The sequence below is a fragment of the Tyto alba genome, unplaced genomic scaffold, assembly GCF_018691265.1.
Source record: "Tyto alba isolate M040663 unplaced genomic scaffold, T.alba_DEE_v4.0 Super-Scaffold_44, whole genome shotgun sequence".
NCBI lineage: Eukaryota > Metazoa > Chordata > Aves > Strigiformes > Tytonidae > Tyto > Tyto alba.
In genome coordinates, this window is record NW_024881320.1 from 7121501 (window position 1) to 7182448 (window position 60948).

Consider the following 60948-nt stretch of genomic DNA (forward strand, 5'->3'; position numbering starts at 1 on the left):
AAGACTTATAATAGAAAAAATTCTTCCGCTGGGATAACAAAACCTATTTTTTTGCTGAGCATAAACCTCTGAAAAACACTAATAAAATTACCAATAAAAACAACAAAGTGAACTTTGGGGAAGTTACATCAAGAACAGGTTGTTGTGGGGAGAAAGGAAAGTGCTTCTTCACTAGCTTGCCATGACAGAAGTGTCCCAGGAGAAAGTCAGCCTTAAATAATCCTGCTCAGAGTACACATTTCGGAAAGGTTTGTGTGGTCAGATTCTGCCTAATGACAAATCTTTATGCAGTGGTTTCTTAGATAAAGTGTTTCTACAGACAGCTATCCATTTGAGAACACAGTGGTGTTTTCTTCTTGCGTTTCTGAAACACTGTGTTAGATCTCAAGCTTCTCACTGCAGTAACAGTGCCCACAGAAAACAAGGAAAACAAGACTGAAGTTCTCCAAGTGAGTATTTCTGACATGGCTGAAAGACTGATTTTCTTTTAACAATCACTGTTTCTTTTTCCAAACAAACCAGCAGTGGCTAGGTAGGAACAAGAGAGTCATCTATAGATTTTTTTTTTTGTGGTTGGGAGGACTAACACTGCAAACAAAGCACTCCATCCCTAGAAGACATTCTAACACCATGCTGACAAGTAGCATGACCTAGAAACAAATCTTATAAAGACAGAAGGTTGTCAGAAGTCACCCAGACAACCAAAAAAGCAAGAAGTGTCTGCGCCCTGCTGTACTACAAAGATGATCCCACTCCATCTCTGATAAATCATCTGGCTTTTTCAAGTACAGTAAGTTTGGGTTCCTTCAGTTTTGCTAAGACAGTAGGTCTGACAGCATTAAGGTCTTTTTCCAGTGTGAGTTCACTGGTGTCTAAGCCCAAAATGCAGATTTTACCTTTGGAAGAGTTCTAGGATTTCTCTAATCCTAAAGTTCTGTTTACACAAATTGATATAAAATTATGTTGGAGACATCTACTCTGCTGCCAAAGTTCTCCCACAACGGTTTTCAAAGCTTTTTAGTCAGCCTCTGTGCTTTGAAAGAAAATATTTTCTGTCTTCAGCTAAATGTTTGCATCTTGCTTCAAGTTTGCATCCAGTAGTTTTGTGCTGTACCTGGTTCATGCCTCTAGCCCCCAGTTCAATGATCAAGACCATCTGACGCTCATTTAGCTCAAACTCAGTCTGTTCCCTAGTCTCCACACTCAGACAGAAGTTCAGTGATCAATTTTCACAAGTCAAACACAGGTGATTATCAATACAATGTAATCCCTGACAGACTTCCTCTAGCACCTCTTGTCAAGGCCCTTTAAATCTGCTCTCAGATTGTGAGACAAGATCACAAATTCAAGGAAGTAAGTGCTCTTTATTCTCCTGTTGCTAGCAAGGCAGTCACACCCTCATGTACATGCAGGTACACACCCATACATGTTATTTAAAATTACAGGCTTTTCATTGATCCACTTCTTGGCAGAAAAGTACAAATGTGATTCACATAGCTGTATTACTGTCTGTCTTGCTCAATGAAATACCAATAGTCTTTCAAGACTGTCATCTCATCTGCTGGCAAGTGTGAGTTCCCAGGAAATGCAAAAGGGAAAGAGTAACAAACTGCACTGAAAAGATGGAAAGAACTGAGGACCCCCCAGCAGTGGCAGCTTCCTGCATGGTGTGTAATTTAAGAAGGCTTGACAATAAAGTGTAACACAACCCAAGACAAAATACTGGAGAACAAGTGGAATAGTGGCTACAGAGGAAAACTTAAAAATGAAAAAAACCCACATTTTAGTTCTCACTATCTATCCATCACTGCCTGCATCCCTAAAGGATAGTTCCTCTTGAAATTATTGGGATCATGTATTCCTCACACTGAACATGTGTCAGTGGAAGAGATGCATGGACTCACAGGATCATTCAGGTTAGAAAGGACCTCAGGAGGGGTCATCAGTCCAACCTCCTGTTCGAAGCAGGGTTGCTATGAAGTCAGACCAGGTTACTCAAGGCTTAAGCCAAATCCTTAGGATGGGTATTGTGCGTATTTCAGATTTTTTTATATGAAGATACTTCCCCTTCTAGAAACTGGATTTATGGAAACTGTATGAAGTGAAGTTTGAAAAGATCAACCTGACTGGCCTTGGAAAATAAGAAGATAAGAAGTTTGCTATGAAATACCAATCCCGAGCCTCCGGGAGGAGTTCATTACTGCAGATTTTAGGGATCACTGTGTGTGACTGATTCTATTTTTCCTTGCTTTTATCATTAGGAGAAAGAGATAAAGTAGTTTCACAAAATAGTGTGTTATGTGCATAATTAACATTCTAATTTCAGTTTGCATGTTATTGTTGTCCATCCTAACTTAAGTTCCTGTCACCAAAATATTGCTGCTTATGCCATAAATTAGATCTCTAAGACATTAATTTTATTTCCCAAGACATATCAAACACCTATATGATATTATTGCTTTATTTACCTTTGCAACATGAACCAGCTGTCTGATCCAATATTTCAAACCCTTAAGTTCTTAGAGAAGCCACTAAGGTACTGAATGTAAATTACTTCTGCTGGAAGGAACTTCAGGAATGACTGACTGCTGAGCAGTATTTAGTTCCTTTCCATGTTAACACATTTAGGTGTGCTTTCCTTCAGTCTGACACCTATTTAACACGATAAAATATGACCAAGACTGTGCAGATCAAACCAGAAGCAATACAATGATAATTACTGAGTCTTTCTGCCTCAGGTCCATAGCAATAGAAACCCTTGGGTTTACTGAAGAAGATAACACAAAGTGGTCTTTAACACATGCATTGCTCGCAAAATTTTTCGACCCATCATTCAAGAACCACAATGCCAGTATAATCAAGTTATTCTGAGATATGATTTAATGTCTTCAGCACAAGTGTACCCCCATACAAAATGTGAATGAATAAAGATTTAGGATTGCAAACAGTATCAAGCCAACAAGAAAACATTACTAAAAGTCTCATCCTACAACTGGATCAGCACAGACACACAGACATCCCTGAGCAGCTGTACTAATACACAGATTATTTTGGCTGTGTAGAGGCAGATATTAAGCTGAGATCTTTGTCTTTTAAGATTTCCTATATTATAAAGCCTACAAAAATAGGAAAAACATCACAAGGCTTGAATTGCTTATATGCTGAGAGTTTAGCTTATCATGCTGATCAATATTGTCTCCTTACTGTGTGTGTTTTCCTTTTATGTCAAAACTGCACACAGTATAGAGATGGAAAATACGCCTTTTCTGTGCATCTTTACTAATCACAGCAGATTTTATTAACTTACCCAGCACTATGAACATTTGTTTTGGCTTCTCCTGCACAGGCAAGTCATATTAACTGAAATATCTTATGCAGTTCAGACATTCAAGCTAAGAAAACCATAACTGTTGCATTAGGCAATGAGACATCATCACAAAGCATCAAGAGATCTTGGAGCAGTTTGCTTCCAGATTTGGTAGCTCAGGTTTTTCCCCTCAGAGCAGTAATGTTCTGAACCTTGCATATAGAAGTATGTATTATGAAAAGCAGTATCAAAAAAGGAAGAATCTGTGGGAATTGACATGAATAGAGGAAGACAGCATGACAAGCAAAACTTTGAAAAAAAGTCAATGAATTTCAGAAAAATAAATTCCAATATAGGATGCCTCCTTCATCACTCAATTAGCATTTTCTACTCAAATATGTGTCAGACTGAAGTATTTTAAATAAATCATTGGATCCAAGTATATGTCTTTAAGTACAGGTATCTTTTCCAACTTCATCCAATATTCAGGAATGGCTGTTATCTCAATTGTATATAACAGAGGCTAAGGTATTTAAGCACAGTTCAATGAACAGTGGCAGTGAGCTTTTCTTAATTTGGGATTCAAGTCTTAGATATTGCCATTATGGAAACAGTAACAATTTATACCCAGCAGATCCACCATGAAGGGACAACAGCTCCACTGGCTTCCCATGTCGCACATTTGCTCCCAGCCAATATGTGAATGGAAAAGACCAGAGTTTTCCAAGGGATGATGGCAAGTTGTGTTAGAGAAAAAAACACATGAAGTGGCAAATTACATATGGCTTTGCATTGACTGATTTGAAGGCGCAGTGTGTAGCACACTCCGAAAGCACCAGCTGTTGAGTATAAAACACTTGACACTGCTGAGACATTTAGAAGCCAAACACAGAACACTGAAAGAGAAACTTCAAGGATTTTTCATCCAAGAAAATCTGAAGCCTTAGAGAGAAGAACTAACTGGATTTTATTACTCAGACTGACAATGTCAATATGAAGGCACTTCACCCTTCTTACTTGGCAGGTCTGTGAATCATGTAACCTTGCAAAAGACAGTGTTGCTGCAGGTCTCTGCACAACAGTCAGCTTCAAGATATAGTGAACCATAAGCAACAGCATGCAGTCTATTGTCCCACTGTGCCATCTGGACTGGGTTAATGTGTCTATCAGTGACTGATTTCACACTCCTGACAAGCTATTACTCAGCTACATAGCTGATAGGTCAACTGTAGTCTGCTTTGATTTGTAAGCTGTCTACCCAAAAGTTACCATTTTTTAAAGTTACATTCCAACTGAAATAAATGTTTACTTCAAGAAGCATTTCTCAAATGTTTTAGACTTACAGATTTTGCTGCAGTAAGATCTAATAAAGCATGTATGAAACATCACAGTTACAGCAGCTGCTTATCAAGGCCCTCACAGAAACAAACTGACACTTCTGAGTCCATATAATTACATTATTTCATGCACACTATCAAGGTCTTGATAGCAACATTTCTGCCTACAGTCTTGTTAGGCAACCATGCACCAGTTGTTCTTGCAGTCCAGGCAGACTCTATCAGCAATTCTGAACAGAAACCTTTCAGAAGATGACTTCTTTCCTCTTCACCCACACACAAAGGTGCAGTGATGTTGATTTCTATTTAATAACCATAAAAATTAAAGTTCAACCTATGCAAGCTTTAAGTTAATTTTCCATCAAACCTAAGCAAACCATAACAGTATTCAAAGCTCACATCCTACAATATGGACTCAACGTTCTGATTTCCATTATGGATCAACAAAACCCCCAGTGATGTGAATGGCAGTCTAGCAAGCAGATGACTTACTGCACAGATGGATTAATAGACTTAAGAAGTTGCTATTTTTGAATATGCACAGGAATTAGAAAGTAATGGTGAGACAAACAACAACTAAAACATCAAAACTAAAGGACAGTAAAACATACTCTAATCTGTTCACAAACAGTATGACAACAAAGCGGGAAAAATAATTTTTGGTGGTTTATTTTATCTTTTTACACATTCCCAAGTCTTATATAATTTTATGGATTAAAGGAACCGATGAACTCAATTTACTGACATTCAACTACCAGCATTAAAACCAAAACAAGATCACCACCCAGTATAGCCCCCTCCATGGGAGGTCTTAAGAGCTCCTCTGATGTCTCCTACCTATGAAACTTTTCAACATGCTATCTTGAATGACTCATCTTTGGTAAAGCATTTAAAAATTAAGTGCAAATAAAATTAAAATCTTAAAAAAATACTCTGTAGAACAGAAGATCACAGCACATTAAAGAAGCTAATAAACAATACAAACTACTGCTGCTCCACCTTTTTCCTCCAGGAATGATTAGTAGTCTACTCAGCCCAAATCTTTAGTAATTATTTCCACACAGGAGTGCAGTATTGATTTCTCTAAAGCACACAGAGGACCAGGAGTGCTCTAGCATCATTTGAAAGAGAAGCCTCAAAAAAGCAGTGGCTGCTGAAGAACAACATTTACTTTATTTGCAAAAAAATATGAATTGCCAGAGCCATGAAGTTTGCAAGTAAGCCTTTCCCTAGCTGATACATTCATTTTATCATATAAAATGACAGTCATTAATAATCTATATTTCCCTGTTGTTATTACTAATAAATATGGCCTCACAATCCATTAAAGCTAATTAATCTGTCTTGGGTTCTTTAAGCATGCTACTATTATAACTAAATAACGGTGGTTTTAATACAGGGTTACACAAGCGCAGACTTTAACATTTTGATATCTTTATATTCCCAATGATGTAACATACACCAAAAAAAAAAAAAAAAGCAGAAAGCATTTATTTCTTTTTCTATCAACTGGGATTCTCTTCCAGCAGCAGATCATTGATTGTCAAGGTTTAGTTAGGAATGCTATTACACCATTAGACAAATGGTACCACTCACAGGAAAAATAAACTTATTTTCTGTATGCAGTAAACCTGCTCAGCTATGACTTTCTCTTCTTTTGCAGAAAGGATTCCTCTTAGTGGCTAAGAGAAGATTAAATACAATTGGCCAGACTGTAACACAGTGTTAGCTGCTTTGTTGTACGAAAAATTTAGTGTGAAACCTCCCTACCACAAGGCAGATATATTATCAGCTTTGAAGGTTGCTCTTAAACACATCAGTGCTGTCTATAAAGCAGCAGTTCTTTTGATTACTTTATCTGCAAGACAGAACATTATTTAAAAAACAAACCCAAAACCACGTAAATTACTACCCAATGGTACTATGCTTTGCAAACAAAACCACAACACATTCCTTATGGAACTTGTAACATGGGTTTCCACAGTAACAATAAAAGCAAATTTATGATGAAAGCTGAATGCAAAGAATTTGGTTAATTATAAATTAATTATATTTTAAGACTATTTCATTTTCTCTATGAATCTTTCGTACAGTAACAGAAATTGCTTGTTGCACACTTTAACTGAAAATGTCTCATACACAAGCACATTTTTTAGGGAAAAACTGTAAGAAGAAGTTACTGCTTATAAGAGAATTCAAGAGCAAATCCAACATTGTTAGTGCTACTCACAAGCTTTCATTTACCCTTTTCAAGCACACAGTAACAAAACGCCTTATAATATACAACAGTGAAGATGGTTTTGAATAAAGAACAGAGAAAGCAAAGGGAAGGAAAAAGGGACAAGCTTTGTCTATTGTTTTCTGTTTATACTGAAGTGCATCTTTGCTTCTTACAACAACCCTCAAGGAAGGAGTCCTCTGGCCTAAAGACAATAACCAAATAAATTAGTCATAGAAACTGGCAGGCTGTGAAATACACACACAAACCCAAAACAAAACAAAAGAAAAAAACCCTACCAAAGGATACGTGGCATATCTGTGTAACTTGCCAGAAGAAGAAAGGTGGTCAATAGATAAAAACTCCGTGCTAAAAAGAAGAAAGGGCAGGTCACCTGATTTTTTTTAAGAGAAAGAGGTAAATAGAATCTTTATACAATTCATACAAGAGGTAAGTAACTCTCTGGATATAAAGTGAGCAACTAAGCTATGAATTACAGCAAGCTTATAATTAAAAAGAGCTGGAAATCCTTAACCACTACTCTGCTCCCAGTCATTAATGCAGTCAGTTACATACTGCAGTCATTAACATACCCATAAATTGTTTACCTAGCTACTGTTATACAGCAATTCTGTATTTAAAATGTGGTTCCAATTCAATTGGATTGGAATTACCGTATGTTTTATACGTGGATGCTACAGTAATGGCAGAAGTAACAATAACATCTGCTCAAAAAGTCATGATAATTTAGAGGATATCTTCTCTAAGAGAATAATTATGTACAATTTCAGTGTTCAAGAAAACCTCACAGGTTTTGTGCATCCTTCCCTAAGGAACACAGCAGCTCTTTTGTTCTAACACACCACTGAGATTGAATACAGAAGTCTGATAGCAGTACGGGTTCATGCCAAGTTCCATATTGAACAAATGATGACCAAGGGAAAAAAAAATTAGATCTTGGCTCCAGCCTGACTAAAGAGAGCGTTTTCTACAAAAATAACAAACTTACGTCAATAGTTTGAGAGTGCTAATGTCAAGATTGATACAGTGATACGCAAACTTTCTATTTTTACTATACAAAACTGTACTTGCGTTGATGAACAAAAACCTTTATGGTAGCTCTCATGTACAGTTTTGTCCCCTTATAACAAATATAGAAGACTACAAGCCCATTCTTTGAATTGATACCAAATCCCACTCCCAAATTTTATCTTCTTAATTACTGAAAAATTTCACGTGTTTCTGTACTGAACTGCTTAACCATCCTGCGCTTTGTTTTCTGCAGTCTCAAACTTCAGATATTTCATATTTCCTAAGTGCTTGGAATAACATTTGATGCATTCTTTTGCTATGCTGAAAATTCCTTTATATTGCTGAAACATGATATGTGATATTTTTCTTTAGAATCTGCACAATACACTTTTCTTTCAAACCTACTTCAGAACTAAAAAATAATGTTATTATACATGTTCAGCTAAAGATAAACTGAAAAACAATACTAGATGACTATACTTCCATTAAGACAGATTAAAAAGCCTGCTTTCAGCCTAGGAAAGGCAGTCTTGTTCTTACTTCCTTTATTTTTGCTTTCCTACCTTTAGCGAAATGAAAATAGGGAGAGGGGAAGAGATTAATTTTGTACATTTTTCCTGTTACAGCTAGACTCTCTTCATCACAGCCAGAACATCTGGAACTAATCAATGGGCTGAATGAAATAACACGGGCATCCTACCATATTAAGACTTTAAAACAGAAGCCTATAGTAATCTCAGAGTATTTTTTCTTATTAGTAGATATTAAAGTTGGATGTGTCTTTAAATGTGGTAAAAAAGCATGCCCTATATTATGATTAGCACCAAGTCTTCTTCTCCATGATGATGTACAGTAAAAAACACAAAAAAAAAGTAGGAAAAAAGGAGTTTAGTTTTTTACACAAACTGGAAAAAAAGGAGGGAGGGGTGCTTTTTTATTACAATGCAAATTCGTAATGCACTATGACACGCTTTCTTAAATACATTAAAAAGCCCTGTATGTAGTCTGTTCATGTTCCTACTTCTTTTCCTCAGGTACTCAATAATCCCAAAGTAATTGTTGTGCTGCAGACCCGTTCTTCCAGAAACCTTTCATAATCTCTCTTCTGTTTACAGGCTAATTACATGTGAGCAAATAGCCCAGAATATCATATGCTGTAATAAACAGCAAGATGATGCCCAAGGCTTCAGGTTTCATTTTGTCCCTTGTTTCAAAAATAGACATGTGGCTCCCCTTTTCTATTTCTTTAAATTATTTTCAAACCACCATACTAACACAAATTAGTTTTTAAAGTCTTATCCCCTCCTGTTCTTAATAATTCAGTGAGAACATTATCAACACCTGGTGCTTTGTTGTTCCTGGGTGTTCTGGTCGCCTCTTGGTTCTTCTACAAATGGCTCAGCTGGCTGGAAAATTGCTGTTTGTTTGCCTTTATCCATTTCACCATTAAAGAGATCATTAAAATACTCCCTCCATCTTTCTATAATTGCATTCTTTGTAACTAAGACTTCCATCTTTGTCCTTTATCTGACTCATGCACAATTCATGTCCTTGTCTCAAATGCTGATATCCCAGCAAAATGGTCTGAAGTTATCTTTGTACGCTGCCACTTCAAGTGCACAGAGCCTTTTTTGTGCTACTGTTTTTGCTGAATCATTTGCATTACTAGAAGACATGGAAGTCACAAAATCCTCGCCACATATTGCTTTCTTATACTCCCCATAAAAAAAACTGTTTAGTTTTTTTGAGTTCTTTTTATTGTTTTCTTCTGTTCTTTTCTTTACACCAAATGTTTCCCAGCTGGTGTAAAATTGTTGCACAATGTTCAAGCGTCTTCCCACCTGTCTCCTTGGTGTTCAGGCCTGTATTTTGTTTCTCAAAGGTGTTACACTTAAAACTTCTCTCTTCATTAAAACAACTCAATCATATTTTTATAAAACAGTAAGATATGTCTGAACCATCCACCTTTAGCAGACTTGTTCACTAACATTTTTGAAGTATCATATAATTTCTGGTAATTTCCAAATATTCATTGCAAACGATAGAGATGTTAACTTTCATAGATTTTAAACCATCTTTCCTAGGACATGAACTAGCAGGTGCAACTGTATATGCATCAAAATTATCTGAAAGCAGCATCATGAAGTTTACTCATTTTGTAGTTCATTTTGAAAGACAGTGTGGAAACCCCATGTATTAGCATTTTCAAATTCCTGACTCCAGATGAATAAATAAGTGGCCAAGGAAGTTTCTAGAGTCCTCCTTCAGTAAGTTTACATAGTAGCAGGTATTTCTAAATGCTGACACAAGCTACTCCTCTCTTCTCCAGTGCTCGTGCATTGCTTTTCTCACACTACTTTACATATTTCATTCCTTTGTGTACAATGATGTCAGCAATCGCTCACCCGGGAAAACCCCAGCAGCTCTGCCTGTGTTTACAGGCACCCAGAATCTCTCCTAACAAAGGCTATGGATTAACTCCCATTGTGAATTGCAAAACACAATGTGCTTCCTCACAACATTTTATTCTAAAATACGCAAAACAATGTGTTTCTTCATGCTTGAGTGATGAAAATAATAATCCTGAGGTAAACAATATTGAAAAGTTCACAGATTACACAATTTTAGCAAAAAATAGTCTAATTTATCATGTGTTTAAAAAATATCTTCCTCAGCGCGACAGCCCTTCCCTTTCCCGCGCTGGCTCCCAGGCCCACTTTCCCCGTGAACTTCCCACGCGCAGCCTGAGGTGACTCCCGCCTTCCCGCGGCTCTCCGTGTCAGAGCATTTCTGCCGAGCCCCGCAACCCTCAGCCTCCTCATTTCCCTGGGCTCTGTCGCTGCCCACCCCGACAGTGGGGGCCGATGACCGCGGGGGCTCCTCAGCAGTCGGGCAGGCACCGGGAGGCACGGCCCCCCCCCGCCCCGCGCTGACCCGCCCAGGCCTTCCTCCTTCTCCTTTCAAACTCCGCGTACGCATTTCAGCCGAGAAGCGCCCAACCCCGCCGCACTTCGCGGGCGGACCACGGCAGCCCCTCACGCGCACCGACCCGCCCTCCCCCCCACCCGGCGCCCACCCCCTTCCCTTGGCTCCGCACTTTCGTCGCGCCCGCCGCGCCTCACTCCCTCGCCCAGCGACCGGCCGTTGCCGCCGGACGCCGCCCTGCCCCGCCGGTAGCGCGGAGCCACACCGCTCCGCGCCGCGTTCTTCCTCGATTTCGCGTTCGGGCTGCCAAAACCGGCGGCGAATCTGCCCGCCGCCGGAAGCCAGACTAGCCTCTGCCCTGCCAGCGGAAGCGGAAGCGTCGCCATTTTGTTTCGGGTGATGGCGACTGTGGTGCTCTGGAGCTGGGGAGTTTAGTGCGGGCCCGGCATTCTGGGGGACTCGCTTCTCGGACAGTCGTTGTTACTGCGAGTTTCCTCCTCCTCGCGTCATCCCCTGGTGATGTACGGAGGGGTCGGAGGTTCTCGACGGACTGCAGAAGAAGCAGGCCCGCCGCCCCTAATGTTGTTGTCAGGAGGGGGAGCGGTCCCCGGGCCCCCCGGAGGAGGTGGAGGAGGAGGTGGAGGTGGGAATAGCCGTGTGGAGCTGCTGGTGTTCGGCTATGCCTGCAAGCTGTTTCGAGATGATGAGAAGGCTCAGTACCAGGAGCAGGGGCGACACCTTATTCCTTGGATGGGAGACCCCAAGATCATGATCGATAGGTCGGTGTAACACAACCCCCAGACTCTGCTGCGAGATCTCCTGTTATAGCCTCTTTCTGTTCCTCCCCTTATGATGTGGGCAAGTGAGGGCGGGGGATGAACAAAGGGCTCACTCTGGCAGACGTGTGGGGATCTTCTTCACTGGCAGAGTTGGAGGGCAGCTCCTCCTGGTAGAGTGCTGCGAGTGCTGCTGTTGTAACGCTGCAGGGCTGTCCCCCCCGGCAGTGGGAACTTGGGGTTCCCTGCTCTGGCGGTGCTGGGAGGTTCCCCCTCCTTCTGACAGTCATTGTGCGCTGGGTCTTTCTGCTCCACTTGTTAGGGTAAGGTTTGCAGGGTGGAGTGGAGAGTAGGAATGATCTGTGCCTTTTCAGTGCAAATCACAAACATCATCTTTTCTCACTTGGAAACCAAGGGAGCCTTACTGCCTGAGAATACTTATTAGGCACTTTATATATTCTGTAAGTGAGAAGGGTGCAGCATGGGAAGTGGAAAGGTATTTATGCACCTTAGGTGAAATGGGGCTTTCTTATTTCTCCTAGGTAATCTGGCTGCAGGCTGATGGTGGGATACTCCCAAAGCAGTTCTTTGCCTAATTACTTTTTTCTTGTGCCATGATTCATGGTATTAGGCAGAATGGCTTTGATTTTGGATGGTTGCTTTTCAAATTTTGTGTCAGTGGCTTTTTTTGGTTGTTTTGCAGTAGGTACAGGTTCATGGCCAGAGGGAGTAATAGAAAATGCTTTGATGTTTCTTCTGGTCTCTAAGTTGTTTCAGCAATGCAGGGTGGGATTTAGAAATAAATTAATTCAGAATGAGTTTTCTGAGTATTTTCCTGGAGAGAGGGAAAATGGGAGGTCAGGTTGGATATATTTAAGTGGAGTACTGAAAGTACAATTTAAGAGTTGTGGCTGACCCTGAAGACATCAGTGGGAAAGATGGAAGGATTTTGGTTTGAAAAGGATCACATGACATACTATAGACATTTGTTCCCTCAATTTCATCATTGCTTTGGTGCTATACATGATTTTTCTTGTTTTGATTTAACAACTATATTTGGCTTGGAAAAATATGAGTTAGGGAAGATTTTTTCGTTTCTTTCCATAAGACTGGAGAAATGAATTTGTTAAATTGTAATCAACACAAAAACATGAAAAAACAACGATAAATGTTTGTAGCTATGTTTAATTTCTTACTTACATTGGAATAGAAGTGTTAAGATAAACACTTCTTTTCCCGATCACTTTTGTGGCAGATTTCATTAGTAGGTAGAGCCATTTTGTCATCTTGTGCAACAGTAACGCAGTTTACAGGCGTTACAGAAATTGTTGGGAGCAAAAACTAAGTATGTGCATGTACGTATATATAATACTGAAAAAATCTAAATAACAGACATTTGTAAGTTAAGATAGCTTGCAAATACTAATCTTATACACTCCTTTGAAAGCTTAGATTCTTTTTATCTCCAGCAGCAGGAAGTCTTCATTTTCTTTTGAGAAAAGCACATTGCTATGAGAAGACATGGGTTGAAGTTTGCCTGTGGACAGAGCTTGATTAACCAGACCTACATGTTTCATTAACTTTCTGCTACAAGAATATTTACTTTCTTTGTTTTTGGTCTAGCAAGTTGGCACAAGTCAAGAGTTGTGTGTGGGAAGACACCTCAGCGGAGTCGAGTTTACTGTCACTTTACTTTTCAATCAGTTTCTCTTACTGATGCATAAACATTATCCCAATGCAGTGCTTTTCCTGCAAATGAAATTATTTTTGCTTAGTAGAAAGGAACTGTACGTCATTGATCTTTGCCGTTTTTACGGTGAACCTCCTTAAATTGCATGTATATGTTACTGTTCCTATGTATGTGTGTCTCTCTATCACATAACCCAGAACTTATTTCCTCAGCCAAATGGCTAGGGGCCGAGCCTAGCCATGATTTTACCTCCAATGGACGCAAGTTTCTATGGTGAAGATATCTCCTGAGAGTTCGGGACTAGCAGAAAGAAGCGAGGAAATTTCGACCGTTTGGTTCTTACGGATAGGTATTTATGTATTCGGGTTTGTGTGAATGTAAGCTATTTGACTTTCCAGAAAAACGTATTTTGCAAGTGACAATGATTGGTTGGTTGAAGCACGTACGGTAAGAGCTGTTAAGGAAATGGATCCCACTTAAACTATTAAAGGATACCTTTGCCTTTAATTGTAATAATTTATTAGTTTCTTTGAGAGGAATTTAGACTGTTAAACAAATTTTCGATAGTTGGTGACAAATGATTAGCAAAATTAAACGTAACTTCTAAAAGGAAATATGCTTTAACGTATAAGTATTTTTTTTTTTTTTATTTTTAATGGGTAAGTATTTAAGTAGTCACATAAAACCAAGCCCTAAGTTTTTTGCATTGACCAGCTGTTTCATCTTGCAGGTATGATGGGCGTGGTCACCTACATGACCTTTCTGAATATGATGCTGAATATTCCACGTGGAACAGAGATTATCAGTTGTCTGAAGAGGAAGCTAGAATAGAAGCCCTCTGTGATGAAGAGAGGTATTTAGCCTTGCATACGGACTTGCTTGAGGAGGAGGCGAGGCAAGGTATTGCTCAAGGAAACTTCCTGAGTTTAGCACACGTTTAAATAAATAATTATGAAATTAAATTTACTCCTAATTTTATACTCTCTTTTTCTGATGTTATCTTGACAGTACCCAGTGGATTCGAAAAACGGGAGTCTTTGCGTATGTGAGAGGACCTCAGGATAGTTTAAATATAGATCCACACAGAAATTGCCCAGATTCTGAGGGCACACTGGGATTTCAGACCCAAAAAAACCCCAAATAAACTCACTCTGCTACATTTGTAGTGTTGTGTAAATGAAATTCTGTGCTCTTGTATGCATTATTACATTACAGTGTTTTAACCTACAGCCTTTATCTCTTCAGGAAGAAATAAACAGTCAGCATATGTACATGCTGTGTTTTTCTGTTCAGTTTTTAATGAAAGCTAAAGTGATTAGGTGAAACGTCATTTAAAAACTAAAGTAAGAGATATTACTACTTTTTTTTTTTACTAAACTAATAAATACTGCTACTTTTTTTTTTTTTTAAGAAATAAGCTTTTAAATATGTTCTAATGATTGGTAATTGCATTTTTGTTCAAGAGGAGGAATATAAAAGACTGAGTGAAGCTTTGGCAGAGGATGGAACTTATAATGCAGTGGGATTCCGTTATGGCAGTGATTATTATGACCCTTCAGAACCCACGGAGGAGGAAGAGCATCAGCCTGCAAAACAAAGAGGTAAGGGGTAAAAATAGCAAGGGTTAATTGAGAGGAAGAACATGGTACCTCTGTGTCACTTGCACTTGAACGTCGAAAAATGTGTGTTTCATTAAAATGCAAGTAAAAAATCTCAAAGCATTTCAGCAAAGTCGTTATGGAACTGTGTTACTAATGTGCTTAATGTTTTCCTTCTATGGCACAGTCAATACTATGGTAGTCGGGATAGGAAATTTAATTCTGTCTTGCAGATTCTTATTCAGAAAAAAATAGTAATTCATCATATGGCTGGCTGTTAACACTGTTTCTTGGTCAAGAAGGAAAAGATCATTGCAAACATAGAATAGTAATTAATGAGAATATATATATTTTTTTTTAAGTTCAGATGTTGTCATCTTAATTATTATAAACAAGTCTGGCTTCAACACAGTGTGTCCATCTGCATGGTCTTAAAAACTGCAGAATTCAAGTTCTCACACTCCCATCTTTAATTACAATAACGTTGCATTTTTAACATGAAGTCTTAAGGAAGCTTTCAAGTGTTATTGAACTATGTTTCAGAGAAGTTGGGATTGTTTAATTAACAGTTGGATTGTCTAACTACATATTGGTGGGTTACCATGGTATGAGATGTGCATTTTTTTTTTACCAAGGTGTGTTTACAATGCAGGATCATTCTAGGTGCTAAATCTTAGTGGTTTTTGTTGCTGTGTGTGAGAGGTTGTGTCAGGGCAGTGTCCGTGCCACTTACATTTCACCAGGGGTTTCACCTGTACTCTTCAGTATTGATGCTGAACTGTGTTGTCTTTTTTGGGGTTCATTTCATTTGTTCTATTCCCATTTGTCTGGTAAATTCCAGAACCAAATAGTTTCTAAGTTCTTTTTGTGTACAGTTTTTGAGTGTTTCTTTTCATAGGGGTGTTTTTCATATTGTGTGGATCTGGGATAGGGATAAGACTACTGAAAAATTAGAAGTGATAGAGAAGAACGTGTTTGTAGATTGGCTCCCCCATTTTTCTCTACTGCAGAGAGATTAAAGAGGTGAATTCCCTCTCTATTTGATTACTCAAAAGGAATCTGATGAACCTTTCTAGGGTGTCTGTATTGTAGAAGGCCTTAGCAAAACTGTATGAAAATGTGCCATAATGTTACAGAATCTACATTTGATCAAGAGTGTATGGGATAAATAAAAATTAGTTTCATTTGGTAAGAAAGCTGTCATGAGTTCCAGTTGTGTCTGGGCTGCCCCACATTATTTTTCTTTCCTAGAACATCTAGAATAATATATCTTATTATTAATGAAGTAATATTTTTAGGAATAATGCTAAAATTTGATGACTTAGTCATTGGCAAAGACATATATAATTGCCCAGTCTTCAAACAAGTTAATATTTAGTTAATTAATATTTGATGCATCATTGAAGTGTCATGCTAAGCTATTACAAAATCTTGTGGTGTAACGTGAGAGTTCTCAGTGCTGCTGCTGAGAAGTACAGATCCTCGTAGCAGGTCACTGGAGCATTGCTCAGTTGTGAGCTTTCTTACCAAACCTTATCTTCTAGAAAATTTTTAGTAATGATAGGTAACAAAAGGGCATTTTCTAGTAACACTTGATAGTACTTGGGGAAGAAGTGAGATAGAAACAATGGTATTGTGTTTTGCTGTAGCTGAACTGTACAGACTTTTAATAGATGGTAAGATGGTAACAATTTCCAATAATACAGAACTATAAATTCTTGACATTCACTTTTTATAAATCACAGTAGAGTAAAATCCAGTATTGGAAGACGCAGATAACAGTAACATGAATTACAGGCTGCAGTTCTGCGAACACTTCAAGTGTTAGCTGGAGCTACTGCCAAAAGAAACAGTCTTATTCTTCTTTGTCTGCTGCTTTTTCCTCCTTTCATTGATGCTAAAACTTCTGTGTGCCTTTGTGGAGTTAAACTATTGAGTTCATTTAAAAAGCAACTCACCAGACAGCAACAAAAAAGCTAACTCTCTTTCTTGCATGGGTAAGATCTTGTATGCAGTAATTGCTATGACACCTCACGCATGATTAGGCTGTTCTGCTGTCTGTGGCCATAGTTCCCATAGTCAGGTTTTCATGCAATTTGTGCTGTCTCATTTGTTAGGATAAAAATGGAATGCATTTTCTCTTAAAGCTACCATGATAGATAATACTAAAAGTTACTTTAAAAAGTAAACTTTCCACTTCAATTATTATAAAAATTTGTGAAGCAAAATATTTTCAGAGGAACATTTCTGGTACACCAAATAACAGAATATAATACAAATTGGCCTTTATAGAAGAATAACTTTTTTAAATGAGTAGTTCATGTGATAAATGTGTTAAATATTTTGGTATGTTAAGCTTGATAAAAAAGGAACCCTACCATCTTTAGACTGAACTCACAGATTAATGGCAACATTTACCTTAATCAGTTATTAAGACAACTCCTGGTTTATCTTTGTACATAAGGAAAATGGTTTTTAGCCTCCCTATTGCATTCCCATACAGCTTTCATTAGGGTTAGGAAGCTGATGAAAGTGCTTAGATTTGTTTGCATAGGCTGAAATGGTTGATTAACAGAGAACTGAATTCAGATAGACCAGATGTAAGGGTCTTAACAGCTTTAGAGATACTGGATTGCTGTAGTATTTTACTCATTGTTAGGAAAGGATTCACCCAGTGCATTGAAAATGGTTCCCTTTAATTTTGCTTGCGGTTTCTTGTAAAAACAAGAAGTAATATGAAAATGTATGCTTTCTGTTTGATTTGACACTTGTCTTCAGCACTGTAGTCAGGGCCAGGGTTTATAGGATTTTATTATTCTTAATACCTCTATTAAGACATAATTTATGCAATCTTAACTAAACTACACGTAACAACAGAGAGAGGAACCATATTTAAATGTTTTAAATGCAAATGCTGGTTATAGTTTCATTTGATAAATTAATTGATTGCACATCCTTTTAGATATACTGTATTTTAGTATTTTTTTGTTAACATTTGGGTACCATGATATGTTTTGTCCTACAGTATTTTATTCTATCATTTCTTGTAGAAACAGCTCAGACAGAAAATGTAGAAGAAAATGAAGAACCTTTTGTTGCCCCTCCGGGACTGAATGTACCTTCTGATGTGGAACTGGTATGTGTATGCATTTCACGCAACCTACATTTCTGTCAAATTTCAATGAGTTTATGGTGCTTTACTGTTTTGGGGTTTTTTCCCCCATTAACTTTAACGTGGTACATTTTAAATTATTCTAGAATGGTAGCTTAATTTCAAATATTTTTTGAGATTTTGAGTTTCATCAACTCTTTTGAATCTTTTTTTTCACACTGAAGTTATTACAGTGTTTATGCTAAGTGCGTTTAGTATCACTTGTGATACTACTTTATATAATGCAGAAAAAGGGCAGTGGTTCTTGCAATGGATACACGGAGATGCCCAAGTTTACATTCCAAATATAAAGGACCATTAAAGCAAAAGATTGCTTCTGTTCAAGTTGTGTTTTTGTTTTTTTTTTTTTAATTTATTTATTCTTTTTCATTGAGTCCCAATCTGAAGGGAGTAGGAAGTGATCAAATATAAATGCTGTGTTTAAGACTGGGCTATTCAAGGATAAAAGCAGTAGTTTATTTCTAGCAAATTCTGAAATAGCTTGGAAGCGTTAGCATATAGAAGCTCTTTCCTTCTTGTGATGTTACCAGAATTTACTACATAGTAAACTGTGAACTTAATTGCAACTTGTGTATTTTTCCTGAAGGGACCTGAACAGTCATCTGCTTGAATACAGTTGTAACAGTGAGGATTTTCAATTTATTTCAAGCTTTATAAAAGTTACTGGGAAGTCAGATAATATTCTTTCTGCTGTGTCATAGAATAGTTTGGTTTGGAAGGGACCTTAATGATCATCTGGTTCCAAACCCCCTGCCACAGGCAGGGACACCTTCCACCAGCCCAGGTTGCTCACAGCCCCGTCCAACCTGGTCTTGAACCCTTCCAGGGAGGGGGCAGCCACAGATTCTCTGGGCACCCTGTGCCAGTGTATCACCACCCTCACAGGGAGGAATTTCTTCCTTATATCTAATCCAAATCTGCCCTCTTTCACTTTAAAATAATTAACCCTCATTCTATCCCCACACTTCTTAATCAAGAGTCCCTCCCCAGCTTTCCTGTAGGCCCCTTTATGTACTGGAAGGTCACTATAACATCTCCCCAGAATCTTCTCCAGGCTGAACAACCCCAACTCTCTCAGCCTGGCCTCACAGGGGAGGTGCTCCAACCCCCCTGATCATCTTTGTGGCCTCCTCTGGACCCACTTGAGCAGGTCCATGTCCTTTTTACACTGGGGACCCCAGAGCTGGACGCAGCACTGCAGGTGGGGTCTGATGAGAGCAGAGTAGAGGGGGAGAATCCCCTCCCTCGACCTGCTGGCCACACATCTCTTGATGCAGCCCAGGACACGGTTGGCTTTCTGGGCTGTGAGCACACATTGCTGTCTCAGGCAGTTTTCTGTCCACTACTACCCCCAAGTTCTTCTCCACAGGGCTACTCTCAATCCACTCCTCGCCCAGCCTGTGTCTCTGCTTGGCTTGTCCTGTCCTGTGTGCAGGACCTTGCACTTGACCTTGTTGACCTTCATGAGGTTTGTGTAGGCCCACCTCTCCAGCCTGTCCAGGTCCCTTTGGATGGCATCCCTTCCCTCCACCAGACCACACAGCTTGGTGTTGTCAGTGAACTTGCTGAGGATGCACTTGATCTCACTGTCCATGTTGCTGACAGAGATGTTAAACAGTGCTGGTCCCAGCACTGACCCCTGAGGAACGCCACTCGTCACTGCTCTCCACTCAGACATTGAGCTGTTGACCACAACTCTTTGAGTGTAACCACCCAGCCAATTCTTTATCCACCAAGTGGTCATCCATCAAATTTATGTCTGTCCAATTTAGAGACAAGGATGCCATGAGGGACCATGTCATAAAAGTTAATTTATATTTGGTCTGTCTTCTCAACTTGATAACCTTGGCCAGTAAAGACTCAAAGCACTATGTTAGAATAAATAATGATGAACACAGGGTTTTTGTTTAAGAGTGTTTTTCTACTTCATTACCTTTTAATTGAAAACTTTTATCCTGCTCTGGTTTTTATATGAAATAAGAGCTATTTAACAAATCTAATATGCAACTTGTTCTAATTTTACTTCCTCGACATTTCTGTACAATCTTATGATACATTCCTTTAGTGAAGTGCTTACAAACCTATTTCTGACTTCAGGAAAGAATTTTATACATTATTGCCTTTAAATTATGAGTTATACTTTAATCTTAGAGTAAGAATGTTGTGTTTTCAGTGAGAAGCTGCTTATTTAGCATTTGGATGCTGTTAGTAACTGCTGGTGAAAGAATGTTTGCTGGTTTAGCTGCTTTGCTTTAATTTTGTTCTGAAACTTAAGGTATATTTTACATGGAAGTTGTAGAATGCAGTATGGGGCTTACTGAAGTAATTTGTCAGTCAGCTATTGAATTCTAATATATTCAAATGAACAGAAAACAAAGGTGGTCATATTTGGTTGTGATTTAAAAAAAAAAAAATAAACAAACCAAAATATCTAGGCAGCAGCTCTGAAAACTATGTTTGACCTTGGATTGGGAATTGTGAGAATTTTTTTTTTGTAAGCCTCAATTAATTGTTGTTGTTCTAATCAAGTCATGCAGTTTCACCACTGAATGTATCTATTCTGTATTTTTTTAATTCAATTGCTATGAAGGAGAGAAGCCTGGTAAATTATTGGTGGAGTTTTACAGGCATATTTCAGGAATACTTCTCACTCTACTCTGTTCTCATTCTTAAAAAGAGAAAGAAGTAGCATCATAAATTATACTGCCATTATGTCAATCCACAAGCGGTTGGAAAAGGTGTACAGCCATATTGCTGATTTGTGGAAATGACAGAGTGGTGTTCTAGGTCTTTCCTGAGTTTACTGCTAATTAACATTCAAGTTGAAAAACGTGGCACGTGAAGATGGTTATGGCGGGGGGAAGACACTTGTAATCTTTGAATCATTTTGGGGAGGAAACTGTAGTGCTTGGAAGTAAGATAAAATTTGAGAATCAGCTTGCTAACTTGGAGACTTTGTTCACAATCTGCAAGGTGCCGTTCAATAAAGACAAATATAAAATAATTCCTGTAATACAGAGCAATCTGAAGTGCATATGTTAAATGGAGACTAAGTACTTAGGCAGCACTACTGCAAAAAAGATCTAGAGGCTGTAGTGAGCTGTTGAACATTCAGTGTATGGCAGCTCCAATTGCTTAAAATAGAAGAGTTGTGCTGAGGATGCAGGATGTCTTGCACTACTTAAAACTGTTGATGCCGGGGTTGTGGGCAAAGGTGACTGTTCTTGACCATTGCATTTTAAGAAGTGAGTGGATGCAATGGAAGTGGGTCGTAAGAGGAAATTACCAGTTAAAGTTATGAGGAGAGATTGAAAATTCCTTTGTTTTTTCCAGATGAGAATACTGAGAGGCAACATAAGACTTAAAATTATTTCCAAAGCTTACTGAAGATTGGAGGATAGTTGCTTAACTTGCAGTAAGGGAGACTCACTCATGGAAAAGCTTCTAATTACAGTACTGATTAAAGATTGGAACAGAATATCTGACTAGATGATAGCACTTATGTCACTGGAGCATTTTTCAGAAGGGTTTTTTCTTGGCTCTGGCAAGTACTCTCTAATTTCAGAGGTTTTAACAATTCTTCCCAGTTTAAATGTTTAGTGTTTTTATTAAATGTAATAGCAAACTAGAACATATCTATGATACCTGCATCTGTTTGCAGCATAATGTTTTTCATTTTGTAAAGTTTCTGAAGTTGTGTAGATCAGTGGTGTTAATAATCTCAGAAGTAAATTAAAAGCACATTAATATTCATAGTGCTTGTCTTCCAGAGATTATAGTGATATCAGTTTCAAATTCAAGACCAGATAGTAATTTCAGATAAAATATTTTTTTGAGCTTCCTTGCTGATTTGAAGCTTTGTTTATGAACCTCTTGGCCTTAAGTGTATTATGTACTTCTGTTGCTAACTGCAAAAATAGAGAAACGTCATGTATGATTAAATAGTGAAACTGGCAATGCACAAAATGTTATCGGTTTGTTGAGAACTTCATTGCCTCTAATTAAAATAATCTTTTATAGTGTTTTAGAGGGATAAGTAAAACTTGAAAAAACTAATTATTTTCCATATTGAACATGTTGTTCTAGTAAGGGATCCAATCAGCTGCAAATTGTTTCTAAAAGTGTGCTGTTTGATCATATTCAGACTTTTTTCCCTAAATAGTGTACCACTGTCTCACGTGCTCCCAATCTTCTGAAAAATATTTTCTGAGGTTTGCAGCATACTTCTGAATCTAGACCAATAAAAATGCAAAGCTAAACCAAATCATTAATGTGACACTTCAGTCTTTATAGGCACACAGAGTATGTGTTCCTACAGTTTATTGAGCACAAGACAAAACAAAGCTATCTGAGTATGAAATTACAGACAGTGATTGGTGAAGATCATTCATTCTTTAACTATATTCTTGTTCTTTTAACCTCTTTTGGGTTTGATATGGCAGTGCTCCTTAGATGGGATTTCAAGAGTGGAAATGCATGGATGCTGCCTAATGACTTAAATGACTCATGGGAATGAGACAGTACATAGGAATTGCAATTCTTATGTTGATCTTAAGATGCAACATGTTCCTTCCAAGCAAGTGTGTAGTGACAAGCTTTTCTAGTTAGGGAACAATATTTGCACATTCAGTGATAACTGAATAAAGGACAGCTCTTGGAAAGACCGTACATGTTGAATCTTCAGAGCATCTTGAGGTATTGTAAGGTAGGGCCACTGCAAGTTGGCACTGCTTTGTCAAGAAACACATCTGTCTCCTGTCTTGTGTCAGCAGAAGTGTCTCTATGACTATGGGAATATATGTGGCTTAAAAGATTTTTTTTTTTTGCTACATCAAATTGAACCAGGATTTGTTCCTCTCTTCAGTTTGGTGTGCAATGGCAAAAGTAGTTGTGTTGATAAGAATGGATCTTGCAAAAGGAAATGAATGAGCAGCTAGGGAAGATTTGGACTGTTTGGGTTTTTTTGTTGTTGTTTTGGTTTGGTTTGGTTTTTTTTTGCTAATGTGCTTTCACTAGCTGAAAGTGATTATGAAACTGAGTTGCTAGAGAAAGCTGAGGGGCAGGGAACTACTGCTCTTTCTAATTCCCTCTGGAGGTCTAACACACTTTACAAGCTGCTTACGAAAATACAAATATATGTTATTTTACTCCCACAGCCACCAACAGCAAAAATGCATGCGATTATAGAACGAACTGCAAACTTTGTCTGCAAGCAGGGAGCACAGTTTGAGATTATGCTAAAAGCCAAGCAAGCACGTAACTCCCAGTTTGACTTCTTGCGATTTGATCACTACCTCAATCCCTACTACAAATTCATTCAGAAGGCTATGAAAGAGGGACGATATGCTGCTCCTTCTGAAAATAAAGCGGACGAGAAAAAACGTAAGTTGTTGCTTGTCAGATGCATGACTTCAAGATGTGAATCATTGAAACATCCATCCACTGGTCTTTTTTGGAAAAGTAGCCACATCTTACTGGTGTGTTGCAATGGCAGTGCTGCTATCCTGCAGCTGAAATTGATGTGATAATTCAAAATTTTACTTAAATTGGAAGAGATTTTTAAAAGACATGATTGTTTTGGGAAACTTTTAGATACAAGAGCTGCTATGACCTTGGAGCTTTTAGGAACACTTGTATACCTCTAGTCCAACGGAAAGTTGGTCTGTGCACTTAGTTTTTAGTTTTACTGATGACTAGCAATATCTTCTTGCATCTATGACTTTGTGAATAAGGATATTTATGTAAACAGTAGTTTAAGAAGGCATGCTTGTCCTGTACCGTCTTTCGCTCCCAATACAAAACCTTAGTAAACCCAAATAAAATTCAGACGTTGCTTTTATTTAGACTCAAGAGTCAAATCTGAGGAAGAAGATGATGATGACGATGATGATGATGGAAATTATCTGCATCCGAGTCTCTTTGCATCTAAAAAATGCAGTAGGCTTGAAGAGCTCGTGAAGGTACTTGACCCTATTAAAATCATTTTCTATTTTGTAAAACATCTGATACATAGGCACAAAAATTTTAATATGCAGGTGTTAAGATCTTTTGTTATTAATTTATTTTTTTTTCCCAGACGGTGTCTTAGTAATTTAAGTCTGTTTTGGTAAATTTTGAAATTACCTTTTCTCTAGTACATAAATTGTTACTTTTCCATTTGCAAGGAATTATTTCTCGTTTTGATTCCCTCTGGTATTGAGGGCACCACTCAAGGATTTATCCCACAGAACCTGTATTGAAACTGAAAAGATTAAGATATTGAATGCCTTCTGTATATAAGCTGAGAGAGAATGTTTTCTTTTTAGATTTTAGTAGATAAAATGTTGACATGAAGTAATAGTTTCAGCAAATAATATTTCATCAGAATGTACTATTAATTTAATGTACATTTTGCCGAATGTGTTAGTTATTTTTGTTTTCTGAGTTGGATCAGTGATGGAATAATGAGAATGACAGATGGTTGTACCCATTTAAGACTTTCAGAGGGTCAGGTTCTGTGTTTTATCCCAGCCTTAGCATTAAATGAGTAAGAGTAATACCCTTTTTATTTTTTTTCTTTTTGGTCATGGATTTCTGTTCACATTAAATTAAAGGGTTTTTTTTGTTGTTGTTTTAATTTTGTTTTTTGTTTTACAGTAATTTTCTAAAAAGAATTTGATTCTGATGTGAGAACTACAAAAACACTCACTTCACTGTTTGAACAATATTACTGATATTATTAACACAGATAAATTTGCTTTCCAAATGAGGTTGATGCTATCATGCTTTAAAAATGTACTTCAAATTGTAGTCTTTATGTATTCTCAACATTTTTTCAGCCTTTGAAGGTAGTAGACCCTGATCATCCACTTGCAGCACTGGTGCGCAAAGCACAATCAGACAATAATTCGTCTACACCACAGTCAACAGATGGGGCAGCTGTACAGACATCACAAGCAGAATATTCTTCTGATTGTAAGTGTATTGTGATTAGACAGCTGGTGGTGTGTCTTGATGAACTGTATGTGGATGATGGTGGGAAGAAAATTTGTTAGTTTCACACTTGATGATTCATAACTGATATTTATTCTTTTTTAATCTTCTGAGTCTTTGAAGGTGCGTTCTTCCACTGGGTATCTGTCCAATTGTTAGCTGCTTTAAAAAAACAGAAATGGGGGGGTGGGGGGACAGGCAAGAGGGCAAGTATCTAGTCTGTGAGTATGGTTAGCACAATACCCTTAGTATTTTTTGATAACTTCCATCATTTTCTATTAATGAAGCCTAATGAATACCTTCAGTATTGAATATAAAAATGTTCTATAAAATAATTAATGCAAAATGCAGATAGTAAATCTACTTTGAACAGTTTTGCTGAAGTGTCTAACAATAAGAAAAATCTGCAAAGGTAAAATCACGTAAACCGAAGCATCCCACTGAAGTGATAAAGACAGATTTTAATACAATATTCTGTACTAAGGTTGGAAGTAGTTTTATGGGAAATAAGTCTTTTATTAAACAGTCGATTCCTATAGTTTTTCATTATTTTACTTTTTGTTCTGTGCACTGGTGTAGTGTTATATATAGAAAATAAAATTCAGGAATATGCAAGATTCAAAGTTAAAAATAGATTTTTTTTTAAATTATATTTCTCATTACAGTATCTGAGAGGCAGTATTATCTTTTAAGTTCCATAGCTACAGAGGGTATTCTTTTATAAAGGAGCAGATACTCTATTTTGGTTTTTTTTTTTCTCAAAAAGCAACAAAAGCAATGATATATTTCAATTCTAAATGAGCAGTGTGGAAAAGTTGTATGCTCAAATGCCTTTTCTGTGCCTGATATTGAAATGCCAAGCCTTTATTCTATCTCCAAATTATTATTAAATCTTTAATCTTAGATTTTTCTTGAACTGTTTCAGATAAATGTAAATCCCATCCTGTCTATAACCTCTTTAAGAATAAACTTTGCTATGAAATTTTTAGCAACATTATCTTACCTGCATGTGTCTGGTTTCCATTATATTTGAAGCTGCTTAATGCAGGCCTTGTGTAAAGCTCCTGCAAATTTTGTAAATTCTGATAGTCAAAAAGGTGAAGTCAAACTTAATTGGGTTTACATGCCTCTCAATCTTTTCAAATTCCAGGATTCTGAAAGTCTTGATTCCTTAAATATCGAAATGAAAAATACCCTTTCTTTTATGGGTCTTGCCATTTGATGCTACTAAGATACAAGAAAATTTGTATTGCAGCCTTGACTACAGTAGGGTTTCATGATATTGTAAATTTGTAGGTAATGAGTAATGTTACTTCAGGGTGGGGGTGGTGATGGGAGTTCTTGGTTTTCTAGTAAAGTTTTTGTAAATAAATATCACCATAATGATCTGAGTTGATTTTGATGCATTATAAATTCAGAACCCCCAGAGGATTACAGGTGTTGTCAGTGTAATATATGGAGAGGAGCATGCATGGAAGTAATTTTTATTTAAAATTGTACCCATAGAGAATCTTAATAAAACTGAAATAAGATTTCTGTGGAGAAATTGAAAATTACTGGTTATTTCAAGAAAGACTAAAATCAGAATAAGTATCTCTGTAGAATAATGCTCATCGGTTTTTCTATTACTTTCATGTCATGCTTGAATCCGAATGTATGTGTTACAAACTGGGAGATTATAATTTATTAGCAATACAAGTTAAGTGTGCAACTCCTATCCCTGTCTTTAAAACTTAACAGATATTTATTCTGCTCTTCTTATAGAGAACTTATTATTTGAAGAAAGTAAATACTGCCACACAGGAATGTTTATGAAACTTCTAAGAGGATAATTCATTGTAATTTAATGCATTGATTAAACGTTGTCTCCAGAAATGTAAACTTACTGTAAATCCTTTGGAATATTTTACCTTAATACTTTCTGTTTATATGTCTTCCTGCAGAAATTCTTTAGATTTGCAAGAAGTAACTGCCTTTTAAAAGTGTTAAACTAAATTATAAATATAAAATATTTAAAAATAAAATATTGTCCTGAAAAAAAGAAAGCAAGCCATAAGCCTCTACACTCTCAAGAAATAAATATTTAGAATGGTAGAAGCCTCTAGTGTGGAAAACTTGCTTATATCAGTTGTTCATTGTAGTGGTGTTAAATTGAAAGCCTGTCTTTCTTTTTGAGGTTTCAGTAAGTAGGGGTGTATCTATATATAATGATATAGTGGTTTAATATACATATATATGTAACGATACTAGTGGTTTAATTTCTCTCTGTTAGTTTTGAATATATGCACATTTCTTTCTTAATACATACAAAGTTTTAACTGAGTTAAACTGCTGGAAGAGAATTAGATTTAGGAAGAATGATTTAATATTAGGTCATTTTTTAATAGGCCTTCTCTGGTTCACTTCGCCATGCATAACTATTTGGCTTCCAACTGACATTCAGTACATTCTGATTCTGTCCCTTGATCTATATATTTCTTATTCATCCTAAACACAGGGGTTTTTTTCCACACAAGAAATTAGATACCATTTCTTAGTGCATTGTGTGAGTCTGGATTCTCAGGGTGTTTGTACTGATGCAATAATGTTGATTGGTTTTTGTTTTGTTTAACTTGGTGCTTCTAATTAGAACATTGTTCTTAAATCTATCTTTTTATAGCAACTGTGGCAGCCATGTATTATAGTTACTATATGCTACCTGATGGAACCTATTGCCTCGCGCCTCCACCTCCAGGAATAGATGTTGCCACCTACTACAGTGCGTTGCCTGCAGGGGTGACTGTATCAAGCACTACAGGAGTAGCAACAGTTCCTCCACCCCCTGGTACGACACCTCCACCTCCCCCAGACACAACCGATAGCAGCAGTGGGTTGACTTCTACCACAACATCTACAAGGTACCACATAACAGATTTGCTTGTTCGTTGGAGGGGTCTGTTTCCTGCACTTCAATATGAAGTATTTAGTAATGGTTCTGTTACTGGTGATTCATCAGTAGCATTTGCCAGTGTTTATACAGCTTTGATTACCTCCACTTTGGTCTTTGATATTGTACGTGGTTATTGTTACTCAGCTACTATGATGTTTTTTATGTAATGGAAAATCAAGTTACTTTAACTGAATAATGAACCCAGAGAGCAAACCTCTATGTAATGTTTCGGGGGTTTTTGTTAAACCAAGAGCCTGAAATATATTTATGTTCTGTTTATTAAAACAATGTACTTTTGATGCTTTCAGCACAATTGCTCCCGTGGTTGCTATTATACCTCCACCCCCTGATATCCAACCTGTTATTGATAAGCTAGCTGAGTATGTTGCTAGGAATGGGATAAAATTCGAAACCAGTGTTCGTGCCAAGAATGATCTCAGGTAAGAGAAAATGTTACTTTAAGTTCTGTTTCAGAAGTTGAGGTTTTAATTTTTAAATATATTACTAGGACATGCAGGTCTCAAGAAGAGAAGTACTATTTTTTTTTAATTAAAATCCATGGAGTGACTTAAAGGTAATGCCAAACCATTATTGCCCAAATCCTCAAAACAACTAACCTAATATAAATGTCTCTAGAAAGCATGCTCTCAATGTGTATCCTCTGGAAGTTTAGGCATAAGTTACAGTGATTCCAAACATCAAATAATATTCCATTTGCTCGAAAAAATTATATGGCAAAGGATTGTTGGTAGTTACTATGTTCATGTGCATTTTCACATATTCAGTTTTCTTTTAACAGATTTGAGTTCCTGCAACCATGGCACCAGTATAATGCTTATTATGAATTTAAAAAACAGTTCTTCCTTCAAAAAGAGAGCAGTGACAACTGTCAGGTACATGTGTATTTGTATATACATATATTAAAAATGCAATGTAAGTGAGAAAAGGACTTGCTTATCTGTTGTGTCACAATGAGACATTTTAAAAATGGAACACTGCATTATGAAAAAATTGTTAGGCAGAGGATGTGAATGGTTTTTTGTTGCTTTTTAGTTTTGCATGGCATTTAAAGAAGGATATGTGAGGTGGGTATGATATTTAGTTCTTGCTTTTTAGTATAAGCAGCCACTCAGTGTGGTTGTAATACACAGTGGCAACCTGGAAATCTTTCTGCTTTTTGTAGAAGGGAATATATGCTTTGTGGAGGTTTAGAGCTTTGTAGGATTGGGATTAGTGTTCTGTTGTCAGAAAGGTTAGGTATAACTTTTAACAACCATAGCTTCTCATATTCCTCATGGTTCTTTGTAGAACAGTAGCAGAGTAGATAGACTACTTTTCTGACATGCTTTTTTCTGAGGGAAGTTTTATTAAAGAAGAGGCCTGTCATGATTGACTGAAACAATATTGGAGTTTCAAAATCTCACATCTGTTTCCTAATTACTCTGCTTCTTCTAGTTCATGTATTAGAAGGTGATACCCAGACTTGGCATCCTTGTTTTTAACTGTTCTCATGTTAGCTAATCTCATTATATTGTTCTCGTATTGAAAAGAAAATTGCAAATAGTATCAGAAATACATTATCTGATGTTAACTTTTCATGGGAAAGAGCTATTTTTTTTTTAGGCCCTATGTCATTTGTCATCTCAAGGCTTAGATTGGGGAGCCTTAAACTGAAGAAGGTAGGCCTGTGGGTAAACTCCTCAAAATCGCTTTGTGGAAAATGAAGAAATTCAATATTACTTGCTGTTTGAAACATTTGTGTCTAATATTTTGTTCTAATAGTGAAAAATGTTTTGAAAACACTGTTTTTAAAGATAAGATGTGGTAAATATGTTCTTACTCAGTTGATAAATTACATGCAAAATTGTCCTGTACCACAATGCTGACGTTCTAGAATTTCTTACTTGCAAACCAGAGGGTTGAATTCATAATACTTACATAATTAATAAGGACTTGTTAACATTTAATTTTGGGGGGAAATTCTACACTAACCAAAGTGTAATAATAAAGGATACATTTTAAGTGTTCAAATGAGTAGATCTAAGAAGCAAGCAGAAACTGGTTTAAGTCCCTTGAGGTCATGTGTAGCAATGCATATTTTCCTACTGTGTGGTTTTGTAGATAATGCCATTCTCTTTAATTTTTTAGAATAATGATTTCAATATTATCTTTATGCTTTAGTAATGTACATATAGGCAACTAATGCAATTGATTGTTCTCCTTTTGGCCATTAAAGTTAATAAGAAATTGTACTACTGGCTTCAGTAAATACAGAATGAAGTCCTTGATTTCCTTGTGTTTTTCCCCTTTGAGGATTTTTAGAAATTAGTTCTGTTGGTCAGGGAATGGCTGCAGGGAGCAATGAAAAGATCTCTTCAATACCTGGTATTTCAACATTTAGTATACTTAATAGCAGTCAGTAGAAAGCAACCAAACTACTTATTGAGAGAGGCTCATTTAAATGTTAAATTACTTAATGTCATCAGCTGACTCACCGTGTAATATTTTTAATGTTCTACAATATCCATCTTAAAAATTCTATAGTGTGAGTATAGAGGTCATCATGAATGATTCAGTCATGTAACAGTAAAACCAGTAATTCTTTACTCTTTTGAAAATCTCAGCACAGTACTGTATCAGTTTAATGCTACAAAAAACATTGACAGGCCCAATGTTCTCCAGCAAAATGTTGGAACAAATCAAGCACATTGACCTGTGTTGATCATGGTAAAACTTGGTTCTGTAAAGGAGGTATCATGCAATTGTACATTAAGAAAATACATCATAAGCTTTCATTTTGTTGCTGTGCATTAACTTTAACAGATTTTGTCTTGGACCCTGGAAACCAAGAACTAAAAGAATATACTTTTGGGGGAAAAAAGTATATGCTTTTAGGGTGTAATTTTAAAAACATAATTTTTAAAACAGCTAGTGTCAAAAGCGTACCAGATGAAGAACATTTCTTTACTGTAAAATAACACCACACTCTCACTGTAGGCCCGTAGTTTTTGCAGCCTGTGGATTTACATGAAGCAGTGCATTATTTATAAGAAGCAGACTTCTGGTCATGAGTGCTTATTGATGTAAAATTATCTGTTATGTGATTAGTTGATAATGTGATTTTTGAAATGGCTGGCAAAATTGCAGCTCTGCAGACACTGCATTGATTATTTCATGAGCTACCCAATTAGTAAGATTGCACATTTCTTTTGAAAAGGGTGTATCTTCATCTGAAGATGTTCCAGCAGATCCTGCCAGTGATACACCAAGTGAGACTCAGTTTGCAGATGAACATACACCTGAAGATGCATCTGAACCAAGTGCTAAGGGAGTTCCAGGAACTAAAAAGGATGTTCCTCCTTCTAAAACTGTCAGTGATGGTAAATTGGTGAAAGGTATGTTAGCATGATTTGTTGGGCATGAAAATATTTGTTTTCATATACTTGAGGGGACAAAAAAAAGAAAAAAGGGAGGGGAAGAGTCAGGGTGAAAGTAGGGAAAAGAATTTCATTATGCAGAAAATCTTTTCACTGGAAGCGTCAAAAAAGGACTGTAATAATTCAGTTGCCTTCATATTTCTTTGTTATCAGACTATCGGATATTTATGATCTGACAGAATAAAATGTTTTCTTTGTTTTATGCAAAGTTGAAGGCTTTCATCAGCGACCCCAGTAGAATCTTGGGTTTGTCATTTTAAACTTGACAGTTACAAGCTCTGTGCAAGAAAGAAGTTATTCCTTCTGAATAAAAGCAGCAGTCTTACTGGAAACCATGCATATGGAGGGAGTGTGCTTTGGAAACCATGCATATGGAGGAAGTGTGCTAGGCTTATTACTTAGTTGTTCAGTCTCCCTGTGTTGGACGTTAGTCATGCTGGAAAAAAAGACCCTTTTCATGTCTAAGTGGAATGTTTTTCCTCCTGCAGTCATACCAGCAGAGAGACAAAATGGGAGGATGCCTTGGAAGCCAGTCAGACAAAGACAGTTAACACACTATTACTGTCCTGAGTTGGAGAAGTGATTATTTAAACCTGGGAACAGATTTCCTGGCCTATTGGGAAAAGATATTTTAAAATTTCTTCTTTTCAGTAAAATCTAGAAACTTGAATATTTTAACTAGAACTGAAAGCCACCGAAAAAAAACCAACCAAACAAAACAGAACAGGAAAAACACTCTTGACCTGTGTTCCCATGGATGGGTAGGGTCTTCCTGCCACTTCAGTGGCTTTCTTAATTGCTGATACATTTATCTACTCCCTGTGGTCCCTTGGAATTCCCTCTTCCTACTCCTCACTGCAGTTCTTTCCCACCACGGGCTGCAGGCTCCAAGCTCTCTGAGGTGGTTGCCTGGCTGTCCATACTCTGCAGTATCTTCTCTGGGCTGGTTGAGTACCTTCCCCGGGGAAGGAGCAATCTTCCCTGTGTTTGAAGATACCCTTTTAAGAGAATGTAATATACAGTAGAAAATTATACAGTTTCTTGTTGTCGTGTTACTAGTAAATGGCAAACCGGAGCAAGTGCTTTAATAATTATCTGCTCAAATTTAGATGATAGACTGTAACCAGTGAGTCATTTCATGGCAATCCTGTTTCTATAAACTTATTTTCATTTCCTCTAATATGGTGCAAATCCCACTTTCTTGTAACCTAAATACAGTACTTGGCTGCAAGACAGATATAACATCCACACTAGATTCTTTTTCTGCCTCTGAGCGAGTAAAATCCCATTTTAGGATTTGTTTTGTTATACAAAAAAGTTGGAAAATCGCTGCTGTAATATCTGTTCTCTTGGAATTCTTAAATTCTTTATTTCTGAGCCTATTTTTCCTTACCCCAGAGTTACAAGATGCAAAGCTTGTATTTTATAAACCTTGGTATGTAATTTAATCATTGTATTTAAATTTCCCTAATTGAAATCTGATAGGATTTATGTGCAAAAGGCATCGTGCTAAAAAAATAAATATTGCAGCAGACTGTATAGTAGTAAGTTGCTTTGCTGAGATGTGTGAGAAAATCTATTCATTATTCTTAGAAGTTGCAATTTGGGTAAATAAATAGTTGAGAGATAAAATCTATTTTTTTTTTTTCAGAAAATGGTTGTCAACATTCCAAGGAAAATTCTGTATGGGAAAAGGATTAGTTCAGACTTAAATATATTAAGAATAGCTAATATATATTTTTTGAAGATCTATTAATCCAACCTAGCTTGAAATTATCCACAATTTCCTTTTTGTTGTGGTATTCCATGTTTTTTACAGGCATTCTTTTTGCTTTGAATTTGTTGGCATGAGTGTGTTGTGCTGTCCTCTTGTGTTGGAGTAGACTAGCTATGACATTTGGGGAAAAGTATTTAGCTTTTGCATTTATATCTCCTGTAATGAAATGTTGTTAACTCCCCAAAGTAATTAATTTTCATATAGATGGAAATAAGTCTTTAAATACTCTTTAAATAGCCTGCCAAATGCTATTGTTGTGCAAACCATCGATTTAGTGTGAAGGAAACATAAGGGATCATATCATACTGTAGTGTGTCAGATAGGAGCCTGAGACAGAGTATTTTCATCTTGAGCCAGGAAGAGTAGATTGTTCATCTGGGAAAACGAAGAAGTACTGAAAATAAAATTTATTTGGGACAGAATATGAGATTATTTATCTCATCTCAGGAAATGCAATTCCTGAGATGGTTTAGAGTACCTTTTTTTTTTTTTTCCTGCCACTACTGAAGTATTCAAAAAAGATTTGAGATACCACTTTACAGGGCAAATGAAGTTTCCAACAAATTGTGTTGTCAGTTTCCCCAAAATAATTAACATAACATAAGGATGATACAAGTTTCTCTTTTTTTTTTTTTTTTTTTTTTTTTTTTTTTTTGTGGTGTAGTCTACATGAGTAATGGATAAAGTCAAGAAAATCAGCCTGCTTTCTACTGTAGTCTAATGATGTGTAAAATCTTACCATTCATTCACAGCATCGTTTGCTCCGATAAGCTTTGCAATCAAAGCCAAAGAAAATGACCTTCTTCCTTTGGAGAAAAACCGTGTGAAATTAGATGATGACAGTGATGAGGAGGAAGAAGAGGGCAAGGAAGGCCAAGAGAATGCTAATAGTGCTTCAAACCATACTCCAGCTGTTACCACTCCTTGTAGTGCTGCTGAAGAGAAAAAACCTCAACTTACACAGGAGGAGTTGGAAGCTAAACAAGGTATCCCGTGTTACACTGAAAACAAAATGAAAGATTTAGTCTTTCAGGCAAACTACAAAACTGTCATGTGAATAAGTATGACATTTTAGGTATTTTGAATCTTTACTGTGTCATATTAACAGGAATCAGAATTCTTTTCCCACAGTTTCCTGCTTATTGTTTAAGAATGAAATCTGCATTGGTTTCTCAGCAAAAATCAAGCTTGTAACACGCTGGAGTTGAGTACTTTGCCCTAATGCATGATCTTTCTGAATTTTATTTTGTTTTTCCATTCTAACCTCCGAGTAAAATACTAAACTTGTAGTTTCCAGATTGCATTAACAGAGCCCAGAAAAAGGCATGTCCATTTCTCATTTTCTTCAGAAAGCAGTGAAATAGTTCAAGCTATTTTTCAGTTATACAGCACTCCCATATAGACTAATATCACCTTGTTGATGTTTTGTTACTCTTATAATGCAATGCCATTAAGTCTTTGTGTGGGTTTTTCCTGCAACTTTTTTTATGTATGTAAGGGCAGAAGGGTATGCTGTGTGAATTTGAATGAAACGATCTTTTAAAGGGATCAGATTTCTCCCATTCCTTCCCAAGGCTGTTTTACAGCAGAGAATGTTTCATAAAGTGGAGATGCTGTCAGTGTTTACCAGCTTAAAAACTTAATATTTCTCTTACAACTATGAGTGTGCCACAGGAATTTAATTTTTCATTTTCAAAATGTTTTTTTTGCTCGTAAGTATCAGTTCCTTTGTAAACTTCAGTAGCATAAAGTATGCTGTGGTGATACGTATCTAAAGCAAATATGAAATATTTTGTATAACAACAAAAATGAAGTGTAAAACATGTTTAGAAAAAGTTGTGTGTTGGAAGAACTGTACAGTTGAACAAAAAACCCAATCTTCTACATGCACAGAACACAAAAGTGGAAATGTAAGTTAAAGGTTAGACAAAATATTTACTAGGTGCACAGCTAAATAAACTGGCTTGTTCTCTTTCTGTAATCACATAACAATAACTGTTGGTTGTAACAATAGTGAAATGGTTTGTGTAAACATTTTAAGATATATGTAAATAGGCCTGGAAAATGTAAGGTAAAGATCAGATCTGTGGAAAGAGCAAAAGGGAGAGTTTGCATCGCTTTAAATACAAGAAAAAGCTTCTGAATTTACAGTGCTACTTTTTTAGATAGCTTTTGTAAACAGAAAAGGACAAATATCCTGGATTTTCAGGATTGGGTGGTCATGGAATTTTCTTTAAGCTTTAAAATTTTTACTTCACCTGTACTCCTTTTCATCCAGGAAATTATATTTCTGTGAATTAAGATGCTTGGAATTTCATCATTTCAAGCTGATACATCCATTCAAAGATGTAATAAGGATGTATTAGAAAGGTTTGAGAATGGTTGGATGGGCTGTTCGGTTGTTTGTGTTGGGGGGGGTGTGTGTTTGTTTCAAGGAAGCCTAAGTTCCCCAAGCCTGACTCACTCTAAACTTTATGCTTAATCGTCTTTCTTAGCAAAGCAGAAACTAGAGGATAGATTAGCAGCTGCAGCAAGAGAGAAGCTTGCACAGGCCTCCAAAGAATCAAAAGAAAAGCAGCTACAAGCAGAGCGCAAAAGGAAAGCTGCACTGTTCTTGCAGACCCTGAAAAACCCCCTTGCAGACGCAGAAACTGAGAAAATTGAAGAGAATTCCTTCAATAACGAGGTAAACAGGAAATAAATTTCTCTTTACCATAAAAATAGCAGAAAACTTACCTGTAGAGTATGTATCTGGCAGTATGTTTTGAGTTTGGCTGAAGAGATAGAAAGTTTTCTAAATGGGGAGAAATTTAAATTTTAAACACTGTTAATCTTTCTCAGTTATCTTACCTGTGTCTCTTATCTGTCATTAAAGAACTGATAGAGAAATATGCATAATTCAAAGGCCAGCTAGCCAGTTACAGAAGGGAAAATAGCTTGCAAGTTTAACTCTGTACTAGTGGTCCATGAATTATAGTGCTTATCTTTCAAGAGTGTTTGGATATCTGTTGTGGTATTTACTTACTTAATGTGTGTTTTGATGTGAGTAGCCGTCTTGAAGTTCAGAACTGATTCACAGGCAACCGAGCTTACTTTAAAAATTATTTTGCACCTGTTCTGCTGGGTTTTGTTGTTTGATTTTCAGGCCCATGTTTACTATGGGAGTTAAACCAAAATCTTTTATATTATAAGGATATGATTTTTAAAAGAAGGTAAATTTACAGATAGTGGCACACAATTCAAAAAAATATATATATGCATGTTATTCACTGAGCACAGTCAATGAAAAGTCAAAACAAGAAACTCACCATGAAATAACTGAGGAGCTAATTATTCTGCTAGCTGTCTTCTAGAGAACTGGAAGTAGGCACACTGCTGGTGCCTACTTGATCATGAAATGACCTAATCCATTGGGTTTGTTCAGCGGAATCTCTTTATTTTGGAGAGTAGAAGCAGTTATCCTTCTGTAGCAAATAAATTTGGAGTGTTAATATTTCTGCACTTTCTTTCAAAGAGCAATTTTTTATAACTCTGCTAGCAATTCAAACCCTCTGCTTCTTTCTAGAAAACTACTAGGAAATAGTCATGTGGCAGAGGCAGACTGCTTTCTGTCTTCTGCCTTGTAATTGTCCATTTGCACAAGGGTAATTTCAGTTTGAGGGCTTTCAGAAACTCTGTTTTGAGTAGGTCGTCATGATGCTGCACTCTTAAGCAAAATCTAAGAGTAACCTGGATATTGATGATGATGACATAATTGGCTTTAGGAACACATTAAAATTGCTAAGGAGTTCCCTTGCCATTTGGCTGTTTGGACTCCTGTTTCCAAAGGAAGTTAAAAGCTAATTTCTCATAGCCATACATTGGATTACTAGAATTTATCACAAAGAGAAAAAAAGAGGATTTATCGTGCGGAATTAACTGCTAATCAGTTAGTTGGCATTATCTTCTACAGCGAACAGAACTGTAACTAGTCAGTCTGTTGATGAGTAGTTATGATAAAAACATCTTTTGGGTAGAGCCTCTAGAAATCAGTGATATAAGACTTAGAATTTTTGAGTAGGCAAGGTGAAAGAGGAGTCTTTGGCCAAAAGACTTTAGTAATGAAACTTCAGTAATGAAGTATAAAACCAAACTCTAAAATCCTGTATTGCTCAGAGCCACACATTTGCTTTTTTACCTACTAATAAACAGAAAATGCTGTTTAAAATAGCTAAGAAATAAGGTGTTTCACATAAACCCTTTCTGATTTCAATAAAATAAGTACAATTTTAAAAGCCTACTTGAGGGATTTGAATTTATTATATAGGAAAATCCTTCAAGTATTCATTTGTTCATTCATCGTAGCGCTGTCCTGAAGCTCTTCTCTCCATCTGCAGTTTTTGGCAGGTTTTCTCTCTCTACTGAAGTCACTTTCCCATTCACATTGTATATTTTCCATTTAAGTTCCTAATTGCTTAAATTCATCCACAGAGGGGAATAGGCTATTTTCCTATTTGGTTTCTGTTCTTTCTTTTTTTCTTTTCCCCTTGTTCCAGCTTTTTCACTGAGCCACTCTCTCTCTTCATGCCAGTATAGTGCTTGTCCTAGATTAAGAAGTGATAATTTTACTTTCAGGAGCGTCACTCATTTTTATTCAGCCTAAGCATTTTATCATAAGCACATCCCAGTCCAGCATGGTTTGAAGCATGCTTGCTAAAAGACAGGGGAGTCTTGTATTTCCAACACCTGTATGGACATGTCCAACAAGTCCAAACAATCTCTTTTCTTAATGGAAGAAGAGCTGTCAAAATCCAATTTCAGCAAAGTCACCTTCGACTTAAGTCTTCACTACAATGGCTGTAAACAGCTGTTGGGAAAAAAGCAGGAATGGAATTTGGTGTAGACTATGTAGTTTCTTGAAACTTAACCTAAATAGGGCAGGACGTTTATGCAGCTTAGGGTATTGTTGCAGAATCTTTCACAACCCAGATCGAAATTTCTGTGTTTGTATATACTGCGATCAGTTTTTTTATTGACACACTTACATAAGTTTATATAGATAGATGCATATAGATTTTTGCATATTGAAGTTTTAAACATGAGTGTTTTTCAAGGTGTTGTGTTTCTATTTGCCATGTTTGATAAAGCTTCCATCTACATTCATTCCAATGCATAATCTGCCTTTTGCTCTACTTGCCTGGCTTGCCTATTAGTAACATCCTATTTGATTCAAGAAATTTTACTAGAAAAAGGTAAGTGAAATCATGTTGTAGATTTTTTAACCTCTGTTGTATATATACTGAGAATCCAATAAGCTGCATCGTGATGTCTAAATCAGTTTACAAGTAAATACGTAGTACTAGGGGGTTTTGAGCTTTTTCAGTCATGTTTCAGAAACAAAAAGCTGCATTTAAAAACACTGATTGCAAAAGTAACAAGAACTACAGTGGCTATAATTAAAAAAAAATATATAAAAAGTTGAGAGAGATATGTATAATTAGTTTCGTTGTTCGGACAGTGGAACTAATAGGGGAAATTCCAGAAAATGAAGAAAAAATAAAATAAATATTTAAGTCCACTAAAATTATCACTTAACCTATTTCATCTCCAGTTTGGGGGGAAGGACAATCCAATGAGGAGTCCAGGAAACAAAGATTGATATGCAATGGTCATAGAGTTAATGTAGTGGAATAGTTTTTGTAGCTTAAAATGTGTCCCAGAAAAATGGAATAGTGACTGAGATGTATAATAAAGCATGAAGAAGAGTTGAGAATGTCCTTGGGAAATACATGATTACCATGAGATTGCCCCTGCCTAATAACTTTATAAAAACTAGTAATGCTATTTATGTGTATGCACAGTGTACATTTGTGCTGAAGACCTGCTCTGTAGAAATGCATTAAATGAGCAAAGCTTTTTGACCTCTCAGGTTTTCCTGATACCTAGTATTTCTTGAAAGAAATGCTGGTACTGAGTATATGTTACACCTTAGAGCAAAATTGATTCTACTAACTGCACGTAAAGTACAGTCAATACCACAGAACATAGTGCTTTTAAGCTTTTTTGGCTTCAGCTAAATTTTAAAAATAGTCCGATCTACTTTTTCCATAGTTGAATTACTACTTTTATATGGTTTCCTGTTTTTCCCTGAAAATCAAGGAAGAGGAACAAAAGGCTGAGAAACGAGCTTGAGCAATGAAGCAGGGCAGCTTTTCACAAATGGCTGCTCACCATTCTTGCATGTGTTACAACAGTACAGTTATGCATAATATTTCCTCTAACCAGTAGCTGGAAACCATGTAATTTAGCTCAGTTTCCAAAACCCATCAGCTTCCAGTAACATTGTAGCTAGTGAAGTCTTTGCCCTTTTTCAGGCCATGGGTAAACAGTAAGTGGGTGGCATCTCACTTCTTGTTTATATGTTTACATGTATAATTCACATAGACACTTTTGTAACAAGACAGTCAGGCCAACTGACACATCTGTCAGGCAGTGCCAGTAAAGAGAAGTTGCCGTCATTCTGCAATGAGCATAGATAGGTTCTTTGTTCTAGCAAATAACCTGTAGTTTTAACAACTGCAGTTCTTCTAGATATGAAGAGCTGGAGTATGCCGGGTTACCTGGAGTGCTTTTTTTAAACAAATAAAGTAAGGTCTTTTATAATCTGAAATGCAAACCTTCTTCCAAAATTATTAAAATTAATTTAAATTTTAAAAATTAAGATGATCTTTACATATATATTTATATATAAGTACAGTAAAGACTAGTTGTGCATGTTCCTATATATACTTACCAAAACCTGAATTAAGTAGATTAGACACTGGAAAGAGCTCACATTAAGATGGTAGTTTGTTTTGCTTTCAGCTTAATAAAGCAAAAGTGTTAGCTATTGGCACAAGTTGAATTCTGAATACAGGTATCACCCTTGGTAGTAGGTGTTCATATGGTATACTTGGTATACTAGTCCTGTAACATTTTTGCCGCCTTTTTCAAGTGTTAAATGTTGTTTGTGTGAATGTGCTAATTCAGAACTTTTGATTATCCCTAATCTGGTCCAGCACCGTTCTTAAGTGCATCTGGGAGCACTTTTTCTTTCAAAGGAAAAGAATAGTGTTATGGAGCCATGGTTCTCCATCTGTGTGCAGCCAAGCCTCACAGAAGAAAATTGCCATGGTTCAGTGTCTTGCTGGTGATCACTTGCTTGATGTTTTTGTTAACAATGGTTGATAATGGTAGCAGGTTATGAGTCTTGCAGAGGGAGAATCTAAGTTGCTAAATCATTGCTTCCAGCAAAATGTTTTGATAAATATAATTTGTGTAGGTAAAGTCCCCACCCTGATGTCCCTGTCAAAGGAAGGCCTGCAGACCTGCATCCTTTGTCAAAGAAATTGGTTGTAAGTGGCCATTTAAGTCATTTAATTGGTGAAATATCTCCCGGAATCTACTGGTGCTTGTAATACCTGACAAAAAATAGGAGAAGTGTCCAGCAGTGGTAGGTGGCTAGACAGTGCAAAGTATATTTAACATCTTCAAAGAAGTTACTTGATGTAGTGACAGGTGTTCTTCAAGTTTAATACAGTCCAATTCTTGTCTGCAGGGCATGATTTAACTAATAGTGTGTCTGATGAGTTTCTAATATGGATCATTCTGCTAATCTCTTCTATTTTATCCTATGTCAGAAATGATTTAGGGATGACAGTAATTAGATATGCATGTAAAAGACAGTTGGTGTTACCCAAAATGTTACCTGTATAAACCTTAGATTTAAACAAGGAGAGAAATCTGCAATCATAATGCTGCAAAACCAGACAAGCACATGATTTGAAAGTAACTCTGTTTTAATGACTTATCCGAAATGTAATCTGCCATTGTGCCTCTGAATATAAAGATTCTATAGTACAAAACAAAACTTCTTTTGCCTTCTTCACCTTCCCTGCTTTGAAGCGCTGTTTTATTGTTTGTTTCTTTAGATGACTTGTCCTTACTTTTGTCCAATATGTAACAATGTTATACAAAATTCTGTCTCTTTTTGAAGAACTTACCATGGTCAGTGTACTGTTAATAGTTATGTTTCAATGCAGCAGCTAAACTATGATGAAACTGTTGAGTCTTTGAGTATTAAGTACTTAGTTTGTTCTATAGGAGCTAGCTCAATAGGAAATGTTTTTATCACTTCTATTTAATCATTTTGGGCCAATTTATTGAGGCTAGGACTGACAAACTTCTAAAAGCAGTAACTGCTCACTTTGATGCACAGAGCAGTCATACACTTCCACTGCTGGTAGACAGCTGTTTATTAATTCTCAGTCAGAGAATACTTTACCATAAGCTTTGGAGAACATGCGGTTAAAAAAGGCATAGTGGTAGAAAAGAATCTGGAATATTTTCAGATGTTAATGAAATAAAATAATTATTGCTTAACTTTTCACAGTTCTGACATTCTTCACTCTTTCCAATTTTGATCTAATATAGAGTTCAAATTACTGCAAAATTCATCTGTTCAGAACAGAAAAAATATTAGCTAGTTGTGAAAGTGTTAGTAATATTATCGATAATGTTCTTTACCAGTTGGTTTTGTTTGTACCAGTAACAGTGCTAGAGTTTCATTCTGTTGCAGTAAGCACCTTTTGGTTCACTGCTAATGTTAGCTTCGTGTGTCAAGTAGTGTAGCCCAGAATAACTAATGTGTGTTCTAGTCTTGTGAATACTACAAGTATGCAAATGTCTTCTAATGAACTGAAGTGCTCATTTATGTTCTCAAATATCTATAAATTCTTCCTGATATAGACCTCTTTCCTAACCCATTCCTGCTAAACAAGAGTTGTTGAATCATCTTTGTTTTCCAAAAAGGTATCTCTAAAACATTTTTTATACTGAATGTTTACTGTAGAAGGGGTTGTTTTAGTTGGATTTGCTTCAGTCATGCAAATAAAATGCTGAAGAACAACTCTGCCAGTGAAATTGTCTGACACTGTAGTGTTTAATAAGGGCCAAAAAATGTGCTGTTACCCCAGGTGGACAAAGAAGTGAGATTCGGTGAAAGTTATCTGAATGTTTACAGTGTAACTTCTTGGAAGAGGTCTCAAAAAATTTAAATCTCTCATCTCTTGAGATACATAATAAAATTCATCAGGTAGCCAGTTTGTTGCTGTGCTTTACAAAACTGTGTTCTACTGACCTGCAGATTTGTGGAGCTTGGTCAGTAAAACAGTGTTTCTGCCTTTTGGAAATACTATCTCCTAGTATCTGTGCTTGCTTTGATTATATTTTTTTGATTCCTGCCATATTTGTGCCTCCGATTTTAGTTCCCATTACCTTAGTTTGCCTAGATCAGCTTTCACTAGTAAAGATACAAATCACTGACAGCTTATTCTATTTGCCAGACACTAAGACAGTTTATTTTTTCCAAATACTTTTATTCAGCAGCATTATTTATACACCTAGAAATTTTGTTTGTGGCCTGGTAACTTACTGACATTCATTTCTTTCACTGAGGTCTATGTTCTGCTCTGATGGTGGATCGGGTAATTCTGATGGTGAGTTTTTTCTTGGAGGCAGCCAGAAATGCCACTGAGGGAATCAGCACATTTGTTCACAGTTGATCACGCCGTTGCAACCTGACGACTTTCATTTGAGCTCCTGGTTGCAATGGTGTGTTGTTTAGGTTTGGATGAGTAGGTGACTTCTCCCTGGTGTGTTAGCTGTTGTCTTGTACTCCAGAACCTACATATTCACCTGAGGGTAGCTAACATTACTTCCGTATGGCTTTCCAAACATGATTCATTAGTAACCTGAAGCAGTGGTGTCTGCATCTACAGCCAGCCAGCCTGCAACCGTGCTTTTCTTGGAGATATCTGGGCAGCTCTGTTGTTCTTTGGTGTAAGCATCCTGAAAGTCAAGGGTAGCCCACAGTTTCAGCATCCGATGCTTTTGGTGGATATACAGGGGTGCTCAGCATTGTGGGGTTCTTCTTTGTGATTGCTGAGAGAATCTCCATGTGTGAGCTAAGAGTAAATGTGTCATTTGTTAACTTCCTTTTTGGCAGTGGTATGACAGCTTGTGTTTCATGTGGCCAAATGAGCTTGGGTGCTGAAAACCATTGTTTTTTTCTTCCCACTCATCTTTTCCTCTTAACTCTACTTTGCCTACAGCCATTTCATTTCAAACTATTAGAGGTGTCTACTTCAAGGCAAACTGGTCTATTACATATTCAGTAGTGTTCAAAGCGAAGACTAAGATACTGTATAAAGAGATGAATAACGTTGTCAAAGAATGAAAGTCATACTTGGGGGTCTCAGGAAACTGAAGTTTGGAGATGGGGTGCCTACAATTACATGTGGATTGTGAATTTAGTGAAATTGGAAATGGATTTCTGGTAAACCAGTCACTTGATCATGCTATAAAATGTTTATAATCCTTGAAGCAAACTACTTTAGTACTGCTTTATTTTTGCAAATATTGTGATAGCAGTTGTCAGTTAAGGCTCAGAAAAGTGTCATGGCTCTCTAACTTGAGGCAAAGCTGGATTTCCAGTTATTCAGATCTGGTCAATTATTGCCTTGACATATTCACAGTAGGAGACGGGTAAAAAGAAAGGAAAAGATCACCTGTTTCTAACTTGGATTTTTCAGGTTTTAATATATTATTTTTTATTCCAACCATGATAAGCATCCCTGTATCAAATGATGGAGCAGAAATCATGACAGAGGGAAACTGATTTCTCCAGTTGCTTTGAAATGGCAGCTGGGGGAATGACAGGCTTTGAAATGAGAAGCATATCTATAGTGCTGGACTTGAATTGATCTAAATACGGTATTGAGCAGAATTCTCTCAGGTACAAGCTGATAATTTGAGAATTTCTTGGAGTGTGGTATGTTTTGCTTAACTGACTGCAGTCAGGATTACTCACTGAATGTGAATTGTTCATGGACCTGTTCTACAAGATTAATAATTTTTGAGATCTTCCCAACCCTATACATGCAAAATATTTATTTCTCAAAGTACAGAAATAATTTGTGTTGGCACTAATCCATTTTACTGTTTTCCTTCTGGTAATCTAAACAACACAGTTTGGGGATGAAAGTGACACTAAAACTTAACTTTGAATATCAGCAGTTCCCTGTTTGTATTTTCATGTTTATCCTTTTTTAAATAAAAGGGATAAGTAGATGAAAATATATCCTATTTTTTAGAATACATTTCTTCTAAAAACTAAAGATGAAAATTTCAGAACTATGTCCTAGTTAGCTGACAGTTTTAGTATGCATATTCCAACTTGCATATATATCTTTGGGGAATTGTATAGGCCTCCATTAAATACTACCAGGTGCATGTTTTTGAAGATGTCAGCCTTATGCACACTTTACATAATACTGATGCAGCACTGTGAGTCTTTAAAGCATTCATGTCAGGTTAGATTGTTATTGATTTAACAACTGCTTTCTTAAGATGGATGTATTTCTCATACACTTTCATGAGTCAAAAAATGTAAGTTATTAAAAAATGTTAGTTAATATTTTCCTTGCTGTTGTACTTGTTATCCAGCATTTCTGGAAAAAAAACCCTATATTGTATATTGACAAGACTACCAAGCAGAATATCTTAAGTTTCTTTGCCAGAACATGCAGGTATGTGGCATGCACAGGAGTAGATGTAGCCCTCTTTATTATGAAGGACTAGAGATGCTTACATGTTGTCCGCACTTACAGGACTTTCTCAAATTAAAAATTTGCACGCAACTTTGAAAACTTAATGCTGTTATTTGTTTACCTTTTGATTTCAGAGTGTCACTAGTATACCATGTCCTGTGACTGCAGTCAGAACTTTACCCACCTTAGAAGTTAAACAAGCAGAAAGGCCTTCAAGCAAAAGCAAAGATCCCCCCAGGGATGAAGAAAAAGAAAAGAAAAGAAAAAAGCACAAGAAAAGATCTCGGACAAGATCTCGATCACCATTCAAGTATCATTCATCATCTAAGTCCAGATCTAGATCGCATTCAAAAGCAAAGCACTCGCTTCCCACTGCCTATAGAACTGTCAGACATTCAAGGTGGGTTTGGAAACCAAACATATTCTTTAGAGTTCTGTGTGGGCTAACACTTAAAACATTTTTGCGCTTCTTCCATTGCATAAGCGTCCTTATACCCATTACAAAGGGTATAGTCACCTTGAAGACAGTAAATAAATATCATCAAATGTGGAAGGTCTTTGAAAATAGTTTTAATGAAATAATGAATAGTGCAGAATTTGTACCAGTAAATGCTTTTTCACTCTGGTCTGTAAAATACCTGGCGATAATATGTAGCGATGCGATTATAGTAGGAAGAGAACTTGCTAATAAGTCTGTGGCTGTTGGAGTAAAGTAACCAGACAATATTAAGATAAGAAATATAGGGATAGAGAACATGGTGCATAAACAGAAAAGCCCAGGAGGGAAAGCAGTTGGGTAGTATGTGAAAAAATATGATGGCAGGAGAGATATAGCAGGAATCCAAGAAGGGTGAAAACAGAGTTGATGAGGGAGACCACAGAAGAATGTAGCCCAGTGCAGTTAACGCTAATCATTAATGCGATTAAATTCACTACGTTAATTATCCAGCTATAAAATTACATATATTGTGTTATAGTAATACTGTTAATTATATCTAAGACATTTGGGTCTAGGCACGTTTAAAGTCTACTGTCTGTAAAATTAGTCATATCTGAACACCACACCATATAGCAGTTATTGTGGTCAGTGAGATAGGGCTTATTCTTGAAGTTGCATTCTCTGGATCATGCTACAGAAGTGTTTAAATGACTTGTAATTCAAATGAAGTGTGCATACAAATACTACCACAGCCATATATCTATGTGATGCATGCAAAACTGTGCATTCTTCTACCTTTGTGACCATGCCTATGACATATGCTTCTTCCTGAAAAACAGCTTCTAGCCCTTTATGATGGTGTGACAAAACTTATTATCTTATACTTTCCTTGCCCATTTTTTTTGTTTATTTAATGGCGTCTGACTACACTAATACGAGTAAGCATTAACACGTTGCAACTTGTTATACTAGATGTTTAAGGTTAAATATGATACTTTGCTGAAGACATTTCTGCTATTCAGAGATGCAAGGAGTTAAATGAACATAAATTAGGCTGAAACGATCAATCGGACATGTTGTTTACTTCCCTGCCTTTGACAATAGGTGGTCATGATGCTGTCTGTTATAAGGCACATTCCAAAATACTGTGTGCCATTCCTTTTCTGTACTTACCAGCGTGTAAAGGGAATAATGCTGAATGAAGCTTTCCTTGTTTAAAAAGAGAATGGAAGACTTCTCATAGTTAAGGATATCTTGGGGAACAGTCTTCTCAGGTGAATCACTCATCTTTTCCACTCCCTGTCAAAACTTGAACCTCCCATATCACTTCTTCAAAGCTATGTTGCATATATTTATCCATTATTTTACTGATATATGGTAAAACCAAGGAGAAACATCGTAGTAACGCTAAAAAAAAATTAAATCATCTTCTATGGTACCTTGAAAGAGACAAAGAATCATCTGAGAAGATCCTTAACAGTACTTGGGTATGCTACTTGACAGGATAATGATAATCCTGCATGTTGCATGAGTTTGCATCGGGCAGTAACCAGATTAATGGGAACTTTCAAGTTCAGTTTGAAATATGTACTGAGTTGAAGATATATACTGATATATATATCTTCAGCGACTTCAGGAAGATAAAATATCAGGTCCTTTATTAGAGGCTTGAATACTCCCACCAACTTGGTCTACTTTTGGTTCTGCTGGTGAAAAGACAACAGTCTACTGATGTATACCACATACTTAGCGGATAGTCTCATTATGTTTTGGTGGTTGGTTTTTTTTTTTGATAGCCATAGTTCAAGTGGTGGAAAAATTACACAAAAATCACCAAGCATAGTTAATCTACTAGAGCTAATCTTTGCTTGCCGTCTTGAGTGTGCCTCCTGGCACAAGTCAAATAATAGACACATAAAAACCTTAACATCATGAATCAACACAAGACCTGATTAAATCTGGTTGGATATTTCCTAGATCAGCTGTTGAATTCTACAACCTGAGAAGCTTGATGCTGGTTAGATGAATATTAAAATTGTTTCAGAACAACTGCACCATGTCTTGCAGTAAAAATATTTTGCATATTATAAAACTTGACAGAAGTTAGAGCTGAACAGGAAAGGGCTTTCCATTCAGTCAGTCTTTCTGTCCTTTGAATGCCACTTTAAACAAAGGTCTCCAGAGGGTGTCTGTCCCATTCATAAACCCATTGTTTCTGGGAGCTTAAGTCAGTATCATCTGCGCTGAGTGGGTGCCTGTTCCCTTTGAGCTTTTTGCAGGCTGTATGAAATGCTTATAGTGGCAATTATATCAGGTGGGAGACCTGTTAGAAATCTGAGTGTACCTTTCTATCTATAGCATTTCAGAAGAACATGGCTAAATCTAAACTTCTGACCAAGGACCTTTTGTAATTCAACTGTAATGAATACCGTTCTCCTACATCTGACACTTAATATAGTCAATAAAGACAAGCAAGTCTTATGCAGGATACATCAAGTGTCTCCTCATCTGGAAGATGATGTTGTTCTGTTTGGCCTCAGCTAGAGTACTGTGCCCAGTTTTGTGCATAAGGATGTGCATAGAAAAAATTAAACCAGCTGGAGGAAGTTTAGAGAGAGTCATCAAAAAAATTCATAATTTAAGAAAAGGAGAGAGTTGGAATAACTGTTGGGGAAGATTGAAGGGAGATTAAATGAGTCTTCATGTATGCCAATAACGAGGGAATAGAACATTCTTCTTCAGTCCTTGGGATTTGGACAATATATAATGGATTTAAATTGGTAACAGAGAGAGTAGAATTCTTTTCATAGTGTGTCAGTGGTAGAGGTAGTTAATACAGCTAGTGAATGCTCCATTGTGGGAAGTGTCTGTATCAAGAATTATAGTTTGGAAAATATTGAATAGTCCTATTTCTTGAAGTGTTTTCTAGCCCTGCCTTTCTAATTAGGATCCACATGGTCTCACATTATACAAGAAATAGTGTTGACTGAAGGTTTGTTTTATTGAAGGTGTTTGCTACACCTTAGCATACTCGCAGTATTTCTAAAATTAAAGCTGTTGCTCCTGAAACCAGAAAATTTGTAGAGTAATCAAGAGTGGGAGGCTGATTCATAACCTAGTCAGATGCTGATGTGTTTTGTCTCTCAAATGTTTAAGCAAAAATAATGCCTTGTCTTAGTAATTGCCAAAAAAAAAGACAAATTGTGTAGCTTAGCTAGATGTGACTGGTTTTCTTTCTTTTTTAAAATTTATTTATATATTTTGTATTGATTCAGATAAAATTATTTCCGTGCATCGTCTTGTCACATTCAAAACATGGCACCTTTCACATCTCTGTCTTTAAATTTTCCCAGAGCTTCACCTAAAACAATATTTTTTTCCTACATTCCCAAAACATAGGATGTTACAGCTTACTGCTGAATGGTTTTAGAAAGAGCCGTACCCTCCTGGGATAAAGTGTAAACTATCTGTAGAGGTTAATGTCTTCGTCTCGTATTAAGTGGCTGACACTTAGAGATAGTCTTTATTGAGTGGACATCAATGTTAATTACACTGGAACATCCCTATTTTGAGTAACTGAGTTTAATTTGAATGTCTCAGTATAATGTTACATGTTAGAGATTTTGTTACCCTATTTTATTCTGTTCAAAGTGTATATTCTAACCTACAAATCTCAATATAAAGTGATTATTGATGCTTTATTTTACCTCAATTGTGACTGGAAAAATATGGAATTTTCTGTTTCTGTAGTAATTACTGCTTCAGTTCCTGATAATCAAGTAATTTAGAATAACTCACAAGATACTTTTCTTAATAAACTTCCATAACTTTCTTAGGGAGTGGCTTATTGGGTTTGAAGTGTGTGCACAGTGAAAATAAGTGTTTTGGATTTGAAGTTATATAAACTATTATATTTAAATTAACTGTGACAGACAAAAGAGGAGCTATGCTTATTTCATAATTTTTCATTAGACTATATTACTTTCAGATGATAATGAATTATAATCTCTAAATTGTAATAATGACCACTCAACACATGCTGTGTATTTGAGGAACACCTTAAAGCCTTAGATTTTGTGAGGTTTCCAGATAGACGTTAGTTGAGTTTCTGTTTAAAAACACTTTGAGTTAGTTATATTTAATGGTATAAGTTGTTTCAAAAAGTGAGATTAAAAATCACCTTTACCATATAACTTACTGTGACAAGTTAATAGGGAATGGGATGTGGGAAGTGAAGTTAAACAGAAGTTTGCAGTAACTTTCTTTGCTCTTTACTCGGTGTGTGTATCTTCATTATTTTTTTTTTCCAAAATGAGTATTGTGCTTAGAAATGCTACAAATGAACTTTGCAATACACTTCTCTATAGCATTTTATACTCTTTGTTTATCATTTATTTTTGCATTGTTAGAGGTCTAGAGGCTCTGCTTCATTTAAAAATAGTCTTTGGTGGTAAGATACAATTCTTGTAGTGTTGCATTTTTTTATATTTTTTAATGCATCTTCAGCAGTATTGAAGTTGAAAAATTCTGCTCAAATAATGTGAAGCTGATTCAAAGCATGTTTTGGGTATTTATTTTTCTGAGTAGCACAACCAAGTCTGTTTTACCAAAACAAGTTTAAAAAAATGTAGTTACCTAAGCAACCCAGATATATGGGCTTAATTGTGGCATGTGGTGTGCTAACAGCAATTCTCTATATAAATGCATGTTATTTTCTGAAACAACATTTCTGTACCAAAATTAGTCCCATAAAGCTCCCACTATTGTACAAGTTTAATACTAGACCAACATGACAGATTAAACAAAAGTCATGGTAACAGTAAATCATGTCCAAAAGTGCTCTAAGGTATTGCAGCATGGATTGCTTTGGAGCTGTTAGTCCCAAAGGGATAATTAGTTATTACAAATAAGTACTTAATGTCAAAGATTGGGCACATTTGTTAAATCTATCTTGGAAAACAAACAGGTTTTGGTGCCTTTCAGTCATCAGTGTCTTTTTTTCTAATTGATTTCAAAGAAGCATTAAGAAGTTTGAGCTGAACTGTACCTCTGACAGTGGTGCTCTTGAAAGCAGTGTAGGTTTTCAGCCTGGCGTTGTCAGTGTGCTGTTCTAGCTGAGAAGCTGGGCTTCACAGCTGCTTGGCAGTAAGTGTAAATAATGGCGATGTTCGTCTGAATCTGTTTTATGACAACAGTTCTTTGTAGTACATGATCTAAGCTGATGATGTACATGTATGTGTGACTGGTTTGTGTGTGCATATGAGAAGAGAGTAAGAGAAGCAGAGGCACTCGCTACGTACTGAATGATTTAGTGATTTGATTAGATGAAATTTTGATTTTCATTTTCAACTAGAGATGGAAAGTCTAAAATTCTCTTTGATACTGATTGTTTTTCTTTATACTGTCTAGTAATAGAGTAGTACTAAGCCACATAATTTATACAGTTAATAAGTTATACACAGTAATTAGTAGTAGCATACTTTATTAACAGATTGCTTTTCAATAAGTTTGGACAGAGATCACCTGTGTGTGTGTGTGCGCTTGTGTGAGACTTCTTCCCTCAATGGTAGGAATTTAGGAGACTTGCAAGTAGCTGTTCTTTGTAATAAAGGTTGTTTGTTTTTTTTTCTCCTTCTGAACTGATTTTCTTATTGGTGAGACAGTGTCTATTCACATAGTTTTAATTCCTGTTTTGTAATGAGACATGACAAGCTTTTAAACTCTGTGAACTTCTGGCATTCTACTAAACACAAGTTATATTGATTTTAAAGGAATAGAGTATCTTTTGACATAACAGTCTAATGAAAGTCATAATGGATGTATTGGAGTAAAATTGTTAAGCTGTTTTTAATTGTTTGAAGCTAATAGCCAAAATTCTTAACACTTGGTGATTGGAAGAATGTTGTAGAACCACAAGCATCAGTTTATAAAAATGAAGCTAATGACTTTTTCTTTCTGATTGTTTGGACTTTTTTTAGGCTGGTCCATATAGGCATGTTTCACTAAGGTTCAGCTTTTGGTTAAGGGTCTGAGCCTTTTCAGGATTCTAGTTAATACCAAAACTAGGACATTTTATTCTGAATGTGAAGTGTGTGCCTCCGTATCACAGACTCACAGCATCCACAGGGACACTGAGCATGGAGCCAAGTCTGAGCAGCTCATCAATGGCAGCAGCAACAGAGCGGGAAAATTATCAGGCAACTTCGACAACGAAAAGATTTGACTGCTGGAGCTCTTTTGAGGGAAATCCTGGTAAAATGTCAAGGTGTCTGACTGACCCCAAACTTTGATCTGTTGTTTTTTTTTTCCTTTTTTAATCCTTCTGAATGGCCTGGTAAAGATCAGATTTCTAAGTGGCAAAGCAGTTAATTTGCAACACTTAACTGCCATTGTGATTACTTTTTTTTTCATTTTCAGTTGATCTCTTGTAGGTGTAAGAGAAATGGCTCAGGAGTGTGTGTGTATATATATATTATATATATGGTGTGAGTACGCAGATGATCAGTGATTTCACAAATGGCTTGTCTTTTAGTCGCTGAAAACTAGGTATTTTCAAGAACATGAATATTTGATATACATGGAAAGATATACATATAGTAAATAAATAAGAAAGGCTTTAAAATAAATAAGCAACTAAAGTAAAATTATTAGAACTATATATTTTAGTGAGAACAAAACTAATGGTTACTATCAGGAATTTTGGGTGGATTTGGGGTTTGTTATTTTCTTTCTTTTTCCAAGCTGGGTCCCTGAGTTGCCCTCTTCATCTTCCCCTCTCCCCTCCATCTCAGGACTTTCCTCATTCCATTTATTTTGTTATTAAGAAATACTCAGGTTTTACTTACACATCCACTTAACTCCAAATCACAGAGAAAAAGAATTAAGCTCTTAAGTTGATCTCTGATCTTAACTGGGCATACTTTCTTTTTTCCCTCTTGATCTCTTTCTCTCACTCACTTTTCTAGGAAAAATATCTCAAGTCGAAATACTAGTGCCAAACAACTATCATGGGTTGTTGGTCACTTGCACAGGTGAAAATATTAGCTGTGCTAGGATTATTCTGCATCATCAAGGGACAAAATTTCCTGGACTTGTCAGAGTTGGAGTTGCACTGAAAACAAAATTTGTATTTATCTCTGTGATGCAGCAGTTCTAAAAACATACCACTAATTTGAGAAGACAAGGTCAGGCCTGACAGTCCCAGGCTTCGAGCCAAATTGGATTTCTCCATACCAATGTTAGTAAACTCTGTTGCCACAAAAGGTGACTGGACTAAAGTAAAACTTTCCTGCCTACAAATACGGAAGTTGACATTAGCACACGACACCAAAAAATGATTGCTTCCTTTTCCCCCCCTGTTGGGAATGAAAAGCAATGCATAATTACATCCTAAATGTCTTGTATGGGTAAGAAATTTTTATGCAGCTGACAAGTCTTGGAGAATAAATACCCAATGTTGGTATAAAATAGACATTTGAGAGGTGTTATATTTGTGTTTGGTGCCAGCACAATTCCACTGAAATAAAAGTAATGAAATAAGTAACAAAAAGCAAACTTTCGGCTGTTTTTTTTTCCTGCTCAGGTCACGATCAAGGTCACCTAGGAGAAGGACTCACACACCAGAAAGGCGGAGAGATGAAAGAAGTGTTCCAACTGCTTATCGCATCAGTAACAGTCCTGGAAATAGTAGGAAACGCCCACGTTCCAAGTAAGTGTATTCCTGGTCCCGGAGAATGTTACGTTCTGGCATAGTAAAAACCTTTAAACATTGTCTGATGTGTTGTATACTTCCCAGGTAGAACTTGACATTTTTTATGTTCTGGAGCTTTGTTTTAATAGACAAATGCTTCTGTGGAAAAAAAAAAAAAATAATAGTAGCTCTCGTTCTTCTTCCCCATTCTTGCAAATGTTTGGATACTAAATGTACAACCAAACCAGTGAACGTTGATACGCTACTCTCTCCTAGCTGTGAGAGTTCAGATTTTATTTAGACTTCCATATTTCCTTCTTCCTGTTGTGTCATTTTCTCATGCTCTGCTTATGCAGTGGTCATATAGTGGTGTTACATTATTCCTACTGGTATTGCTTGACATCTCATCATATCTGCACAAGTAAGAGGAAACTATGGTTTAGCAGATGGTATGCTTTACATTTAGCAATTATTTTACTGACAGAGTGAATGTGAAATATGAATCAAGTCTCTCTGTACCTATTATAATCAAAATGGCATACCAACCATTATTTCAGCTTACCATTTGCAGAAGAACAACATCTGCAAAGTGTGTGCCCAGAAGGCTTTGAAATGTTTTGTGTCTAATGTTTGGGGCATGTTGTGTCTTCAATATGCAAGGAAGTGAAAATTTTTATGGCTGTGTGTGTACATCTGAAGTGTACGCAAGAGCCAACATGTTAAAGTTACTAAACTGAGAATACAGAATTTTTCTCCTTGTGGGCAAAGATTTATTCTTTAACCTCTTTCTCCGTATCTCTTGTGGAATAAAAAGCAGAGAGATCACTTTCAACTTTATGATTATTAAAAAATTTCTATTGTTTCTTAAGATAACTTTCCATCTCTTGACAGACCCCGGTTAATTGATGTGTGATATGTATAATTGAGAACTTCATCCATGTACTTCAACTGATTCACTTTTTTGCATTCATCAACTTGAGATAATAAAGGCTTCTGTGGAATTCAACATGCAAGTTTGGTTAAGCAGAAAAGATACAGAAAGTTAAAATGCTTTTTTTCCTATAAACACACACAAGATTTTTTCCACAGCCCTGTGCTGATTTCAGTGCAGTGTTGGTGTGTCTGCTGCTTGACCATTCAGCATTTTAAGCTGTAAATTATTTTTAGAGGCCACTCCCAATAGTAGATTATGATGACAATTGTAAAGCAAACTAGATTACTCTTTGAACAATATTGTATATATAAGTGGAAATTGTAAACTTTTGTTAGGTCTGAAGCAGGAAAATGGAACACTACACAATAAGTCAGTAAGTACAAAAAAAATGTAGACTGAATAAATAATATTGTAGTTAAACATAGATGAGGGTATTTTGCAGCACTGATTGAAGAAAGCCTACTGTTTCAGCTCTGTTAGGACTGACGTGTTACATTTTCAAGTGAAAATGTAGACGTGATGGACCAGTTTTCATTTTCAGTTACGGAGTAGATTCTTTTCAATGATGTAATAGAAGCAAGGTTTGGGTTGAATGTCTGTTAAAAGCTAGTTAGTTTACCTGAGCTTTCTATGAGTGAGTAATGTATATTTTGCCTGATAGCTGAGACCAGGTTTCAGTCTTAGATGGCCACAGTCAGCCGACAGGTTTTTATTAACCATAGTTACACTAAAAAATAGGTAAGCTTTAGAATCCAGTACTATCAGAGGACTGAAAATTAGAATTAATTAATACTCCGATGTTTTGAACTTGCTCAGGGCGTTAATCTGATATCAGTTGTGATGCTGAATAGTTAGCATTGCTTGTAAATTTTTAGGTATATTTCCAGAAGAAAATATGTAAGAACTAGGAAGCTATGGTATACTTCGTCTTGTTTGGTAATTACTGGCTCACTGCTTGTAGAATGAGGTGTACTTCAGAACAAATATAACAACTGTTTTTTCTTCTGATACCTCAGTTGCTATCATAGTCTCTTTAAAAAGAAGTCTAGTGTAGTGTTTTAATCTGACTGCAATTAATTACTTTCCACATAGAATACACATAGTTCTTTTGTACTAGCTTTTGTACCTAGAAAATATTAAAAAATAAGCCTAGTTTTAGTAAATGGACTGTTCTAAAAATAGAAAATTGATAGACACATTCATTCAACTGTTAATGATGTTTGTTCATCATAATTTGAGATGAAAAACACCAGAAAAGCTTACTGTAAAATATTCTTCTTGCTTGATGAATGCTTGCTGAGATTTTCAATAGTTAAGTATGAAGTATGTTCACAGTTTGATTACATTATGATGTTTTAAGAAACTAAGCCATTACGGTACATAATTAGCTAGTCAAGGAATAACTGACTTTGTAGCTGATGTTTTTTGTATAGTCATGAAAATGTTAGGCCAGTAGAGCTGTGCAGTTTTTCTTCTGTCACTTAATGATTATTTATGCAAGAAAAGTGTAAGGAGGTTTTGCAATATTAAATCTTGAATGTTAAATTCTATATAAAAAATCAGATATTTGTATGATAAATTCTAAGCATCAGAGGTGTACATTATTTATATGGGAATTTAATATGTTATAGCATAGCTGCTTTTAAAATAGCAAATCTCTAAGAAAATCAAAATAAAGGAACCAATAATGTAGTACTTAAAAGATGACTCAAAGTTTTACAGTGTTTTACGATGTTCTAGAAGCTTCAACAACATTCTACTGAATAGACTTCTAGTAGTGCGTGCTAGAGAGAGATGCCTACAAGGAGGTATTGCCTAACTGATTAAGGCATTACTCTAGTAATTCTAACTACAGTAATATCAATACTGGTATGTAAATCATACAGACAAATTCATAACCCCATATAAAGTTTCTGAAAGTTCCGTCTCTAGTATATTACTAATTGAATTCTCTTTGAGCTTAATATTGCATATGAGGAGGCTACCTCTGTTTTCCCCTTCTGTCAATAATGAACCATCAGGTACCCATAAGTCCTTTGTTCCAGCTCTCATACTGACAGGCATTTGTGTATCTAATTTCCAAGTCATAAGCAGTTTGCATTTAAAACATGTTGCTAGGTCTAGGTTTGTTTGAGTGGCATGCAAGAGCTTGTTTATAATTTTGACCCTGGGGTTTGTTGCATTATAGTTTGGATCACAAGGAAAGGGGTAATTTCTTTTAAAAAGCAAACCATGGATTTGCCTTGTAGATCTTTTGCATAGCTATGATTCCATGATTTGCTCATTTATGAGCTAGGAAAATTGTAAGGGATATAAACTCTTACATTTCTCATTATCGTATAAGTGTCTCATGTTGTTTGGGAAGGAACTTCCCTCTAGCAAAGTTATTCTGCAAATCTCTAATGAATGACTTTTCATTGTCATCCTTCAAACTATCAAATACTGGTCAATAAGTCGTGTGTACTGATGAAGCAGTGTTCCATGTGAGGAACTCTGGTACTAGTAGTTGCCTAACATAATATATTAAAAAGAGCTTCTGAGAAAGTATTTTACACAACCATAGAAGTGTCGTATTGGGGTGAGACTAATGCTTGCTGAATGCATGAGTAGTGTCCTGTGGAAGAGGGCTACATGGGGTTTTAAAAGTGTGAAAAGTAACCTCAGATGAGCTAGTGTAATACTGCTTTAAGTATGCTTCAATAAAATACTTTCTTCTTATAGAAGTCCCCATGAAAAGAAGAAGAAGAGGCGATCTAGATCACGTACCAAGTCCAAAGCTAGGTCTCCTTCACCATCCATGTCACCAGGCAAACCATCCACACACAAAAATTCTGTACATTCAACTAGTGTCTCTCCTGTGGAGAGCAGGGAATCCAGCCAGGAACGCTCCAGGTAGTACGCTCTTTTACTGTAATTCTGCACTGCTGATGTCTCTTGACTGTGTCTTTTGACCTAACTTGTATAGTGAGGAACTCTGTGTGTGTGTAATGTGTGAATATTTAAAGTAGCAGACATTGGGAGGACAGCATTATGTGCATCAGTTTAATGGAGACATTAGATCTCTGTTACTTACTGGAGTAAACATCTTGACATACTCTCACAGTGAAACTGGTGCAGAAAATCCTGCAACCTAATTCTAAATTAGAAATTGGAAACGCTCACTAAATGGGATAACTCTTTGAAATAGAATTCTAATAGAGTGGTTTGAATTGTAATGTGTGTGCAAGATTCATAATTAAAATATTTCTACAGAATGTAGAACAGTTCTGTTAAAAATTTCTAGGCTGCTGTTCAGATTTCTCTGTATCAGTTGTACAATGACTCTTCTGACTGTGACTTACCATGGCTTCTCGTTGAATGAGAGAACTGTTGACTAACTTATGAGACACTTGTACAATAAAACCCAAAATTGTGATGGTGAGTGAAATGAATTTTTAAAACATTTGCTATAAATTTCTAATTCTAATTTTTAGGGGAGTTTCTCAGGAAAAAGATGGCCAAATCTCTTCAGCAATTGTGTCTTCAGTGCAGAGTAAAATCACTCAGGTACAAATAAACAAATTTAGAGTATGTTGCGTAAGAAAGTGTGTCCATCATACTGTTTTCTTCTCTTACTACTAGCTTTGCATATGATGCAGAGACGTGTTCATGGTCAGTCTGCTTGCTTATGAGAAAAACAATTTCGTTGCTTCCTAGCTACTATCCTTTCAAGTTAATCAAGCCTCTAAAGACCAAGCTAAATTCATTATGCAGCAGTATATCCACTGTTAAGAAATGGAAGACCGCATTAGGTTACAATATCCAGTTACCAGTAGCAGGTATTACTGAGAGCCCATCTTACCATGTAGTACTCTTAGCAAGTTTCATGGAAGAAAGAAAAAAGGAGAAATACCTTGGCAAAGGCTAAGTTTGTAGTATTGGCAGTAGAGGAAAAATATGTCCTCTTGCAAACTGAAGTAAGTGTATGCTTTGCATTGAGCAGTATCTTCAACTCACTTATCTTACCCTTGTTGCTGCTTATGTGTCTGAACTGTTGTTGTTATGATTTTGTTGATATATTCAAATTTGCCATGAATCACAGTGTATCAGGTATGTGTCTCTATATGCTGTGCAATAGTCTAAATGCATTGAGCTTCCCTAACACAGTTTTAAGATACCCAACCTCCACCAAAATAATTCCATTCCTTTTTTAAAAGCTAATTCATGGTATCACTCTTTAAAATTTTTAATTTCATTCATCCTCGTAGAGTCTTCATGCATATTTAACTTTCTTTCAATTGAATATGCCAAGTTAAGAGGAGGAAAGCTCTTAATTATGCTTTTGAAAATTTACAATATAAGATCATAGTTGCTTTTTATATTCTGATTTTTTTTCAATGAATAGATTATTCTTTCAATAAATTAATATTGTTCAAAGATTTAGTTCTGCTAGGGAAAAAGTAGTAGTTGGTGATGAATACCAGCAGTCTAGTACCTTACATACCACATTTGATCCATTTTTTATGAGAAACCCAACAAGAATATTCAGGAAAATAGAAAATAGCAAGTATTGGCACTAGAGAAAGAAACTGGAGTACTAATGCCATAGCACTACTTGGGCTCCCAAACAAATACATGGAAATTCCTGGTTTGAGAAATGAGATATAAACTACATAATGGTCTTCAAATAAACATCCCACTCTTTAAAAACATATACCCTTCAGACAAAGGTAATTGGTTTATACATTTCTTGGGTTAAATATTTCTTATGGCATAGCATTTGTTAGTTTAATATTAGTCTGCTTGCCTGAGGTGCAGCTGTAAGAGGAGGAAAGATTACTATGTTAAAATACAGTTCTTAGTTATTATTTGCAGAAAATAAAAAAGAGGAATTAAACTTTCGTGAATCTTCAAGATATTTCCCAACATAGATTAGTTTACCATCTTTTTATCTTTAAGGGCCCAAAGAAATGTAGTTTACCTAATTATCAGTAAAATTATTTTGCTGCCAATGTGCTGGCTGACCCTGACCAATTCAGTATCTTTTCTCATTCAAGTTCTTCCATCTGTAAAGTGGAATAATGATGCTGAATTCCCCTATGAAGTGTTTTGAGAGCTTCAGATGCAAAATGCTTTAAAAGAAATAAGGATTTTAATTCATTTATACTGCATTTTGTGAAGAAATGTTTTAAGTAACTTTAATTCATTACTGATCCACTTTATTTTGTGATAATTTTTTGCAACCCATTTGCAACCCAATTATTCGATGCCATTTACATGAAATTTCATTTCCTTTTGTAATGCTGTTCCCACCGGATACTTGGACAAGACTGAGAGTTGCTATTTGGTTTCACAACAGTCTTAATGTTTCAGTCATTCTGTCATATGTGAAAATACCACTGCTGTGTAAATTTTTGGTTCAGGTTTACAAAGCAAATCAGAAAATCTTTCTGTTACAGAGTAATTGTTAACACCCTCTTCGTACTAGCTCTCTCTTTTTTCTTTTTTTTTTTTTTTCTTTTTTAAGCCTTCAGTGGTTAGTAGATGTGTGCTCATTAGTTTTTGTGAAGATATGTTCATAGTTTCTTTCCATTTCAGTTGATGTGATTTCTGTGTTTTGTTGTACAGGATCTGCTCTAAATAGTTACGCAGAGCACTTTGTAGCATTGTAAAAACAGACTTCAGCTGCTGTCATAGAACTTTCTCCAAATTATTTCACTCATTTAGCCTAGGGACTGTTAATATGTGATGATCACGAATCTCTACTTATTCTGTGTGACTGAAGCATACGCTAACCATTTCAAGCAGGTTTTTGTAATCCCACGCTTTAGCTCTGTTCAAAGACCAGACATCGTTAACCATTTTCCTTTTATTTTCTACAGGATCTTATGGCCAAAGTGAGAGCAATGCTTGCAGCTTCCAAAAACATACAAACTAGTGCCTCCTGAGACCTGTTGAACTGACCATCAAGAAATTGTGTGAAAAAGAACAATATAGAAAAAACTGCCTCATCTCAAATGTACAGCTGAGCTTAGCTCACTTGGTTCACAACTCGTCTAATACTACCAGAACTCAAGGAGCTAAAACCTATCTTTCTGTACAGAAGCGTCTCCTTGAAATTTCATTAAACTTTTTCAGCCAGAATATCTTTCGAAAGTTTTTGGTTTTTGTAAATTGATTTTTTGACTAATTCTTCAGTAACATTTTATGATCAGCAGTCTATATGTGTATATTTGTAAATATCATGTTTCTGTGAAAGAAGTATTACACAATAATAAAGAAGGAAACATCTTTCATTAGCTAGAGTTTTTGTGGAGTCCTTAATTGTTTGCGGTTGACTTGTTGCAAATAAATTTTCTTTTTCTTTAGTACTTTCTGCTTTTTAAAATAACAACTGTCTAGACTGGCTGACCACCTTAAGCTGAGAAATACTTTATATCTTACTTCATGCACAGAATGATTTAAGAAATGTGTTTGTTTGCTTGGATGTTAGTAGTGGACAGTTTTTTGAACAAGTGACATGATTTTCTGTCCATCATTTAGAAAGGTCTTTCAGCCTCCATTTGTGGAGTTGACCCTTTGAAGTCAGTAACTAATGGTCAGTAGCCCCTTTGTCTTAATGTGCCTTGCTCTCTCTAGTTAGCTACAGAAAAGTGTTTATCTTTATGCTCATTCAACAAGCGTACTTTACAGAAATCCAGCATTCTTCTCATTTAACACTGTTCATACAGTTGAGAAAGATGCTTACTAATTGCTGTTTTACTGACATATACCAGTTAACACTTTTCAGAAAGCTTGTGGCCTGAGTATAATTGCACATTTTATTATGCATTCTTTATTATAAACTGAGACTATTATCTTTTTTCAATTGAAATATTCTTAAGTACAAAAGGCATGTATGCTTTTTTCCCCAAGCCTGGTTTAAGTATGAGGTTTTGTAATAGTTGCTGTATTTGAAAGGTGGTCTTGTTTGGCAGTGATCTGATTCCGTAAAGGGTGGAATCAGGGCTCTAATGACCCCTGAAAAACTCTCTGATCTATAATCAGAAATATTGTGGTTGTAGTGACTAATGTCCTAATTTTCTGAAATTTTCTAGAGAGTTAGGTAG

At 36.3% G+C, this 60948-nt stretch overlaps 1 protein-coding gene across 4 annotated transcripts; it reads left to right on the top strand.

The window, feature by feature from the left end:
- Positions 1-11187: 11187 nt before the first annotated feature.
- LOC104363581 (splicing factor SWAP) lies at positions 11188-60138 on the top strand. 4 transcript variants are annotated; one of them, XM_009970051.3, is made up of 19 exons: positions 11188-11598; positions 14016-14185; positions 14749-14886; positions 17934-18019; positions 23212-23437; positions 23900-24015; positions 24874-25009; positions 27687-27924; positions 28265-28396; positions 28756-28849; positions 31174-31351; positions 33923-34156; positions 35666-35856; positions 44932-45197; positions 51346-51501; positions 52819-52944; positions 56582-56752; positions 57334-57406; positions 59722-60138. In XM_009970051.3, the coding sequence occupies exons 1-19, from the start codon at positions 11339-11341 to the stop codon at positions 59785-59787; spliced, it is 3057 nt and encodes a 1018-aa protein (XP_009968353.3). In that variant the 5' UTR covers positions 11188-11338; the 3' UTR covers positions 59788-60138. The 4 variants fall into 4 exon arrangements, with proteins under 4 accessions (XP_009968353.3, XP_032864028.2, XP_032864030.2 ...); XM_033008139.2 differs by having other exon boundaries at positions 11482-13634; positions 14016-14138; XM_033008141.2 differs by having other exon boundaries at positions 11522-11598; positions 13498-14138.
- Positions 60139-60948: the final 810 nt, after the last annotated feature.

Bases quoted from the DNA above. Each gene is read 5' to 3' on its own strand.
- LOC104363581 (XM_009970051.3), top strand. From the start codon at position 11,339: ATGTACGGAGGGGTCGGAGGTTCTCGACGGACTGCAGAAGAAGCAGGC. The intron at 23,438-23,899 runs GTAAGTTGTTGC...GCTTTTATTTAG, and splicing joins TAAAGCGGACGAGAAAAAAC to ACTCAAGAGTCAAATCTGAG. The intron at 45,198-51,345 runs GTGGGTTTGGAA...TCCGTATCACAG, and splicing joins AGAACTGTCAGACATTCAAG to ACTCACAGCATCCACAGGGA.